Source organism: Mustelus asterias, unplaced genomic scaffold (genome assembly GCF_964213995.1).
Source record: "Mustelus asterias unplaced genomic scaffold, sMusAst1.hap1.1 HAP1_SCAFFOLD_1210, whole genome shotgun sequence".
Classification (NCBI taxonomy): Eukaryota; Metazoa; Chordata; class Chondrichthyes; order Carcharhiniformes; family Triakidae; genus Mustelus; species Mustelus asterias.
Window position 1 is genome coordinate 45,664 of NW_027591155.1, and position 63,109 is coordinate 108,772.

The 63,109-nt window shown below is 57.2% G+C and overlaps 2 protein-coding genes across 2 annotated transcripts; one reads left to right on the top strand and one right to left on the bottom strand.

Moving 5' to 3' along the window:
• The first annotated feature begins 12,172 nt into the window (after nt 1-12,172).
• Nucleotides 12,173-35,921, top strand: LOC144488016 (uncharacterized). The gene is made up of 9 exons (XM_078206033.1): nt 12,173-12,462; nt 14,764-14,937; nt 17,526-17,683; nt 21,327-21,525; nt 25,451-25,547; nt 29,703-29,874; nt 30,389-30,508; nt 33,961-34,091; nt 35,355-35,921. Exons 1-9 carry the CDS (start codon nt 12,209-12,211, stop codon nt 35,409-35,411), a joined length of 1,362 nt encoding a protein of 453 aa, XP_078062159.1. The 5' UTR covers nt 12,173-12,208; the 3' UTR covers nt 35,412-35,921.
• Nucleotides 35,922-45,531: 9,610 nt separating this feature from the next.
• On the bottom strand, nt 45,532-59,963 carry gnl3l (G protein nucleolar 3 like; the record flags this gene model as incomplete). Its single annotated transcript, XM_078206034.1, has 9 exons — nt 45,532-45,926; nt 47,388-47,568; nt 47,781-47,935; nt 50,012-50,148; nt 50,533-50,675; nt 53,010-53,187; nt 55,092-55,179; nt 57,896-58,040; nt 59,845-59,963. Coding segments are annotated over 9 exons (1,208 nt in total), but the record flags the coding sequence as incomplete, so codon positions are not given.
• Between the last annotated feature and the right edge of the window lie 3,146 nt (nt 59,964-63,109).

Sequence of the window (63,109 nt, forward strand, 5' to 3'; positions counted from 1 at the left end):
CTCACCGTGTGTGTGTGTGTCTGTGTGTCTCACCGTGTGTGTGTGTGTCTCACTGTGTGACTGTGTGTCTGTGTGTCTCACCGTGTGTGAGTGTCTCACTGTGTGTGTGTGTGTCTGTGTGTCTCACCGTGTGTGTGTGTGTCTCACCGTGTGAGTGTGTGTCTCACTGTGTGAGTGTGTGTCTGTGTGTCTCACCGTGTGTGAGTGTGTCTCACTGTGTGTGTGTGTGTCTGTGTGTCTCACCGTGTGTGTGTGTGTCTCACCGTGTGAGTGTGTGTCTCACCGTGTGTGTGTGTGTCTGTGTGTCTCACCGTGTGTGTGTGTGTCTCACTGTGTGAGTGTGTGTCTGTGTGTCTCACCATGTGAGTGTGTGTCTCACTCTGTGAGTGTGTGTCTGTGTGTCTCACTGTGTGAGTGTGTGTCTCACTGTGTGAGTGTGTGTCTGTGTGTCTCACCGTGTGAGTGTGTGTCTCACTGTGTGAGTGTGTGTCTGTGTGTCTCACCGTGTGAGTGTGTGTCTCACTGTGTGAGTGTGTCTCACCATGTGAGTGTGTGTCTGTGTGTCTCACCGTGTGTGTGTGTGTCTCACTGTGTGAGTGTGTCTCACTGTGTGAGTGTGTGTCTGTGTGTCTCACTGTGTGAGTGTGTCTCACTGTGTGAGTGTGTCTCTCACTGTGTGAGTGTGTGTCTGTGTGTCTCACCGTGTGAGTGTGTGTCTCACTGTGTGAGTGTGTCTCACCATGTGAGTGTGTGTCTGTGTGTCTCACCGTGTGTGTGTGTGTCTCACTGTGTGAGTGTGTGTCTCACTGTGTGAGTGTGTGTCTGTGTGTCTCACTGTGTGAGTGTGTGTCTCACTGTGTGAGTGTGTCTCACTGTGTGAGTGTGTGTCTGTGTGTCTCACCGTGTGAGTGTGTGTCTCACCGTGTGAGTGTGTGTCTCACCGTGTGAGTGTGTGTCTCACTGTGTGAGTGTGTGTCTCACCGTGTGAGTGTGTGTCTCACTGTGTGAGTGTGTGTCTGTGTGTCTCACCGTGTGAGTGTGTGTCTCACTGTGTGAGTGTGTGTCTGTGTGTCTCACCGTGTGAGTGTGTGTCTCACTGTGTGAGTGTGTGTCTGTGTGTCTCACTGTGTGAGTGTGTGTCTCACTGTGTGAGTGTGTGTCTGTGTGTCTCACCGTGTGAGTGTGTCTCACTGTGTGAGTGTGTATCTGTGTGTCTCACCGTGTGAGTGTGTGTCTCACTGTGAGTGTATGTGAGTGTGTGTCTCACTGTGTGAGTGTGTGTGTGTCTCACTGTGTGCGTATGTGAGTGTGTGTCTATGTGTGTCTCACTGTGAGTGTGTTAATGTGTGAGTGTGTTTCTGTGTGTGTTAATGTGTGAGTGTATGCGAGTGTGTGTCTGTGAGTGTGTTAATGTGTGAGTGTGTATGAATGGGAAGGGGTTTGGGTCTATTGGGATTGTGTACAGTGGGAGTGAATGGGAAGGGGTTTGGGTCCATTGGGATTGTGTACAGTGGGAGTGAATGGGAAGGGGTTTGGGTCCATTGGGATTGTGCACAGTGGGAGTGAATGGGAAGGGGTTTGGGTCCATTGGGATTGTGCACAGTGGGAGTGAATGGGAAGGGGTTTGGGTCCATTGGGATTGTGCACAGTGGGAGTGAATGGGAAGGGGTTTGGGTCCATTGGGATTGTGTACAGTGGGAGTGAATGGGAAGGGGTTTGGGTCCATTGGGATTGTGTACAGTGGGAGTGAATGGGAAGGGGTTTGGGTCCATTGGGATTGTGTACAGTGGGAGTGAATGGGAAGGGGTTTGGGTCCATTGGGATTGTGTACAGTGGGAGTGAATGGGAAGGGGTTTGGGTCCATTGGGATTGTGCACAGTGGGAGTGAATGGGAAGGGGTTTGGGTCCATTGGGATTGTGTACAGTGGGAGTGAATGGGAAAGGGTTTGGGATTGTGTACAGTGGGAGTGAGTGGGAAAGGGTTTGGGTCCATCGGGATTGTGTACAGTGGGAATGAATGGGAAAGGGCTTGGGATTGGGATTGTGTACAGTGGGAGTGAATGGGAAGGGGTTTGGGTCCATTGGGATTGTGTGCAGTGGGAGTGAATAGAACATAGAACATAGAACAGTACAGCACAGAACAGGCCCTTCGGCCCACGTTGTTGTGCCGAGCTTTGTCTGAAACCTAGATCAAGCTATCCCACTCCCTATCATCCTGGTGTGCTCCATGTGCCTATCCAATAGCTTCTTAAATGTTCCTAGAGTTTCTGACTCCACTATCACTGCAGGCAGTCCATTCCACACCTCAACCACTCTCTGAGTAAAAAACCTACCTCGGACATCCTTCCTATATCTCCCACCACGAACCCTATAGTTATGCCCCCTAGTTACCGCTCCATTCACCCGAGGAAATAGTCTTTGAACGTTCACTCTATCTATCCCCCTCATCATCTTATAAACCTCTATCAAGTCTCCTCTCAACCTCCTCCGCTCCAAAGAGAAAAGCCCAAGTTCCCTCAACCTTTCCTCATAAGACCTACCCTCCAAACCAGGCAGCATCCTGGTAAATCTCCTTTGCACTCTTTCCAGTGTCTCCACATCCTTCTTATAGTGAGGTGACCAGAACTGCACGCAATATTCCAAATGTGGTCTCACCAAGGTCCTGTACAGTTGCAGCATAACCCCACGGCTCTTAAACTCCAACCCCCTGTTAATGAACGCCAACACACTATAGGCCTTCTTCACGGCTCTACCCACTTGAGTGGCAACCTTCAGAGATCTATGGATATGAACCCCAAGATCTCTCTGCTCCTCCACATTCTTCAGAACCCTACCTTTGACCCTGTAATCCACATTTAAATTTGTCCTACCAAAATGAATCACCTCGCATTTGTCAGGGTTAAACTCCATTTGCCATTTTTCAGCCCAGCTCTGCATCCTATCTATATCTCTTTGCAGCCTACAACAGCCCTCCACCTCATCCACTACTCCACCAATCTTGGTGTCATCAGCAAATTTACTGATCCACCCTTCAGCCCCCTCCTCCAAGTCATTTATAAAAATGACAAATAGCAGAGGACCAAGCACTGATCCCTGTGGCACTCCGCTGGTAACCGGTTTCCAGTCCGAAAATTTTCCATCCACCACCACCCTCTGTCTTCTGTTAGATAGCCAGTTACCAATCCAATCGGCCAAACTTCCCTCTATCCCACACATCCTTACTTTCTTCATAAGCCGACCATGGGGGACTTTATCAAACGCCTTACTAAAATCCATGTATATGACATCAACTGCCCTACCTTCATCTACATACTTAGTTACCTCCTCAAAAAATTCTATCAAATTTGTGAGGCAAGACTTGCCCTCCAAAAATCCGTGCTGACTATCCCGGATTAAGCTGCATCTTTCTAAATGGTCGTAAATCCTATCCCTGAGGACCTTTTCCATCAACTTACCGACCACCGAAGTAAGACTAACCGGCCTATAATTACCAGGGTCATTTCTATTCCCTTTCTTAAACAGAGGAACCACATTCGCCACTCTCCAGTCCTCTGGCACCACCCCCGTGGACAGTGAGGAGGCAAAGATCAAAGCCAAAGGCTCTGCTATCTCATCCCTTGCCTCCCAAAGACTCCTAGGATATATTTCATCAGGCCCAGGGGACTTATCAATTTTCAGTTTATTCAAAATTGCTAGTACATCTTCCCTCCGAACATCTACTTCCTCCAGGCTATCAGCCTGTGACACCCTCTCTTCCTCAAAAACATGGCCCTCTCCTTGGTGAACACCGAAGAAAAGTATTCATTCATCGCCTCGCCTATCTCTTCTGACTCCATGCACAAATTCCCACTGCCGTCCTTGACCGGCCCCAACCTCACCCTGGTCATTCTTTTATTCCTCACATAAGAGTAAAAAGCCTTGGGGTTTTCCTTGATCCGACCCGCCAAGGACTTCTCATGCCCCCTCCTAGCTCTCCTAAGCCCCTTTTTCAGCTCATTTCTTGCTAACTTGTAACCCCCCATCGAGCCAACTGAACCTTGTTTTCTCAACCTTACATATGCTTCCCTCTTCCTTTTCACAAGACATTCCACCTCTTTTGTGAACCATGGTTCCCTCACTTGGCCATTTCCTCCCTGCCTGACAGGGACATACCTATCAAGGACACGCAGTATTTGTTCCTTGAAAAAGTTCCACTTTTCATTAGTGCCTTTCCCTGACAATTTTTGTTCCCATCCTATGCTTCCTAATTCCCACCTGATTGCATCATAATTACCTCTCCCCCAATTGTAAACCTTGCCCTGCCGTACGGCCCTATCCCTCTCCATTGCAATAACAAAAGACACCGAATTGTGGTCACTATCTCCAAAGTGCTCTCCCACAACCAAATCTAACACTTGGCCCGGTTCATTTCCCAGTACCAAATCCAATGTGGCCCCACCTCTTGTCGGCCTATCCACATATTGTGTCAGGAACCCCTCCTGCACACACTGCACAAAAACTGCCCCATCCGAACTATTCGACCTATAAAGGCTCCAATCAATATTTGGAAAGTTAAAGTCCCCCATGACAACTACCCTGTGACCCCCACACCTATCCATAATCTGCTTAGCAATTTCTTGCTCCACATCTCTATTACTATTTGGGGGCCTATAGTAAACTCCTAACAACGTGACCGCTCCTTTCCTATTCCTAACCTCAGCCCATATTACCTCAGTAGGCAGATCCCCTTCGAAATGCCTTTCTGCAGCCATTACACTCTCCTTGATTAACAGTGCCACTCCTCCACCTCTTTTACCAGCTACCCTACACTTACTGAAACATCTATACCCCGGAACTTCCAACAACCATTCCTGTCCTTGTTCTACCCACGTCTCCGTAATGGCCACAACACCGTAGTCCCAAGTGCCAATCCATGCCCCAAGTTCACCTACCTTATTTCGGATGCTCCTTGCATTGAAGTAGACACACTTCAACCCACCTTCTTGTCTGCTGGTACCCACCTTTGACCATGATACCCTTCCCAGTACCTCACTACACTCACTGACCTCCGGACTACAACTCCTTTTCCCATCCCCCTGACAAATTAGTTTAAACCCCCCCGAAGAGCTGTAGCAAATTTCCCTCCCAGGATATTGGTGCCCCTCTGGTTCAGGTGCACCCCGTCCTGTTGGTACAGGTCCCACCTTCCCCAGAAAGTGTTCCAATTATCCACATAGCTGAAACCCTCCCTCCTACACCATCCCTGCATCCATGTGTTTAACTGCACTCTCTCCCTGTTCCTCAACTCGCTATCCCGTGGCACCGGCAACATACCAGGGATGACAACCTGTTTTGTCCTGGCTCTCAGCTTCCACCCAAGCTCCCTGAATTCCTGTTTTAAATCCCCGTCCCCTCTCTTACCTATGTCTTTGGTGCCGACGTGCACCACGACTTGTGACTGTTCCCCCTCCCCCTTTAGAATCCTGAAGACACGGTCGGAGATGTCACGGACCCTGGCATCCGGGAGGCAACATACCATCCGTGAGTCTCTCTTGTTGCCACAGAACCTCCTATCTATCCCTCCAACAAACGAGTCCCCAATAACTATAGCTCTACCGCTCTCCCCCTTTCCCTTCTGAGCCACAGGGACGGACTCAGCGCTGACGATCTGGTCACTGCGGCTCACCACTGGTAGGTCGCCCCCCTCACCTGTATCCAAAGCGGAATACTTGTTGCTAAGGGGAACGACCACAGGGGATCCCCGCACCGACTGCTTCCTCCCAGCCCCTCTCACTGTCACCCATCTATTTTCATTCCCTGGAGCAACTATATCCCTGAAGCTTGTGTCTGTGGCCCTCTCTGCCTCCCTGATGACCCTAAGCTCATCCAACTCCAGCTCCAGCTCCCCAACGCGGTCTTGGAGGAGCTGCAGATGGGTGCACCTCCCACAGGTGTAATCAGCAGGGACACTGACGTCGTCCCTCACCTCAAACATTCTGCAGGAGTTACATTGCACTGCCTTCACTTCCATCCCCTCCATGTAACTTACTGCTACAAAGAAAAAGAATTGTATTAATTAATTAATCATTACGCTTTTTATTCTGTAGAGGAATATAGGCTGTACTGATAACACAAAATTGTGACATACACATGGATTGGCTGCAATATATGCCGGAAGAATACTGATCTGCACTGGTTGTTCATCTCAAGACAAACTCTCGACAACTGTCTTGAAAAAAAATTGTTCCATGATGTTCTGAAAGGATGTGGAGCAAAGCTGAGTAAATAGCATTAAAGTACAGATCAACCACGATCAAATGAAATGCAGAATAGACTCAAGAAGCTTCTTGACCCACTCTTAGAATCATAGAATCCCAACATTGCAGGAGGGAATTCGGCCCATCGAGCCACAATGCCATCCAGGTCCTATATCTGTAACCCCACGTATTTACCATGCTAGTTCCCGTGACATGAATGGGAATGGGAAGGGGGTTGGGTCCATTGGGATTGTGTACAGTGGGAGTGAATGGGAAAGGGCTTGGGATTGGGATTGTGTACAGTGGGAGTGAATGGGAAGGGGTTTGAGTGCATTGGGATTGTGTACAGTGGGAGTGAATGGGAAGGGGTTTGGGATTGGGATTGTGTGCAGTGGGAGTGAATGGGAAGGGGTTTGGGTCCATTGGGATTGTGTACAGTGGGAGTGAATGGGAAGGGGTTTGAGTGCATTGGGATTGTGTACAGTGGGAGTGAATGGGAAGGGGTTTGGGTCCATTGGGATTGTGTACAGTGGGAGTGAATGGGAAGGGGTTTGAGTGCATTGGAATTGTGTACAGTGGGAGTCAATGGGAAGGGGTTTGGGTCCATTGGGATTGTGTACAGTGGGAGTGAATGGGAAGGGGTTTGGGTCCATTGGGATTGTGTACAGTGGGAGTGAATGGGAAGGGGTTTGAGTCCATTGGGATTGTGTGCAGTAGGAGTGAATGGGAAGGGGTTTGAGTCCATTGGGATTGTGTGCAGTGGGAGTGAATGGGAAAGGGCTTGGGATTGTGTACAGTGGGAGTGAATGGGAAGGGGTTTAGGATTGGGATTGTGTACAGTGGGAGTGAATGGGAAGGGGTTTAGGATTGGGATTGTGTGCAGTGGGAGTGAATGGGAAGGGGTTTGAGTCCATTGGGATTGTGTGCAGTGGGAGTGAATGGGAAAGGGCTTGGGATTGTGTACAGTGGGAGTGAATGGGAAGGGGTTTAGGATTGGGATTGTGTACAGTGGGAGTGAATGGAAAGGGGTTTGGGATTGGGATTGTGTACAGTGGGAGTGAATGGGAAAGGGCTTGGGATTGGGATTGTGTACAGTGGGAGTGAATGGGAAGGGGTTTGGGTCCATTGGGATTGTGAACAGTGAGAATGAATGGGAAGGGGTTTGGGTCCATTGGGATTGTGTACAATGGGAGTGAATGGGAAGAGGTTATGGATCGGGATTGCGTACAGTGGGAGTGAATGGGAAGGGGTTTGAGTGCATTGGGATTGTGTACAGTGGGAGTGAATGGGAAGGGGTTTGGGTCCATTGGGATTGTGTACAATGGGAGTGAATGGGAAGAGGTTTGGGATCGGGATTGCGTACAGTGGGAGTGAATGGGAAGGGATTTGGGATTTGTGAATGGTGGAGCAAGCTCGAGGGGCTGTGTGGCCTCCTGTCCCCAGCTTGTATGTTGATACGTGCATCCGGATGACTGGTGCTCATTGGCTACTGGAGCACTGACCAGGCCACCCTGCTCCTCCTGCAGAACCCTGCTTGGGTTCTGAAATCTTATTTCCCAGCACTTGGTCCGTAGCCTTGTACGCTGTGGGGCTTCCAGACACTTATCTAAATGTTTCTTCAGTATTGTGAGGGTCTCTGCCTCCACCACCCTTTCAGACAGTGAGTTCCAGATTCCCACCACCCTCAGGGTGAAAAAGCTTCTCCTCAAATCCTCTCGAAATCTCCTGCCCCCTTTACCTTAAATCAATCCCCCCGGTTACTGACCCCTCTACTAAGGGGAAAAGTTCCTTCCAATCCACCCGATCTGTGTCCCTTATAATTTTGGACACCTCGATCAGGTCCCCCCTCAGCCTTCTCTGCTCTGAGGCGAACAACCCCAGCCTAACCAGCCTCCGACATAGCTGAAACTCTCCAGCCCAGACACCACCCTGGGGAATCTCCTCTGCACCGCAATCACCTCTCTCGTGTGGTGACCAGAAATGCAGGACTCGAGCTGTGGCCGAATGGGGAGTGTTTTATCCAGCTCCATCACAACCTCCCTGCTCTTATATTCGATACCTTGATAAATAAGGGCACATATTCCATCTGCCGTTTCACCACCTTCTCTACCTGTCCTGCTGCCTTCAGAGATCGATGGACATGGGCGCCAAGGTCCCTCTGGTTCTCTGTACTTGCAAGCGCCTCACCGTCCATTGTGTATTCCCATGACTTGTCAGTCCTCTCATGAATGCAGCGCCACACACCTTTCGGGGTTTCATTCCATTTGGCCACTGATCTGCCCATCGGACCCGTCCGTCCATATCCTCCGAGCAGCCATTCACCAAGCAATAGTACCGCCTCCTCAGAGAGGAGAGAGTTTATCACATTGTGTCCTGATGGGTTCAAGACGGGAAGGTTCAACAAGACTTGCCTTTTTCCAGATATATGAAAGATGTGCACGCAGAATTAGCAAGTTACCCCCACCCCACACTGGCAGTGCGGTACACACACTCGCTGACTAAATAAACACAGGGGTTATTATGTCCAAAGCTGGTTTTGCGCATTTGCTATGCACGAGTGTAGGAGCCCGACTGGCTGCAGTGGTCTTCCAGAGGGGCCAGTCGAGAACAGATGGTTGAACGGCCTCCATGCTGTGTTGGTGCCATCCCAGGATTCGGTGGCGGGAATCGTCCTGGGGATCAAAGATTCACAAGCACGTGAAAGCAACTCATTTCCCCTCGTCCCAATCCAATATAGCCGACCCATAACCCAGAGCAGTGGGAGGGTCAGTGAGAGGGAGCGCTGTGCTGTCAGAGGGTCAGTGCTGAGGGAGTGCCGCACTGTGGGAGGGTCAGGGCTGAGGGAGCGCCGCACTGTTGGAGGGTCACTGCTGAGGGAGCGCCGCACTGTGGGAGGGTCAGTGCTGAGGGAGTGCCGCACTGTCGGAGGGTTAGTGTTGAGGGAGCACCGCATTGTGGGAGGGTCAGTGCTGAGGGAGCGCTGTGCTGTCGGAGGGTCAGTGCTGAGTGAGAGCTGCACTGTCAGCGGGTCAGTGCTGAGGGAGGGGCGCACTGTCGGAGGGTTAGTGTTGAGGGAGCGCCGCACTGTCAGAGGGTGAGTGCTGAGGGAGCGCCGCACTGTGGGAGGGTCAGTGCTGAGGGAGCGCCGCACTGTTGGAGGGTCACTGCTGAGGGAGTGCCGCACTGTGGGGGGGTCAGTGCTGAGTGAGAGCTGCACTGTCAGCGGGTCAGTGCCGAGGGAGCGCCGCACTGTCGGAGGGTCAGTGCTGAGGGAGCACCGCACTGTGGGAGGGTCAGTGCTGAGGGAGCACCGCATTGTGGGAGGGTCAGTGCTGAGGGAGCGCTGTGCTGTCGGAGGGTCAGTGCTGAGTGAGAGCTGCACTGTCAGCGGGTCAGTGCTGAGGGAGGGGCGCACTGTCGGAGGGTTAGTGTTGAGGGAGCGCCGCACTGTCAGAGGGTGAGTGCTGAGGGAGCGCCGCACTGTGGGAGGGTCAGTGCTGAGGGAGCGCCCGCACTGTGGGAGGGTCAGTGCTCAGGGAGCGCCGCACTGTGGGAGGGTCAGTGCTGAGGGAGCGCCGCACTGTGGGAGGGTCAGTGCTGTGGGAGCGCTGCACTGTGGGAGAATCAGTGCTGAGGGAGCACCGCACTATGGGAGGGTCAGTGCTGAGTGAGCGCCGCACTGTGGGAGGGTCAGTGCTGAGGGAGCGCCGCACTGTGGGAGGCTCAGTTCTAAGGAGCGCCGCACTGCGGGAGGGTCAGTGCTGAGGGAGAGCTGCACTGTCAGCGGGTCAGTGCTGAGGGAGAGCTGCACTGTGGGAGGGTCAGTGCTGAGGGAGCGCCGCACTGTCGGAGGATCCGTGCTGAGGGAGCACCGCACTGCCGGAGGGTCCGTGCTGAGGGAGCGCCGCACTGTGGGAGGGTCAGTGCTGAGGGAGCGCCGCACTGCGGGAAGGTCAGTGCTGAGGGAGTGCCACACTGTGGGAGGGTCAGTGCTGAGAGAGCGCCGCACTGAGGGAGGGTCAGTGCTGAGGGAGCGCCGCACCGAGGGAGGGTCAGTGCTGAGGGAGTGCCGCACTGTGGGAGGCTCAGTGCTGAGGGAGTGCCGCACTGTGGGAGGGTCAGTGCTGAGGGAGCGCCGCACTGAGGGAGGGTCAGTGCTGAAGGAGCGCCGCACCGAGGGAGGGTCAGTGCTGAGGGAGTGCCGCACTGTGGGAGGGTCAGTGCTGAGGGAGTGCCGCACTGTGGGAGGGTCAGTGCTGAGGGAGTGCCGCACTGTGGGAGGGTCAGTGCTGAGGGAGTGCCTCACTGTGGGTGGGTCAGTGCTGAGGGAGGGTCAGTGCTGTGGGACAGTCAGTGCTGAGGGAGTGCCGCGCTGTGGGAGGGTCAGTGCTGAGGGAGCGCTGCACTGTGGGTGGGTCAGTGCTGAGGGAGGGTCAGTGATGTGGGACAGTCAGTGCTGAGGGAGTGCCGCGCTGTGGGAGGGTCAGTGCTGAGGGAGGGTCAGTGCTGTGGGACAGTCAGTGCTGAGGGAGTGCCGCACTGTGGGAGGGTCAGTGCTGAGGGAGGGTCAGTGCTGTGGGACAGTCAGTGCTGAGGGAGTGCCGCGCTGTGGGAGGGTCAGTGCTGAGGGAGCGCCGCATTGTGGGAGGGTCAGTGCTGAGGGACAGTCAGTGCTGAGGGAGCGCCGCACTGTGGGAGGGTCAATTCTGAGGGAGCGCCGCACTGCGGGAAGGTCAGTGCTGAGGGAGTGCCGCACTGAGGGAGGGTCAGTGCTGAGGGAGCGCCGCGCTGTGGGAGGGTCAGTGCTGAGGGAGCGCCGCACTGTGGGAGGGTCAGTGCTGAGGGAGCGCCGCACTGTGGGAGGGTCAGTGCTGAGGGAGTGCCGCACTGAGGGAGGGTTAGTGCTGAGGGAGCGCCGCACTGAGGGAGGGTCAGTGCTGTGGGAGCGCCGCACTGTGGGAGGGTCAGTGCTGAGGGAGCGCCGCACTGTGGGAGGGTCAGTGCTGAGGGAGCACCGCACTGTGGGAGGGTCAGTGCTGAGGGAGCGCCACACCGAGGGAGGGTCAGTGCTGAAGGAGCGCTGCACCGAGTGAGGGTCAGTACTGAGGGGGCGCCGCACTGTGGGAGGGTCAGTGCTGAGGGAGGGTCAGTGCTGTGGGAGGGTCAGTACTGAGGGAGTGCCGCACTGTGGGAGGGTCAGTGCTGAGGGAGCGCCGCACTGTGGGAGGGTCAGTGCTGAAGGAGCGCCGCACTGTGGGAGGGTCAGTGCTGAGGGAGCGCCACACCGAGGGAGGGTCAGTGCTGAAGGAGCGCCGCACTGTGGGAGGGTCTGTGCGGAGGGAGCGCCGCACTGTGGGAGGGTCAGTGCTGAGGGAGCGCCGCACTGTGGGAGGGTCAGTGCTGAGGGGGCGCCGCACTGTGGGAGTGTCAGTGGTGAGGGAGGGTCAGTGCTGAGGGAGGGTCAGTGCTGAGGGAGCGCCGCACTGAGGGAGGGTCAGTGCTGAGGGAGCGCCGCACTGTGGAAGGGTCAGTGGTGAGGGAGGGTCAGTGCTGAGGGAGGTCAGTGCTGAGGGAGCGCCGCACTGAGGGAGGGTCAGTGCTGAGGGAGGGTCAGTGCTGAGGGAGCGCCGCACTGAGGGAGGGTCAGTGCTGAGGGAGGGTCAGTGCTGAGGGAGCGCCGCACTGAGGGAGGGGTCAGTGCTGAGGGAGGGTCAGTGCTGAGGGAGCGCCGCACTGAGGGAGGGTCAGTACTGAGGGAGGGTCAGTGCTGAGGGAGGGTCAGTGCTGAGGGAACGTTCCCCCCCCACGCCATTTGCTGCTGGATTTAAAGGGCTGCTTCCTGTGATTGACAAGGTGAGCCGCCAATGAGGGGAGAGGGGCGGGGCTGTGTTGGAATGTTGATACATTCCGGGAGGGGCGGGAGGTTTGAAATTGACACAAAGGCGGAAGTGGTTGTGCCGGGAGCAGAGGCGATGGTTCTGCTGCTGCTGCTCCTGCTCCTGCTCCTGGTCCTCGGGCATTCCCCCATTCCCGCCCTCCGGGAACAGCCCCAGCTCTTGGAGGAGGGCAGGCAGCAGCACGAAAAGTTCCAGAAGCTGAGCCTGCTCCCCCAGTACGGCCAGTGCTGGAGCCAAGCCCTGGCCAAGCTGGACAGGGGCTGCAGGGAACTGGACCAGGAGCAGCAGAGCAGAATGGCCCTGGATTTCACACACTGCCACCTGGAGAGGTGAGAGAGAGAGATACAAATATCACAGAGAAAGGGAGACAGAGAGAGAGCGAATGACACAGAGAGACTGTGTGTGAGAGAGGGACCTTTCCACTGTATCTAACCCCGTTCTGTACCTGCCCTGGGAGTGTTTGATCGGGGACAGTGTAGAGGGACCTTTCCTCTGTATCTAACCCCATGCTGTACCTGTCCTGGGAGTGTTTGATGGGGACAGTGTAGAGGAAGCTTTACTCTGTATCTGACCCCGCGCTGTCCCTGTCCTGGGAGTGTTTGATGGGCATTTCCACTCCATCTGACGAAGGAGCAGCGCTCCGAAAGCTTATGGTATTTGCTACCAAATAAACCTGTTGGACTTTAACCTGGTGTTGTGACACTTCTTACTGTTTTCACCCCAGTCCAACGCCGGCATCGCCACATCGTGTTAGATGGGGACAGTGTAGAGGGAGCTTTACTCTGCATCTAACCCCATGCTGTACCTGTCCTGGGAATGATGATTGGGACAGTGTGGAGGGAGCTTTACTCTGTATCTAACCCCGTGCTGTACCTGTCCTGGGAGTGTTTGATGGGGACAGTGTAGCGGGGGGGGGGGGCTTTACTCTGTATCTAACCCCGTGCTGTACCTGTCCTGGGAGTGTTTAATGGGGACTGTGTAGAGGGAGCTTTACTCTATATCTAACCCCGTGCTGTACCTGTCCTGGGAGTGTTTGATGGGGGACAGTGTAGAGGGAGCTTTACTCTGTATCTATTCTGAGATAAATTTAAACATAAGTGGTGTATTGACAGGAAACAAAGCAGAGACGGAGAGACAAAAACAGGAAGTCAGTAGTTGTGTGGTCAATTTGTGTGAATTTTAACCTCATTATCTGTGTGATATTGTCAGAATACATTTTAATGATCCACTCCAATATATTAATGACTTTTGCACCAGAATTAATCCTGGTTCCAGTTGCTGTATTTGTGAGATTGGGGATCTTTCCAGCACCTTGGAACATCCCCACAGTCTTCCCCTTTGCCCAGGGAAGAGGCGACAGCTCATTGGTACACAGCATGATCCCACAAACTGCAAATGTGCCACAAAACACGCAAACATGTCGATCACAACCATACCGCTGGAGGAATCAACGTTCCATTTGCAGACTTGGAGAACTGCACTGTCGGGGGGGTTGGTGCCGAGGGGACGCACGCTGTCGGGGGGGGGGTCGGTGCCGAGGAGGCGGCGTGCTGTCAGTTGGAGGGGGTGGCGAGGGGGGCGTGGGTGGGGGTGGTCGGTGCTAAGGAAGAACAGATTGGACATCTCTGACTCATGGTGATCATTCGAGGATGGTAATGTTAATCATAGAAACCCTACAGTGCAGGAAGAGGCCATTCGGCCCATCGAGTCTGCACCGGCCACAATCCCACCCAAGCCCTACCCCCATATCCCTACACATTTACCCGCTAATCTACGCATCTCAGGACACTAAGGGGCATTTTTAGCATGGCCAATCAACCTAACCCGCACATCTTTGGACTGTGGGAGGAAACTGGAGCACCCGGAGGAAACCCACGCAGACACGGGGAGAATGTGCAGACTCCACACAGACAGTGACCCGAGCCGGGAATCGAACCCAGGACCCTGGAGCTGTGAAGCAGCAGTGCTAACCACTGTGCTAACGTGCCGTTAATGGGGGCCTTGTCAAGTGAGGCGATTTCCAACGCTCACTGCATTGGAGTGTACATGTGTGTTTATCCCCCATACCTCATCGCCCCTTGAGAAGGTGGTGGGTGAGCCCCAATCTTGAACCCGCTGCAGTCCTGGGTGGTGTAGGTACACCCACAGCGCTGTTAGGGAGGGAGTTCCGGGATTTTGATCTAGTCACAGTGAAGGAGCGACCGATATATTTCCAAGTCGGGATGGTGGGGGGAAGGAGGAACTTGCAGGCGGTGGGTGTTCCCCATGGCGTCTGCTGCCCTTGTCCTTCTAGGGGGTAGAGGTGGCGGGTTTGGGCGGCGCTGTTGAAGGAGCCTTGGCGAGTCGCTGCGGTGCATCTTGTAGACGGTACACACTGCTGCCACTGTGTGTCGGTGGTGGAGGGAGTGACTGTTGAGGGTGGATGTGTGGCTCAGAGGCAAGCTCGCTGTGGGGGTGGGGTTGCGAGGGGAGTGCAGCCTCCGGGAGGGGTAGAATTAACCCTTGCTCATTCCCTGGACCGGCTGCCACCATTTTCCTTACAGGAAGGAAGGAGTGATTATTTTTTTTTTGTGCTGTTGTGTATCCCTGCCCTACCCCCCCCCCCCCCCCCCCTCAACCCCTCACTCCAGGTCTGGGAAGAGCTTCCCTCCCTGTACAGAGAGCAGCAGCCTTCGCGAGTGTACCCAGGACATGGACCCTGTCGCGTTTGGGGCCTACACTGAGTTCTTCACTCACACCTACAGCATCTGCTACTATCTACAGAGTGAACAGTGGCAGCAACAGGCAGAAGACACCATAAACAGGTACTCCAGCGGGGAGGGGGCCACGAGCAGGTGCCCCGGCGGAGGGGAGGGGGCCGCGAGCAGGTGCCCCGGCGGGGGGTAGGGGGCCACGAGCAGGTGCCCCGGCGGAGGGGAGGGGGCCGCGAGCAGGTGCCCCGGCGGAGGGGAGGGGGCCACGAGCAGGTGCCCCGGCGGAGGGGAGGGGGCCGTGAGCAGGTGCCCCGGGGGGAGGGGGCCGTGAGCAGGTGCCCCGGGGGGGAGGGGGCCGCGAGCAGGTGCCCCGGCGGAGGGGAGGGGGCCGCGAGCAGGTGCCCCGGCGGAGGGGAGGGGGCCACGAGCAGGTGCCCCGGGGGGGAGGGGGCCGCGAGCAGGTGCCCCGGCGGAGGGGAGGGGGCCGCGAGCAGGTGCCCCGGCGGAGGGGAGGGGGCCGCGAGCAGGTGCCCCGGCGGAGGGGAGGGGGCCGCGAGCAGGTGCCCCGGCGGGGGGTAGGGGGCCACGAGCAGGTGCCCCGGCGGAGGGGAGGGGGCCGCGAGCAAGTGCCCCGGGGGGGAGGGGGCCGCGAGCAGGTGCCCCGGCGGAGGGGAGGGGGCCGCGAGCAGGTGCCCCGGGGGGAGGGGGCCGCGAGCAAGTGCCCCGGGGGGGAGGGGGCCGCGAGCAGGTGCCCCGGGGGGGAGGGGGCCGCGAGCAAGTGCCCCGGGGGGGAGGGGGCCGCGAGCAGGTGCCCCGGGGGGGAGGGGGCCGCGAGCAGGTGCCCCGGGGGGGAGGGGGCCGCGAGCAGGTGCCCCAGTGCGGAAAGGGGCCGTGAGCAGGTGCCCCGGCGGAGGGGAGGGGGCCGCGAGCAGGTGCCCCGGGGGGGAGGGGGCCGCGAGCAGGTGCCCCGGCGGAGGGGAGGGGGCCGCGAGCAGGTGCCCCGGCGGAGGGGAGGGGGCCGCGAGCAGGTGCCCCGGCGGAGGGGAGGGGGCCGCGAGCAGGTGCCCCGGGGGGGAGGGGGCCGCGAGCAGGTGCCCCGGAGGGGAGGGGGCCGTGAGCAGGTGCCCCGGGGGGGAGGGGGCCGTGAGCAGGTGCCCCGGGGGGGAGGGGGCCGCGAGCAGGTGCCCCGGGGGGGAGGGGGCCGCGAGCAGGTGCCCCGGGGGGGAGGGGGAGGAGAGTTTGGGGAAGGGAAAGAGAGAGGAGGAGAGAGGGAGAGTTTGTGGGTGAGGGGGATGAGGGAGGGAGAGTTTTGAGGGGGTAGGGAAGGCAAGATAGTGGGGAGGGGGGGTGGGGGCAGTGATGGAGGGCAGTGTGGGGAGGGAGGCAGGGTAGGGGAGGGGGCAGGGTAGGGATAGTGAGGTAGGGCAGTGGGGAGGGAGGCAGAGTAGGGGCAGTGAGGGAGAGCTGTGTGTCCGTGTTGGTGACTCTCGGGGTGAATGGTGACCCTCGGGGTGAATGGTGACCCTCGGGGTGAATGGTGACGCCGGGGCGAGTGGTGACCCTCGGGGCGAGTGGTGACCCTCGGGGCGAGTGGTGACCCTCGGGGTGAATGGTGACCCTCGGGGTGAATGGTGACCCTCGGGGTGAATGGTGACCCTCGGGGTGAATGGTGACCCTCGGGGTGAATGGTGACCCTCGGGGTGAATGGTGACCCTCGGGGTGAATGGTGACCCTCGGGGTGAATGGTGACCCTCGGGGTGAATGGTGACCCTCGGGGTGAATGGTGACCCTCGGGGTGAATGGTGACCCTCGGGGTGAATGGTGACCCTCGGGGTGAATGGTGACCCTCGGGGTGAATGGTGACCCTCGGGGTGAATGGTGACCCTCGGGGTGAATGGTGACCCTCGGGGTGAATGGTGACCCTCGGGGTGAATGGTGACCCTCGGGGTGAATGGTGACCCTCGGGGTGAATGGTGACCCTCGGGGTGAATGGTGACCCTCGGGGTGAATGGTGACCCTCGGGGTGAATGGTGACCCTCGGGGTGAATGGTGACCCTCGGGGTGAATGGTGACCCTCGGGGTGAATGGTGACCCTCGGGGTGAATGGTGACCCTCGGGGTGAATGGTGACTCCAGGGTGAATGGTGACTCCAGGGTGAATGGTGACCCTCGGGGCGAATGGTGACCCTCGGGGCGAATGGTGACCCTCGGGGCGAATGGTGACGCCGGGGCGAATGGTGACCCTCGGGGCGAATGGTGACCCTCGGGGCGAATGGTGACCCTCGGGGTGAATGGTGACCCTCGGGGGCGAATGGTGACCCTCGGGGCGAATGGTGACCCTCGGGGCGAATGGTGACCCTCGGGGCGAATGGTGACCCTCGGGGCGAATGGTGACCCTCGGGGCGAATGGTGACCCTCGGGGCGAATGGTGACCCTCGGGGCGAATGGTGACCCTCGGGGCGAATGGTGACCCTCGGGGCGAATGGTGACCCTCGGGGCGAATGGTGACCCTCGGGGCGAATGGTGACCCTCGGGGCGAATGGTGACCCTCGGGGCGAATGGTGACCCTCGGGGCGAATGGTGACCCTCGGGGCGAATGGTGACCCTCGGGGCGAATGGTGACCCTCGGGGCGAATGGTGACTCTCGGGGCGAATGGTGACCCTCGGGGCGAGTGGTGACCCTCGGGTGATGGTTTACAGACTGACCGTGACTTCAGACAGCGTGGCCAGTCAGCTGGAGGTGACCAATCAGATGGCCCAGGAGATGTTGGACGCCCAGAATGCCACGCTGAGGGGTCAGGAGGAAATTCTTCGCAATGGAGACACGCTGAAGTTAACCCTGCAGCAGTCCACGCAAGGTCAGTGCAGGGAGCTGGCCTCCCCCTCAACACCCCCTCCCCAACCCCCCCCCCTGCCTGCCCATCAGAAATCTGTGTAACTCGCCCTTGAATATACTCAGTGAGCCGCAGCCCCCACTGCCGTCTGGAGGGGGGGGGAGAGAGAGAATTCTACAGACTGACCACCCTCAGAGAAGAAATTCCTCCTCATCTCCGTCTTCAATGGGAGACCCCCTCATTCTCAAACTGTCCCCCGCCAGTTCTAGATTCCCCCCCACAAGTGGGGGAAACATCCTCTCAGCATCCACCCTGTCAAACCCCCCCCTCAGAATCGGAGATGTTTCAATAAGATCCCCTCTCATTCTTCTAAACTCCAATGGGTTCAGGCCCCGACCTGCTCAACCTTCTCATCAGACAAAACCCCCCCCCCTTCACCCCAGGAATCGGCCCAGTGAACCTTCTCTGAACGGCCTCCGATGAGAGTGGATCCCTCCTTCAGTGAGGGTGAGGAGACCAGAACTGTTCGCAGTGCTCCAGCTGCAGAAACACCAACTCCCTGTACAGTTGGAGCAACACTAACCAACTCTTATACTCCATTCACCCCCCCTCCCCCTCGCGATAAAGGACAACATTCCCATTTGCCTTCCCAATCACTCTGCCGGCATGATGACCTTTTGTGATTCACGTACCCGGGCGCCCAGATCCCTCTGCACTGCAGAATTCCATAGTCTCTCCATTTTGATAATGTGCTGTTTTTCTACTCTCCGTGCCAAAGTGGACATCCTCACATTTTCCCAGGTCACAATCCACCCGCCAGATGTTTTTCCGCCCACTCACTTAACGTATCGATATGGTTTGAAGACTTTGTGTCCACCTCACAGCTTCCATTCTGGCCAAACTCTGCGTTCATTGGCAGATTTGACTGGAGTAAATGTTGGTACCTTTGCCCCAGCCTTCAAGGTAGATTGTAAACAGGTAACCCGACTGATCCCTGTGGCACACCGCTGGTTACACATCGCCAGGCTGACGGTCTGTGTGCAGATTTCTCTAACCTGGGGGACGGGTGTGACCTTCAGACTGGGTAGAATGGATACCCCACTGGGGGTTAAAGGCTGACACTAATGGCAGAGATGGGGTAGATGGACATGGCTAGTAATTCAAAATGTAAACCATCCCTCCATCCATCCTTCAACACCCACCAGCTCTTCACATCCATACTTCCCCCCCACACCCCTCCCTAACTCTGTAACCTCCTCCAGCCCCTACAACCCTCCCTATCACTGTAACCTCCTCCAGCCGCTACAACCCTATCACTGTAACCTCCTCCAGCCGCTACAACCCTCCCTATCACTGTAACCTCCTCCAGCCCCTACAACCCTCCCTATCTCTGTAACCCCCTCCAGCCGCTACAACCCTCCCTATCTCTGTAACCTCCTCCAGCCCCTACAACCCTCCCTATCTCTGTAACCTCCTCCAGACGCTACAACCATCCTTGTGGAAGGGTGTGTTTCTGAGTGGAGGACTGTGACAAGTGCCGTTCCTCAGGGATCAGAGCTGGGACCTTTGCTGTTTGTAATATATATAAATGATTTGGAGGAAAATGTAACTGGATTGATGAGTAAGTTTGCGGACGATACAAAGGTTGGTGGATTTGTGGATAGCGATGAGGATCATCAGAGGATACAGCAGGATATAGAACGGTTGGAGACTTGGGCAGAGAGATGGCAGATGGAGTTTAATCCGGACAAATGTGAGGTAATGCATTTTGGAAGGTCTAATACAGATAGGAAATATACAGTAAATGGCAGAATCCTTAAGAGTATTGATAGGCAGATGGATCTGGGTGTCCAGGTACACAGGTCACTGAAAGTGGCAACGCAGGTGGAGAAGGTAGTCAAGGAGGCATACGGCATGCTTGCCTTCATCAGCCGGGGTATTGAGTTTAAAAATTGGCAAGTTATGTTGCAGCTTTATAGAACCTTAGTGAGGCCGCACTTGGAATATAGTGTTCAATTCTGGTCGCCACACTACCAGAAGGATGTGGAGGCTTTGGAGAGGGTACAGAAAATATTTACCAGGATGTTGCCTGGTATGGAGGGCATTAGCTTTGAGGAGAGGTTGGAGAAACTTGGTTTATTTCACTGGAGCGACGGGGGTTGAGGGGAGACCTGATAGAAGTCTACAAGATTATGAGAGGCATGGACAGAGTGGATAGTCAGAAGCTTTTTCCCAGGGTGGAAGAGTCAATTACTAGGGGGCACAGGTTTAAGATGCGAGGGGCAAGTTTTAAAGGAGATGTACGAGGCAGATTTTTTACAGAGAGAGAAGTGGGTGCCTGGAACTCGTTGCCGGGGGAGGTAGTGGAAGCAGATACGGCAGTGACTTTTAAGGAGCGTCTTGACAAATACATGAATGGGATGGGAATAGAGGGATATGGTCCCCGGAAGGGTAGGGGGTTTTAGTTCAGTCGGGCAGCATGGTCGGTACAGGCTTGGAGGGCCGAAGGGCCTGTTCCTGTGCTGTAATTTTCTTTGTTCTTTATTCTATCTCTGTAACCCCCTCCAGCCCCTACAACCCTCCCTGTCTCTGTAACCTCCTCCAGCCCCTACACCCCTCCCTATCTCTGTAACCTCCTCCAGCCCGTATAACCCTCCCTATCTCTGTAACCCCCTCCAGCCCCTACAACCCTCCCCATCTCTGTAACCTCCTCCAGCTCCTACAACCCCCCCTATCTCTGTAATCTCCTCCAGCCCCTACAACCCTCCCTATCACTGTAACCTCCTCCAGCCCCTACAACCTTCCCTATCTCTGTAACCTCCTCCAGCCCCTACAACCTTCCCAATCTCTGTAACCTCCTCCAGCCCCTACAACCTTCCCTATCTCTGTACCCTCCTCCAGCCCCTACAAGTCTCCCAATCTCTGTAACCTCCTCCAGACCCCACAACACTCCCTATCTCTAACCTCCTCCAGCCCCTACAACCCTCCCTATCACTGTAATCTGGGTGACACAATGGCACAGTGGTTAGCACTGCTGCTTCACAGCTCCAGGGACCTGGGTTCGATTCCCAGCTTGGGTCGCTGTCTGTGTGGAGTTTGCACATTCTCCCCGTGTCTGCGTGGGTTTCCTCCGGGTGCTCCGGTTTCCTCAGTCCACTGGTTAGGTGCATTGGCCATGCTAAATTCTCCCGCAGTGTACCCGAACAGGCGCTGGAGTGTGGCAACCAGGGGATTTAAATGGTAAATTCAATACAGTGTTAATGTAAGCCTCCTTGTGACTAATAAATAAAACTTAAAATATAATAAATAATAAACTTTAATCTCCTACAACCCTTCGAGATCTCTGCGCTCCTCCAATTCCGGGCTCTCGAGCATTCCCCGATTCCCATCTCCTCCACCATTGGCGGCCCTACCTTCAACTCCCTGGGGGATGTAAACTCTGGAATTCCTGCCCTAAAAGCTTCCGTCCCTCTCTCGCTGGCTCCCCCTCTTGCTCCCTGTCTATGACATTCTTTCTCAAAAACCACCCTCTGTGAGCGGGTTTTGGGTCGCCTGTCCCTGACAGCTCCCGATGTGTCCTGGGGTCAGATGATGTCTGGTTTACGCTGCTGTGCAGTGCAGCGGGGGATGGTCGAGGTGCTGTATAAACTCAGGCTGTTGTTTCCAGGTGTGCAGCGGGTGTTCCGTGAGATGCAGGACTCGACGCAGGAGCAGCAGCGAGTCTTCTCGGAGATATTCCACCGCCTCTCGTACCTGCATCAGTTCATCATGATCGAGTCCACCACCTTCTACTCCTTCACGTACAACCTGATGGCTTTCCTCGTGGCGTTCCTGGTGACATCTACCCAGCGCACCGCTGCTGCCAGGTACTGAGACCCACTCCGGATTCAGTGTCCCGTGTTGTACCTGTCCTGGGAGTGTTTGATGGGGGACAGTGCAGCGGGAGCTTTACTCTGTATCTAACCCCGGGCTGTACCTGTCCTGGGTGTGTTTGATGGGGACAGTGTAGAGGGAGCTTTACCCTGTATCTAACCCCGTGCTGTACCTGTCCTGGGAGTGTTTGATGGGGGACAGTGCAGCGGGAGCTTTACTCTGTATCAAACCCCGTGCTGTACCTGTCCTGGGAGTGTTTGATGGGGACAGTGTAGAGGGAGCTTCACTCTGTATCTAACCCCGTGCTGTACCTGTCCTGGGAGTGTTTGATGGGGACAGTGTAGAGGGAGCTTTACTCTGTATCTAACCCCGTGCTGTACCTGTCCTGGGAGTGTTTGATGGGGACAGTGTAGAGGGAGCTTTACTCTGTATCAAACCCCGTGCTGTACCTGTCCTGGGAGTGTTTGATGGGGGACAGTGCAGCGGGAGCTTTACTCTGTATCAAACCCCGTGCTGTACCTGTCCTGGGAGTGTTTGATGGGGACAGTGTAGAGGGAGCTTCACTCTGTATCAAACCCCGTGCTGTACCTGTCCTGGGAGTGTTTGATGGGGACAGTGTAGAGGGAGCTTCACTCTGTATCTAACCCCGTGCTGTACCTGTCCTGGGAGTGTTTGATGGGGACAGTTTAGAGGGAGCTTTACTCTGTATCTAACCCCGTGCTGTACCTGTCCTGGGAGTGTTTGATGGGGACAGTGTAGAGGGAGCTTCACTCTGTATCAAACCCCGTGCTGTACCTGTCCTGGGAGTGTTTGATGGGGACAGTGTAGAGGGGGCTTTACTCTGTATCAAACCCCGTGCTGTACCTGTCCTGGGAGTGTTTGATGGGGGACAGTGTAGAGGGGGCTTTACTCTGTATCAAACCCCGTGCTGTCCCTGTCCTGGGAGTGTTTGATGGGGACAGTGTAGAGGGAGCTTTACTCTGTATCTAACCCCGTGCTGTACCTGTCCTGGGAGTGTTTGATGGGGGACAGTGTAGAGGGAGCTTTACTCTGTATCTAACCCCGTGTTGTACCTGTCCTGGGAGTGTTTGATGGGGACAGTGTAGAGGGGGCTTTACTCTGTATCAAACCCCGTGCTGTCCCTGTCCTGGGAATGTTTGATGGGGACAGTGTAGAGTGAGCTTTACTCTGTATCTAACCCCGTGCTGTACCTGTCCTGGGAGTGTTTGATGGGGACAGTGTAGAGGGAGCTTTACTCTGTATCTAACCCCGTGTTGTACCTGTCCTGGGAGTGTTTGATGGGGACAGTGTAGAGGGGGCTTTACTCTGTATCAAACCCCGTGCTGTCCCTGTCCTGGGAATGTTTGATGGGGGACAGTGTAGAGGGAGTTTTACTCTGTATCTAACCCCGTGCTGTACCTGTCCTGGGAGTGTTTGATGGGGACAGTGTAGAGGGAGCTTTACTCTGTATCTAACCCCGTGCTGTACCTGTCCTGGGAATGTTTGATGGGGGACAGTGTAGAGGGAGTTTTACACTGTATCTAACCCCGTGCTGTACCTGTCTTGGGAGTGTTTGATGGGGACAGTGTAGAGGGAGCTTTACTCTGTATCTAACCCCGTGCTGTACCTGTCCTGGGAGTGTTTGATGGGGACAGTGTAGAGGGAACTTAACTCTGTATCTGACCCCGTGCTGTACCTGTCCTGGGAGTGTTTGATGGGGACAGTGTAGAGGGAGCTTCACTCTGTATCAAACCCCGTGCTGTACCTGTCCTGGGAGTGTTTGATGGGGACAGTGTAGAGGGGGCTTTACTCTGTATCAAACCCCGTGCTGTACCTGTCCTGGGAGTGTTTGATGGGGGACAGTGTAGAGGGGGCTTTACTCTGTATCAAACCCCGTGCTGTCCCTGTCCTGGGAGTGTTTGATGGGGGACAGTGTAGAGGGAGCTTTACTCTGTATCTAACCCCGTGCTGTACCTGTCCTGGGAGTGTTTGATGGGGACAGTGTAGAGGGAGCTTTACTCTGTATCTAACCCCGTGCTGTACCTGTCCTGGGAGTGTTTGATGGGGACAGTGTAGAGGGAACTTTACTCTGTATCTGACCCCGTGCTGTACCTGTCCTGGGAGTGTTTGATGGGGGACAGTGTAGAGGGAGCTTTACTCTGTATCTAAGCCCGTGCTGTACCTGTCCTGGGAGTGTTTGATGGGGGACAGTGTAGAGGGAGCTTTACTCTGTATCTAACCCCGTGCTGTACCTGTCCTGGGAGTGTTTGATGGGGGACAGTGTAGAGGGAGCTTTACTCTGTATCTAAGCCCGTGCTGTACCTGTCCTGGGAGTGTTTGATGGGGGACAGTGTAGAGGGAGCTTTACTCTGTATCTAACCCCGTGCTGTACCTGTCCTGGGAGTGTTTGATGGGGACAGTGTAGAGGGAGCTTTACTCTGTATCTAACCCCGTGCTGTACCTGTCCTGGGAGTGTTTGATGGGGACAGTGTAGAGGGAGCTTTACTCTGTATCTAACCCCGTGCTGTACCTGTCCTGGGAGTGTTTGATGGGGACAGTGTAGAGGGAGCTTTACTCTGTATCTAACCCCGTGCTGTACCTGTCCTGGGAGTGTTTGATGGGGGACAGTGTAGAGGGAGCTTTACTCTGCATCTAAGCCCGTGCTGTACCTGTCCTGGGAGTGTTTGATGGGGGACAGTGTAGAGGGAGCTTTACTCTGTATCTAACCCCGTGCTGTACCTGTCCTGGGAGTGTTTGATGGGGGACAGTGTAGAGGGAGCTTTACTCTGTATCTAAGCCCGTGCTGTACCTGTCCTGGGAGTGTTTGATGGGGGACAGTGTAGAGGGAGCTTTACTCTGTATCTAACCCCGTGCTGTACCTGTCCTGGGAGTGTTTGATGGGGACAGTGTAGAGGGAGCTTTACTCTGTATCTAACCCCGTGCTGTACCTGTCCTGGGAGTGTTTGATGGGGACAGTGTAGAGGGAGCTTTACTCTGTATCTAACCCCGTGCTGTACCTGTCCTGGGAGTGTTTGATGGGGACAGTGTAGAGGGAGCTTTACTCTGTATCTAACGCCGTGCTGTACCTGTCCTGGGAGTGTTTGATGGGGGACAGTGTCGAGGGAGCTTTACTCTGCATCTCAGCCCGTGCTGTACCTGTCCTGGGAGTGTTTGATGGGGGACAGTGTAGAGGGAGCTTTACTCTGTATCTAACCCCGTGCTGTACCTGTCCTGGGAGTGTTTGATGGGGACAGTGTAGAGGGAGCTTTACTCTGTATCTAACCCCGTGCTGTACCTGTCCTGGGAGTGTTTGATGGGGACAGAGTAGAGGGAACTTTACTCTGTATCTGACCCCGTGCTGTACCTGTCCTGGGAGTGTTTGATGGGGACAGTGTAGAGGGAGCTTTACTCTGTATCTAACCCCGCGCTGTACCTGTCCTGGGAGTGTTTGATGGGGACAGTGTAGAGGGAGCTTTACTCTGTATCTAACCCCGCGCTGTACCTGTCCTGGGAGTGTTTGATGGGGACAGTGTAGAGGGAGCTTTACTCTGTATCTAACCCCGTGCTGTACCTGTCCTGGGAGTGTTTGATGGGGGACAGTGTAGAGGGAGCTTTACTCTGTATCTGACCCCGTGCTGTACCTGTCCTGGGAGTGTTTGATGGGGACAGTGTAGAGGGAGCTTTACTCTGTATCTAACCCCGTGCTGTACCTGTCCTGGGTGTGTTTGATGGGGACAGTGTAGAGGGAACTTTACTCTGTATCTAACCCCGTGCTGTACCTGTCCTGGGAGTGTTTGATGGGGACAGTGTAGAGGGAACTTTACTCTGTATCTAACCCCGTGCTGTACCTGTCCTGGGAGTGTTTGATGGGGACAGTGCAGATTTGCCACTTTCTGTGTGTTTTTGGCTGTTCCACAGGCTGGTGCTGTACGTATTGATCTGTTTATCTATGTTGCTGGAGAGAACGATCTATTCCTCAGAATTGGGGCCTTCCGAGTCCAGCTTTGAATATGCGGTGAGTCCAAGTCGTTGATTGACGGTTAGAAGATCTAAGGCGGAGTGTGTGCAGCGGGGAACATGTAGGATTCACTCCCTCCTTCCACTGTCTTTCTGCCTTCACGGGGCATGGGACTCATTTAGTGTGTGAGCTCGTGTGACCCCCTTCTTTTGGGGAGGGGTCTGACATTTCCAATAAGGAAGGCTGAAGAATGATTTCCACTCTCTCTCGATCCTCCGTATCATTCGATGTATCCACACCCAGTCCTGATTCATTTACCATTGAGAACTGCCTTGTGTTTAAACTTCCCGTGGAGACATCCAGTCTCCTGGGATTTATTGATAGGGGGCATAGAGTACAGGAACAAAGAGGTGATGTTCAACTTATTCAAGGCACTAGAAACATAGAAACCCTGCAGTGCAGAAGTAGGCCATTCGGCCCATCAGCTCTGTGCCAACCACAGTCCCTATCCCCCGTAACCCCACATATTTACCCACTAATCCCTCTAACCTATGCATCCCGGGACACTAAGGGGCAATTGAGCACGGCCAATGCACCCTAACCCACACATCCTTGGAGTGTGGGAGGAAACCGGAGCACCCGGAGGAAACCCACGCAGACACGGGGGGAATGTGCAGACTCCGCACAGACGGTGACCCAAGCCGGGAATCGAAGCCGGGTCTCTGGCGCTGTGAGGCAGCAGTGCCAACCACTGTGCCACCGCTTAGTGTCAGGGAGATTAGCAGGGTAAATATATACGGGTACGGGATAGGGCCAGGCTGGGATTGTGGTCAGTGAAGACTCGATGGGCCGAATGACCTCCTGCATTGTAGGATTCTATGAATTCACTTCACTGCAGGAATTCATAGAAACCCTACAGTGCAGAAGGAGGCCATTCGGCCCATCGAGTCTGCACCGACCACAATCCCACCCAGGCCCTACCCCCATAACCCCATGCATTTACTCTAGCTAGTCCCCCTGACACTAAGGTGCATTTTAGCATGGCCAATCCAACTAACCCGCACATCTTTGGACTGTGGGAGGAAACCGGAGCACCCGGAGGAAACCCACGCAGACACGAGGAGAAGGTTGAAGGAGATTTGATCGAGGGGTTCAAAATCATGAGGGGGGGGGATTGGGGTCCGGGACAGAGTAGAGAGGGAGAAACTGTTCCCATTGGCGGGAGGATGGGGAACCAGAGGGGGACACAGATTGGAGGCGATTGGAGAAAGAAGCGACGGAGACACGGGGAGAGAGTTTTTCACACAGCGAGTGGTTAGGATCTGGAAGGCGCTGCCTGAGAGTGTGGGGGAGGCAGGTTCAATCGAGGCTTCCCAAAGGGGAACTGGATCATTATCTAGAGAGGGAGAATGGGGAGGGTCACGGGGGAAGGGTGGGGGGACTGGGCTGAGTTACTCCCGCAGGGTCACGGGGGGAGGGTGGGGGGACGGGGCTGAGTTACTCCTGCAGGGTCACGGGGGGAGGGTGGGGGGACGGGGCTGAGTTACTCCCGCAGGGTCACGGGGGGAGGGTGGGGGACGGGGCTGAGTTACTCCCGCAGGGTCACGGGGGGAGGGTGGGGGGACCGAGCTGAGTTACTCCCGCAGGGTCACGGGGGGAGGGTGGGGGACGGGGCTGAGTTACTCCCGCAGGGTCACGGGGGGAGGGTGGGGGGACTGGGCTGAGTTACTCCCGCAGGGTCACGGGGGAAGGGTGGGGGGGACTGGGCTGAGTTACTCCCGCAGGGTCACGGGGGGAGGGTGGGGGGACGGGGCTGAGTTACTCCCGCAGGGTCACGGGGGAAGGGTTGGTGTGGGGGGTGAAGTGGAACTGAACGAGATGGGGCTAGCACAGATGCCACAGGCCAAATGGCCTGCTGCTGCCCTATGACTGGGCACCTTAGCATTTGTTTACACAAGACAATCTCCTCGTGGATCCCCCCTTCCCCTCCTGTCAGCAGCTTCCATCGGAAGTAGAAGCAGGAGGAGGCCATTTAGAGTCACAGAGGTTTACAGCATGGAAACAGGCCCTTCGGCCCAACTTGTCCATGCCACCCTTTTTTTTTTAAACCCCTAAGCTGATCCCAATTGCCCGCATGTGGCCCATATCCCTCTACACCCATCGTACCCATGTAACTGTCTAAATGTTTTTTAAAAGATAAAATTGTACCCGCCTCTACTACTGCCTCAGGCAGCTTGTTCCAGACACTCACCACCCTCTGTGTGAAAAAATTGCCCCTCTGGACACTTTTGTATCTCTCCCCTTAAACCTATGCCCTCTAGTTTTAGACTCCCCGACCTTTGGGAAAAGATATTGACTATCTAGCTGATCTGTGCCCCTCATTATTTTATAGACCTCTATAAGATCACCCCTCAGCCTCCTACGCTCCAGAGAAAAAAGTCCCAGTCTATTCAGCCTCTCCTTATAACTCAATCCATTAAGTCCCGGTAGCATCCTAGTAAATCTTTTCTGCACTCTTTCTAGTTTAATTATATCCTTTCTATAATAGGGTGACGAGAATTGCACACAGTATTCCAAGTGTGGCCTTACCACTGTCTTGTACAACTTCAACAAGACGTCCCAACTCCTGTATTCAATGTTCTGACCGATGAAACCAAGCATGCCGAATGCCTTCTTCACCACTCTGTCCACCTGTGACTCCACTTTCAAGGAGCTATGAACATGTACCCCTAGATCTCTTTGTTCTGTAACTCTCCCCAACGCCCTACCATTAACTGAGTATTGGCCCGCCTCAAGCCTGCTTCCCCAGTCAATAGGTCTTGTCTGATCTGACTGGGGCCTCAACTCTGTCTGGGGAGGGGGAGAATTCCACAGAGGAGGGACACGCAGGGTGTGGGTGTTCCCCGTGGTGTCTGCTGCCCTTGTCCTAGAGGTGGTGGGTTTGGGCGGCGCTGTCGAAGGAGCCTTGGCGAGTCGCTGCGGTGCATCTTGTAGACGGTACACACTGCTGCCGCTGTGCGTCGGTGGTGGAGGGAGTGAATGTCGAGGGTGGGGGGGGTTAGCGTGTCGATCGAGCAGGGGGGGGGCTGCTTTGTCCCGGATGGTGTCGAGCTTCTCGAGTGTTGTCGGAGCCGCGCTCATCCAGGCGAGTGGGAGAGTATTCCATCACACTCCTGACTTGTGCCTTGTAGATGGTGGACAGGCTTTGGGGGGGGAGTCAGGAGGTGAGTTACTCTCCGCAGGATTCCCAGCCTCTGACCTGCTCTGGGAGCCACAGTATTTATGTGGCTGGGTCCAGTTCAGTTTCTACTCAATGGTGACCCCCAGGATGTTGATAGTGGGGGGGGATTCAGCGATGGGAATGCCATTGAATGTCAAGGGGAGATGGTTAGAACATAGAACATAGAACATTACAGCGCAGTACAGGCCCTTCGGCCCTCGATGTTGCGCCGACCAGTGGAACCAATCTAAAGCCCATCTAACCTACACTATTCCAATATAGAACATAGAACAGTACAGCACAGAACAGGCCCTTCGGCCCACGTTGTTGTGCCGAGCTTTATCTGAAACCCAGATCAAGCTATTTATATATATCAATATCATCCATATGTTTATCCAATGACCATTCAAATGCCCTTAATGTTGGCGAGTCCACTACTGCTGCAGGCAGGGCATTCCACGCCCTTACTACTCATAGAACATAGAACAGCACAGCACAGAACAGGCCCTTCGGCCCACGATGTTGTGCTGAGCTTTATCTGAAACCAAGGTCAAGCTATCCCACTCCCTGTCATCCTGGTGTGCTCCATGTGCCTATCCAATAACCGCTTAAATGTTCCGAAAGTGTCCGACTCCACTATCACTGCAGGTAGTCCATTCCACACCCCAGCCACTCTCTGAGGAAAGAAAGTTGGATCCTCTCTTGTTGGAGATGGTCATTGCCTGGTGCTTGTGTGGGGTGAATGTTACTCCCCACTTGTCAGCCCGAGCCTGGATATTGTCCGGGTCTCGGTGCAGTGAGAATTTCGCCGTGAGTACCGCACCCACGCTGGGTAACCGGACGGGATGATTCGTTCCCGGGAGGGGAACACTCTGGGTCGCTGAGGAGCTACCCACAGCGCTGTCGGCTTAGCGCTCCGTCCTCCCCGTGTCACTGACTCCTGTCTCTCTCTCTCTCTCTCTCTGTCTCTTCCCCCTCACCGCCTGGTGCAGGAGCGGGTGTATTCCCGGGTGTGGCTGCTGCGAAAGCTGGTGGTGTTGGTTGGCCTGTTGGTGCTGACGTACTCGTTCATCACCTACCAGGACGTGGGGAGACAGAGCCTGGAGCTGCTGCGTGGCGTGAGGGAGACACAGTGCCAGCTGCAGCGGGCCATCGAGGAGGCAGGTGAGAGCCAGCAGGGTGGGGGGGGGGCGGCGGCAAGGGAGGGGACGGGTTTGAGTTACGGGGGGGTGGGGGGGAGATGAGGGGATGGGGTTTGTGCTCTCGACTCTGCTGCTTCATCCTCAGACCCTCTCCCTGCGTCCCCTGAGACGAGGCACTCCCAAGGCGAATAGCAGGGAGTTACCAGAGACACAGAGGAGCAGGAGGAGGCCATTCAGCCCCCCGAGCCTGTTCTGCCATTCAATATAATCGGGGCGATCGCATCTCGATCTCGCCCCCACCATCCTCACCCTCCCCCTGCGACCCCGTTTCCCCCCCCCGTCACTCCATCCTGTAGTGAATTCTACAGATTTATCTGACGAAGCTGGCAGGTTTGTGATCCTTGTGGACTGAGTGCCCTCGGCTGGTGCACTGTGGGGTGCGTCACACCATGAGGGTTATTGCCCTGATAACACCGGGATCGGTGCGATGTTGCTTTAACAGATCAGAGGTATAGACCAGTCTCTCATTCCAACAGCTCCACTTCTGTCTCCCGCCCGCACCCAATGGCAGGAGGGGAGGAAGGATATCAGCGAATTCGATTCGGGAATTGGGGACGTGAAGCTGGCAAAGGAAGAATCTCAGCCGTCAGCGGAATGTGAGTAAAAAATCTCCCTCTACACTGTCCCCCATCAAACACTCCCAGGACAGGTACAGCACGGGGTTAGATACAGAGTAAAGCTCCCTCTACTCTGTCCCCATCAAACATTCCCAGGACAGGTACAGCACGGGGTTAAATACAGAGTAAAGCTCCCTCTACACTGTCCCCATCAAACACTCCCAGGACAGGGACAGCACGGGGTTAAATACAGAGTAAAACTCCCTCTACACTGTCCCCATCAAACACTCCCAGGACTGGTACAGCACGGGGTTAAATACAGAGTAAAGCTCCCTCTACACTGTCCCCATCAAACACTCCCAGGACTGGTACAGCACGGGGTTAAATACAGAGTAAAGCTCCCTCTACACTGTCCCCATCAAACACTCCCAGGACAGGTACAGCATGGGGTTAGATACAGAGTAAAGCTCCCTCTATACAGTCCCCATCAAACACTCCCACGACAGGTACAGCACGGGGTTAGATACAGAGTGAAGCTCCCTCTACACTGTCCCCATCAAACACTCCCAGGACAGGTACAGCACGGGGTTCGATACAGAGTGAAGCTCCCTCTACACTGACCCCATCAAACACTCCCAGGACAGGTACAGCACGGGGTTCGATACAGAGTGAAGCTCCCTCTACACTGTCCCCATCAAACACTCCCAGGACAGGTACAGCACGGGGTTCGATACAGAGTAAAGCTCCCTCTACACTGTCCCCATCAAACACTCCCAGGACAGGTACAGCACGGGGTTAGATACTGAGTAAAGCTCCCTCTACACTGTCCCCATCAAACACTCCCAGGACAGGTACAGCACGGGGTTAGATACAGAGTAAAGCTCCCTCTACACTGTCCCCATCAAACACTCCCAGGACAGGTACAGCACGGGGTTAGATACAGAGTAAAGCTCCCTCTACACTGTCCCCATCAAACACTCCCAGGACAGGTACAGCACGGGGTTAGATACAGAGTGAAGCTCCCTCTACACTGACCCCATCAAACACTCCCAGGACAGGTACAGCACGGGGTTCGATACAGAGTGAAGCTCCCTCTACACTGTCCCCATCAAACACTCCCAGGACAGGTACAGCACGGAGTTAGATACAGAGTAAAGCTCCCTCTACACTGTCCCCATCAAACACTCCCAGGACAGGTACAGCACGGGGTTAGATACAGAGTGAAGCTCCCTCTACACTGACCCCATCAAACACTCCCAGGACAGGTACAGCACGGGGTTCGATACAGAGTGAAGCTCCCTCTACACTGTCCCCATCAAACACTCCCAGGACAGGTACAGCACGGAGTTAGATACAGAGTAAAGCTCCCTCTACACTGTCCCCATCAAACACTCCCAGGACAGGTACAGCACGGGGTTAGATACAGAGTAAATAGGAGCCAGAGGAAATGGGTGAGGTATTAAATGAGTACTTTGCGTCAGTATTCACCAAAGAGAAGGACTTGGTGGATGATGAGTCTGGGGAAGGATGTGTAGATAGTTTGTGTCATGTTGAGATCAAAAAGGAGGTATTGGGGTTCTTGAGAAACATTAAGGTAAACAAGTCCCCCCGGGCCTGATGGGATATACCCCAGAATACTGAGAGAGGCAAGGGAGGAAATTGCTGGGGCCTTGAGAGAAATCTTTGTATCCTCACTGGCTACAGGGGAGATCCCAGAGGATTGGAGAATAGCCAATGTTGTTCCTTTGTTTAAGAAGGGTAGCGAGAATAATCCAGGTAATTACAGGCCGGTGAGCCTTACATCAGTGGTAGGGAAATTATTGGAGAGGATTCTTCGAGACAGGATTTATTCCCACTTGGAAATAAGTGACGTATTAGTGACAGCCAACATGGTTTTGTGAAGGAGAGGTCGTGTCTCACGAACTTGATCGAGTTTTTTGAGGAAGTGACGAAGATGATTGATGAGGGTAGGGCAGTGGATGTTGTCTACATGGACTTCAGTAAGGCCTTTGACAAGGTCCCTCATGGCAGACTGGTGCAGAAGGTGAGGTCGCATGGGATCAGAGGTGAGCTTGCAAGGTGGATACAGAACTGGCTCGGTCAAAGAAGACAGAGGGTAGCAGTGGAAGGGTGTGTTTCTGAATGGAGGGCTGTGACAAGTGGTGTTCCTCAGGGATCAGTGCTGGGACCTTTGCTGTTTGTAATATATATAAATGATTTGGAGGAAAATGTAACTGGATTGATGAGTAAATTTGTGGATGACACAAATGTTGGTGGATTTGCGGATAGTGATGAGGACCATCAGAGGATACAGCAGGATACAGATCAGTTGGAGACTTGGGCGGAGAGATGGCAGATGGAGTTTAATCCGGACAAATGTGAGGTAATGCATTTTGGAAGGTCTAATACAGATAGGAAATATACAGTAAATGACAGAACCCTTAAGATCCCTTGATCGGCAAAGGGTTAGATACAGAGTAAAGCTCCCTCTACACTGTCCCCATCAAACACTCCCAGGACAGGTACAGCACGGGGTTAGATACAGAGTAAAGCTCCCTCTACACTGTCCCCATCAAACACTCCCAGGACAGGTACAGCACGGGGTGAGATAAACAGTGAATCATCCCCTCGGAATGACAAGTTAACTTTCCTCCCTGGAATTTAATGCATGAGAGCTGATAGTGGGGGGATGTCGCCCTCTGCTGGTGGCACAAAGCACCCTCAGCACTGACCCTCCCACAGTGCGGCACTCCCTCAGCACTGACCCTCCGACAGTGCGGCACTCCCTCAGCACTGACCCTCCGACAGTGCGGCGCTCCCTCAGCACTGACCCTCCAACAGTGCGGCGCTCCCTCAGCACTGACCCACAGTGCGGCGCTCCCTCAGCACTGACCCTCCCACAGTGCGGCGCTCCCTCAGCACTGACCCTCCCACAGTGCGGCGCTCCCTCAGCACTGACCCTCCCACAGTGCGGCGCTCCCTCAGCACTGACCCTCCCACAGTGCGGCGCTCCCTCAGCACTGACCCTCCCACAGTGCGGCGCTCCCTCAGCACTGACCCTCCCACAGTGCGGCGCTCCCTCAGCACTGACCCTCCCACAGTGCGGCGCTCCCTCAGCACTGACCCTCCCACAGTGCGGCGCTCCCTCAGCACTGACCCTCCCACAGTGCGGCGCTCCCCCAGCACTGACCCACCCACAGTGCGGCGCTCCCTCAGCACTGACCCTCCCACAGTGCGGCGCTCCCCCAGCACTGACCCTCCCACAGTGCGGCGCTCCCCCAGCACTGACCCACCCACAGTGCGGCGCTCCCCCAGCACTGACCCTCCCACAGTGCGGCGCTCCCTCGGCGCGGGGTGATGGGGTTGGAGTCTGTGTAATGGGTGTTTGTACTCCTGATGTTTGGGGATTGCTGTCCCCGTCGCTGGGGGCGGGGGGTGATCGCTGCATTCGGTTACCGTGCTGATCTGGAATCTCTTCCCGTCTCTGACAGTGGCAGTGTTGCCGATCCGTACTCCCCGGAAGACCGGGCCTCCACCCCGATCACCCTCTCGCTCGGCAGTGCGGAGACACAACGCCAGGCGCTCCGAGGTGTCCGTCTACAACATCCTGGTGTCGGAGTCGGTGAGTGCCTTCCCTGGGCGGCACGGTGGCACAGTGGTTAGCACTGCTGCTTCACAGCTCCCGGGTTCGATTCCCGGCTTGGGTCACTGTCTGTGTGGAGTTTGCGCGTTCTCCTCGTGTCTGCGTGGGTTTCCTCCGGGTGCTCCGGTTTCCTCCCACAGTCCAAAGATGTGCGGGTTAGGTTGATTGGCCGTGCTAAAAATTGCCCCTTAGTGTCCTGAGATGTGTAGGTTAGAGGGATTAGTGGGTAAATATGTAGGGATATGGGGGTAGGGCCTGGATGGGATTGTGGTCGGTGCAGACTCGATGGGCCGAATGGCCTCTTTCTGCACTGTAGGGATTCTATGGATTGGGCCTGGCTATCCCACTGGAGAGATCGAGTGACCGAGTGATCCCTCTGCTCTGTGCGAAAGGCAGACAGCATACTGCATTTGCATAGCGCCCCGCCCCGCAAGGTGCTTCACAGGAGCTTCAATCTGACCCCGAGACACTTTGGGAGATATTAGGGACAGGCCACCAAAAGCTCGGTCACAAAGGGAGGTTTATGAGGAGAGAGACAGAGAGTGACAGGGAGAGAGACAGAGAGTGACAGGGAGAGAGATGGAGAGGGACAGGGGGAGACGGAGATGGAGAGAGGGACGGGAGGGGACGGAGATGGAGGCAGAGGGGGACAGGGGGAGATGGAAATGGAAACAGACGGGGCGGGAGAGGGGGACGCAGGCACGGACCCGGGCAGAAACATGGGGTGAGACGTTGGGGTTAGAGGAGGTTTGATTATTCACTCGGGGGGATGTGGGCGTCGCTGGCCGGGCCCAGCATTTACCCCTCATCCCTAATTACCCCCTTGAGAAGGTGGTGGGTGAGCCGCCATCTTGAACCCGCTGCAGTCCCGTGTGGTGTAGGTACACCCACAGCGCTGTTAGGGAGGGAGTTCCAGGATTTTTGACCCAGACACAGTGAAGGAGCGACCGGTACATTTCCAAGTCGGGATGGTGTGTGTTTGGGAGGGGGGGGGGGTGAAACTTGCAGGCGTGGGTGTTCCCCATGGCGTCTGCGGCCCTTGTCCTTCTAGGGGGTAGAGGTGGCGGGTTTGGGGGACGCTGTCGATGGTTATAGGGAGGGGGAGGTAATGAAGTGTGTGTCTGCTGGGTGAACAGGAGGTGGGTCAGTGCATTGTAAGTGATGGGTGGATTAAAACCCAGGCCGGTTTTGGGGTGGACTTGGTCGGATCCGTTTACAATTCTCTCTGTCTCTCCCTCACAGCCCTCCAAGTACAATCTCCGTCAGAGGAAATCCTCCGGGATCGTGGCGGCCACCTAGACGGAACAAACATGGAGCTTTTCAATTGGCGTTCGGGGAACGTTCTCTGGGTCGTTCTAACGTCTTGTCCACACTGTGAGATCTCTGAGCCTCGCGAGGGAGAGAGAGAGAGAGGGAGAGAGTGTGTGTTGGGAGGCAGGCTCCGCTCTGAGGGGGTGGGTTGTTGCTGGGGGTGAGGGTGGGGGCTGTGATTGAGGCCTTCCCGCCTCTCGCTCGCTTTCTCGGCCAGTTCCTGGCGCGTCCTCTGCCACACACCCGGTGCCGGATTCTCCGATCCCCCCCGAGGAACTCCGGAGAGTCTGGAAGCTCAGAGGAGCGTCTCACGGCTCTCTCCCTCCCTCCCTCCCTCCCCCCAGCCAGCGGCCTAAAGCCGTGGCTCCATCGGCTGTCCAGGCCCAGCTCTGGAAAACCCCCCTCAATATTCGGGGTGATTTTTTTTAAGGAATGGGAGTCACAAACTTCTCGTCTTTTAAACTATTTTGTGACGGTCAATAAACTGGAGTTTTTTTTAATGGTGTTTGTCGCGATCGGTTAGATTTTGGAGTCAGGCTGCACTTTTCCTCAGGGGGTGCAGTGGGATTTGGGATGCGGGGGGGGGGGGTGGGGGTGTGTGTGAGGAAGGGGCGAGGATTGGGGGGGGGGGGTTTGGGTTGGGAGTCACGTAGGAATGAGGAAGGGAGGCCATTCGGCCCCTCCGCCACCCATCTGTATCTCGGCTTCACCCAGGGAAGACGCAGACCCCTCGCCACCCCTGGCGGATCATTGGTTCTTTCAGGCTGGGGGTGGGGGGGGAAGAGGGGGGTGGGGGGGGGAAGAGGGGGGTGGGGGGGGGAAGAGGGGGGTGGGGGGGGGAAGAGGGGGGTGGGGGGGGGAAGAGGGGGGTGGGGGGGGGAAGAGGGGGGTGGGGGGGGGAAGAGGGGGGTGGGGGGGGAAGAGGGGGGTGGGGGGGGAAGAGGGCCACGTTCCAGTGAGGCTGCGAGAGGGCGAGGTAGGTCCCAGCAGCCAGGAGAGAGCTGCAGAGCAGGAATGTCAACCTGGCTCCCTTCCCGTGTTGTGTTGGGGGCTGGCGGGAGAGCCGGGGCGGGGAATGGGCTGAGCTGGTTTGGTGCGGTCAGTCCTTCCAGGGTCCATGTCCGTGACGTTGAGCGTGAGATGGGAGACGTGCCCCCACGCCCCCCCCCCCCCCCCACCCACCCCACAGTCCAAAGATGTGCAGGTTTGGCGGGTTGGCCGTGCTAAATTGTCCCTTAGTGTCCAAAGGTGTGTCAAGTGGGTGGATTAGGTGTGTAAATGCCGGGGTTACGGGTTTCTAGTATCTTCCCCGGGCTTGGAAATTCAGATTAGGGTCAGTGATGGGGTCAGGCAGGGCAGTCTGGTCGGGTAGAGGAGTGGACGGACAATGTGGCCGATGCGTGGAGTGGCAGCAATGCAGCAACCCTTTTGCAATGCAGCAGTACTGAAGTAGTACCAATGCAGCAGCCCTGTGCCAGTCACGGAGCAGCAGCACTAATGCAGTTGGAATGCAGCAGTATCAATTCAGCACCAATGCCGCAGCCCTGTGCTGGTCACTGGGAGCACCACCACCAATGCAACAGCACCAATGTAGTGACAATGCAGCAAAAACTTACAATGCAGCAGTACCAATGCAGCAGGGGAGAGCAGAGCACCAATGCAGCAGCCCTGGGCCAGTCACTTGGAGCAGCACCATCAGTGCGGTTGGAATGCAGCAGCAATGCAACAGTGCCAATGCAGGAGCCCTGTACCAGTCATGCTGTTGCGACAGCAGCAGTGCAGCAATAATGCAGGTTCCTGTGCCAGTCGCTGGGTGCAGCAGCACCAATGCAGCTAAACCGTCCCAATGCAGCAGCACCAATGAAACGTAGGAAAGTGTCAGTACCAATGCAGCAGCCCTGCGCCGGTCACTGGGAGCAGAACCACCAATGCAGTTGGAATTCCGCACAAATGCAACAGCAGCAATGCAGCAGCCATGTGCCAGTCACTGAACGCAGCAGCAGAAATGCAGCGGCAGCAATGCAGCAGCCCAGTGTCAGTCATTGAAAGCAGCAGCAATGCAGCAGCATCAGTGCAGCAAACCACAGAAGCAATGCAACACCAATGCAGCTGCCACAACGCCGCAGCACCAATACAATAAAACATAGCAATGCAGCAGCACAAATGCAGCAGAGGAGCAGTGGCAGCAGCAATGCATCAGCCCTGTGCCCGTCACTGGTTGCAGCAGCACCAATGCAACACGCCGTTGTGATCAAGCACCAATGCAGGAGGAGCGCAGCAGCAAAATGCAGCCGCAGTGCAGCAGCACCACTGCAGCAAAACTTCCCCAATGCAGCAGCACCAATGGAGCAGCCCTGTGCCAGTCACTGGGAGCAGCACCACCAATGCAGTTGAACTGCAGCAGCAATGCAGCAGGCCTGTACCGGTCACTAGCAGCAGCAGTAATGCAGCATGCATATACCAGTCACCAGGTGCAGCTGCACCAATGCAGCATCGCTTTGTGATCCCGCACCAATGCAGAATGAATGCAGCAGTACCAATGCAGCAAAAAGCAGCAGCACCAATGCAGCTAAAATCTCCCTATTTAGCAGCAGCGCCAATGCAGCAGCCTTGCACCAGGCAGCAAAAAGCAGCAGCACCAATGAAGCAGTGGTGCAGCAGCAATGCAGCATTCATGTACCAGTCACTGGGTGCAGCAGCACCAATGCAGTACCACACTGTGGCCCAGCACCAATGCAGCAGCCGCAGTGCAGCAGCACCAATGCCGCAAAACAGTGCACCAATGCAGCAAAACTTTGCACAGCAGCAGCAGTAATAATGCAGGAGAAGCACCACCACCAATGCACCAGCCCTGTGCCAGTCACTGGGAGCAGCACCATCAATGCAATTGGAATGCAGCAGCACCAATGCGGCAAAACATAGCAATGCAGCAGCACCAATGCAGCACTGCGAGCAGCAGCACCAGTGCAGCAACCATGTGTCAGTCACTTGGAGCAGCACCTGCGTTGGTGTTGCTGCATTGTAAAGTTTTGCTGCATTGGTGCTGCTGCACTGCGGCTGCTACATTTGTGCTGCTGCCTTGGTGCCCATCACAAAGGGCTGCTGCCTTGGTGCCATTGCACCCAGTGACTGGTACAGGGCTGCTGCTGCGTTGGTGCTGCATGGGTGCCACTGCATTTCTGTTGCATTGCTGCTGCATTCCAACTGCATTGGTGGTGCTGCTCCCAGTCACTAGCGCATTGTTGCTGCTGCTTCCCCTGTTGCATTGGTGCTGCTGCATTCCACCTGCATTGGCGGTGCTGCTCCCAGTGACTGACACAGGGTTGCTGAATTGGTGCTGCTGCATTGCAATGTTTTGCTGCATTGGGGTTGCTGCATTTGCGCTGCATTGCCGTGACATTTTGCTGCATGGGTGCTGCTGCACCCACTGACTGGTACAGGGCTGCTGTATTACTGCTCCATTCAAGAAGGGGAATAGGGATAGCCCAGGTAATTACCGACCGGTGAGTCTAACCTCAGTGGTTGGTAAACTGATGGAGAAGATCCTGAGGGACAAGATTTATGAGCATTTAGAGAGGTTTAGTATGCTCAAGAATAATCAGCATGGCTTTGTCAAGGGCAGATCGTGCCTTATGAGCCTGGTGGAGTTCTTCAAAAATGTGACCAAACACATTGACAAAGGGAAGGCGGTAGATGTGGTTTATATGGATTTTAGCAAGGCGTTCGAGAAGGTCCCCCATGCAAGGCTTCTAGAAAAAGTGAGAGGGCATGGGATCCAAGGGGCTGCTGCCCTGTGGATCCAGAACTGGCTTGCCCAAAGGAGGCAGAGAGTGGGTACAGATGGGTCTTTTTCTAAATGGAGGTCGGTCACCAGTGGTGTGCCCCAGGGATCTGTTCTGGGACCCTTGCTGTTTGTCATTTTCATAAATGACCTGGATGAGGAAGTGGAGGGATGGGTTGGTAAGTTTTCCGACGACACGAAGGTTGGTGGTGTTGTGGATAGTCTGGAGGGATGTCAGAAGTTACAGTGGGACATAGATAGGATGCAAGACCGGGCGGAGAAGTGGCAGATGGACTTCAACCCAGATAAATGCGTAGTGGTCCATTTTGGCAGGTCAAATGGGATGAAGGAGTACAATATAAAGGGAAAGACTCTTAGTACTGTGGAGGATCGGAAGGACCTTGGGGTCCGGGTCCATAGGACTCGAAACCCGTCCCCGCAGGTGGAGGAGGTGGTTAAGAAGGCGTATGGTGTGCTGGCCTTTATCAATCGAGGGATTGAGTTTAGGAGTCCGGGGATAATGATGCAGCTATGTAAGACCCTCGTCAGACCCCACTTGGAGTACTGTGCTCAGTTCTGGTCGCCTCATTACAGGAAGGATGTGGAAAAGATTGAAAGGGTGCAGAGGCGATTTACAAGGATGTTGTCTGGATTGAGTGGCATGCCTTATGAGGATAGGCTGAGGGAGCTCGGTCTTTTCTCCTTGGAGACACGTAGGATGAGAGGAGACCTAATAGAGGTGTATAAGATGTTGAGAGGCATCGATCGGGTGGACTCTCAGAGGCTTTTTCCCAGGGTGGAAATGTCTGCTACGAGAGGACACAGGTTTAAGGTGCTGGGGGGTAGGTACAGGGGAGATGTTAAGGGGAGGTTTTTCACACAGAGGGTGGTGGGCGAGTGGAATCGGCTGCCGTCAGTGGTGGTGGAGGCGAACTCAATAGGGTCTTTTAAGAGACTCCTGGATGAGTACATGGAGCTTAATAGGATGGAGGGTTATAGGTAGGTCTAGAAGGTAGGGATATGTTCGGCACAACTTGTGGGGCCGAAGGGCCTGTTTTGTGCTGTAGTTTTTCTATGTTTCTATTCCTGCTGCATTCCAACTGCATTGGTGATCCTGCCCCCGGTGACTGGCACAGGGCTGCTGCATTGGTGCTGCTTCACTGCGTTCCTGCTCGGCCACATTGTCCGTCCACTCCACGTATCGGCTCCACCAGCCCGCAGCGCTCGTCCGCCATCTAGCGCCCAGCGGCGGTACCGCGCTCCGGGGGCAGTGAATGGAACGTTTCGCCGCAGCTCCGCGCCCTCGGGCTCAGACTTGTCACCGGACCCAACCTGAGAGCTGCTGCCGGGCCGGGTCGGGTCGGGTCGGGGGTGTGGGGTGGGGGCAGCTGGAGCAGCACCACCAATGCACTTGGAATGAATCAGGAAAGCACCACCACCAATGCAGCATCGGGAATGCAGCAGCACCAATGCAGCAACCCCTTTAAAAGCAGCAGAAATGCAGCAGCCCTGTGCCAGTCACGGGACGAAGGAGCGCCAATGCAGCAGCAATGCAACAGCGGAAATGCAGCAGACCAGTGCGAATAATGGAGTGGCAGGAATGTGGTAGCAATGCAGCACCACCAATAAAGCGACACTGTGCCAGTCGCTGGGAGCAGCAGCAATGCAGCAACCACATGCCAGTCACGGGGAACACCACCACCAATGCAGCACCATTGTGGCATCAGGAACGCACCAATGCAACAGCAATTTGTGACGCAGCAAGAATGTAACCCTGTGCCAGTTACTGGGGCAGGAGCACCAATGTGGCCAGAATGCAGCATTGCTGTGTTACTCATGTTGCATTGGAGGTGCTGCATTGGCGGTGCTGCTCCCAGTGACTGGCACAGGTTTGCTGCATTGGTGCTGCTGTGTTGCAACCGCTGCTTTGGTGGTGGTGCTCCCAATGACAGGCACAGGGCTGCTGCATTGCTGCTGCTACATTACTCCTGCATAGCTTCCACACCCAGTGACTAGCTCATGGCTGCTGCATTGGTGCTGCTCCCGGTGACTGGTGCAGGGCTGCTGCATTGCAGTTGCTACCAGTGACTGGCACATGGTTGCTGCATTGCTGCTGTTACCCCTGCTGCATGGATGTCACTGCATTGCTGCTAAATTCCTTCTGCATTTGTGCTGCTGCCAGTGATGCTGCTCCCAGTGACTGGCACAGGGCGGCTGCAATGGTGCTGTTGCAATCTGCTGCATTCCACCGGCTGCATTGGTACTGCAGCTCCAGGTGACATAGGGCCGCTGCAATAGTGCGGCTGCATTGTCGCTTTCCTCAGGCTGCATTGGTGCTGCTGCATTTCCATAGCATTGCAAATGGCTGTTGCATTCATGCTGCAGCATTCCTGTTGCATTTCTGCCTTGCACTGTTGCTTCTACATCACTGCAGCATTGGTGCCGCTACTCCCAGCGACAGGCATGGGGCTGCTGCATTGGTGCTGCTGAATTAGTGGTGTGGCATTGCAGCTGCATTGTTCCCACCACATGCAAATAATTGCAATTGTGACATTGCATTACTCTGGGACCGTTGCTGCTGCATTGGTACTGCTGCTCCCAGTTGCTGGCACAGGGCTGTTGCATTGGTGCAACTCACTGGTGCTGTATTTGTGCTGCTGCTCCCAATGACTGGCGCTGGGCTGCTGCATGGCTCCTGCACTGTTGATTCTGCATTGGTGCTGCTGCTCGCAGTCACTGACATGGCTACTGCATTGGTGCGGCTGCATTGCAAATGACTGCTGCATTGGTAATGCTACATTATCTTGCACTGTTGCTTCGGCATTGCTGCTGCTCCCAGTTACAGACACAGAATGGCTGCAATGGTGCTGTTGCATTGGTGTTATATTCCTGCCTCATTGGTGCTGCTGCTCCCAATGACTGTCGCCGAGTTGCTGTATTACTGCTGCTACATTGCAGTTGCTTCCAGTGATGGGCACATTTGCGGCACTGCTGATGCATTGCTGCATTGGTGCTGATGCTCACCGGTGACTAGTGTGGCTCTGCTACATTGCTGCTGTTGCATCACCGTTGCTCCAAGTGACTGACACACGATTGCTGCTAAAATCCTGCTGTATTGGTGCTGCTCCCAGTGATGCTGCTCCCAGTGACTGGCACAGGGCACCTGCAATGGTGCTGCTGCACCGGTGCTGCATTCCTCCTGTATCGGTGCCGCTGCTCCCTGAGTGCCACAGGGCCGCTCCATTGGTGCTTCTGCATTGCCGCCACACATTTGGCGCTACATTGGTGCTGCTGCATTACTGCCACTTCATTCCTGCTGTGTCAGGCACAGGGCTGCTGCATTGCCGCTCTCCTCATGCTGCATTGGTGCTGCTGCATTCCTGCTCCATTACTGCCGCTGCACTGGTGCTCCCACGTTACTGCAGAATTGGTGCTGCTGCTCCCAGTGACTGGCAAAGGGCTGCTGCATTGGTGCTACTGCATTCCTTCTGCATTGGTGCCACCACATTGCAACGGTTTGATGCATTCATTATATTACATTACCATGCACGGTTACTTCTGCATTACTGCTGCTCCCAGTCACTGGCAACCGGCTTCTGCATTGTTGCTGCTGCTCCCACTGACTCGCACAGGGCTGCTGCATTTTTGGTGTATTGGTGTTGATCCCAGTTACAGGCAGAGGGCTGCTGCATTTGTGCCACTGCATTCCTCCTGCTGCATTGGTGCTGCGGCTCCCAGTTACTGACACGGGGCTGCTGCACTCCTGATGCATTGGTGCTGCTGCTCCTAAATCATGACGCAGGGCTGCTGCTGCATTCCAAAGGGTTGCTGCACTGCTGGCACAGGGCTGCTGCAGCTGCATTTTTGCTGCATTGGTGGTGGTGCTCCCCGTTTCTGGCACAGGCTGTGGCATCGTTGCGGCTGCATTGCAAAAGGTTGCTGGACTGTTGCTTCTGCATTTGCACTGCTGCACCCACCTGGCACAGGGCTGCTGCATTGGTGCTGCTGCTCCCTGTGACTGGCGCAGGCTGGGGCATTTCTGCTGCTGCATTGCTCCCAATGACTGGCACAGGTTTGCTGCAATGGTGCTACTGCATTACTGCTGTGTTGCTACTGCTGCTCCCAGTTACTGGCACAGGGCTGATGGATTGATGTTGCTGCATTACTGATGCTGCATTGGTGCGGACGCTCCAAGTGACTGGGACAGGGTTGACGCATTGCTGCTGCTGCATCCCTTGCTGCATTTGTGCCGCCGCTGCATTGAAAGGTGCTGCTGCATTGCTCCTGCTCCCATTGACTGCCACAGGATTGCTGCATTGCTGCTGCATTCCTGCCACTCCACTGACCCTAATTCGGTACCTGCTGCCCGGGTGAGGCACCTGGAAGCTGGCCAGAGCTGTCAGCTCCAGCCCTCCACCATCACCGATCCTAATCTGAAACCGCATGCCTGGGGAAGGCATCTGGTTACCGGGCAGGCACTGCAGATTTAACCCTGAGCCTATTCCCATCACCGACACTAATCTGAATGCCCAAGCCCGGGGAAGGCACCTACAACCCAGCCAAATCCCCCCCCTTGCTCCACCCACCATGAGCCCAAGCACTCGAAACTGAATCTCCACCCCGACCAGGGCGCTCCTCTTAGCGGCCAGACTTTCAAATTTCACCGTAAGGTGCGCATTAAGCCGCCTGCCTCAGCACTGACCCTCCCACAGTGCAGCGCTCCCTCAGCACTGACCCTCCCACAGTGCGGCGCTCCCTCAGCACTGACCCTCCCACAGTGCGGCACTCCCTCAGCACTGACCCTCCCACAGTGCGGCGCTCCCTCAGCACTGACCCTCCCACAGTGCGGCACTCCCTCAGCACTGACCCTCCCACAGTGCGGCGCTCCCTCAGCACTGACCCTCCCACAGTGCGGCGCTCCCTCAGCACTGACCCTCCCACAGTGCGGCGCTCCCTCAGCACTGACCCTCCCACAGTGCGGCGCTCCCTCAGCACTGACCCTCCCACAGTGCGGCGCTCCCTCAGCACTGACCCTCCCACAGTGCGGCGCTCCCTCAGCACTGACCCTCCCACAGTGCGGCGCTCCCTCAGCACTGACCCTCCCACAGTGCGGCACTCCCTCAGCACTGACCCTCCCACAGTGCGGCGCTCCCTCAGCACTGACCCTCCCACAGTGCGGCGCTCCCTCAGCACTGACCCTCCCACAGTGCGGCGCTCCCTCAGCACTGACCCTCCCACAGTGCGGCACTCCCTCAGCACTGACCCTCCCACAGTGCGGCGCTCCCTCAGCACTGACCCTCCCACAGTGCGGCACTCCCTCAGCACTGACCCTTCCACAGTGCGGCGCTCCCTCAGCACTGACCCTCCCACAGTGCGGCACTCCCTCAGCACTGACCCTCCCACAGTGCGGCACTCCCTCAGCACTGACCCTCCCACAGTGCGGCACTCCCTCAGCACTGACCCTCCCACAGTGCGGCACTCCCTCAGCACTGACCCTCCCACAGTGCGGCGCTCCCTCAGCACTGACCCTCCCACAGTGCGGCGCTCCCTCAGCACTGACCCTCCCAAAGTGCGGCGCTCCCTCAGCACTGACCCTCCCACAGTGCGGCGCTCCCTCAGCACTGACCCTCCCACATTGCGGAGCTCCCTCAGCACTGACCCTCCCACAGTGCGGCGCTCCCTCAGCACTGACCCTCCCACAGGGCGGCGCTCCCTCAGCACTGACCCTCCCACAGGGTGGCGCTCCCTCGGCACTGAGCCTCCCACAGTGCGGCGCTCCCTCGGCACTGAGCCTCCCACAGTGCGGCGCTCCCTCGGCACTGACCCTCCCACAGTGCGGCGCTCCCTCAGCACTGACCCTCCCACAGTGCGGCGCTCCCTCAGCACTGACCCTCCCACAGTGCGGCGCTCCCTCAGCAATGACCCTCCGATAATGCGGCGCTCCCTCGGCACTGACCCTCCCACAGTGCAGCGCTCCCTCGGCACTGACCCTCCCACAGTGCGGCGCTCCCTCAGCACTGATCCTACCACAGTGCGGCGCTCCCTCAGCAATGACCCTCCGATAATGCGGCGCTCCCTCGGCACTGACCCTCCCACAGTGCGGCGCTCCCTCAGCACTGACCCTCCCACAGTGCGGCGCTCCCTCGGCACTGACCCTCCAAAGGCACACTTGTTTGGGGTACCGGTTATCCATTGGCCCCAGCTTATGGGTGAGGGAGGGCGGAGGGAGGTCGTGTGAAAGTATTGCAGCCCTGTAGAGTATAGCTGTGGTCCGATGAATGACAGGCAGGGTGGAAAGCGAGACACCAGTTAGGGTTTTCTGAACAGTTACACAAAATAATTTATATTTATTGCAGTGATTATCACATCATCAGGAACAGGTGTCTGGGATCTGGCCGGAGAAGCTGGTGACCTGTGACCCCTGACCCCCAACTGGTTTGGAGGTCAATTCCAGTGCGGTCTTGCGGCTGACCCCTGGGGACAGGAAGTTCCGCTCGGAGAAACTCTCCTCCCTCCCAAGCGTCAGGGGATGGTGGGCTCGTGTTGATGAAGCCTGGGGCAGATATTCCAGAACCTTCCAGGCCCCTCCCAGCCAGCACCAGGGTGGATTGTCACTCGCAGAGTCCCTCCTCCAGCCTCGCGGCCTGGCTGCGGTGCTCATCAGTTGAGGGAGAGGTCCATGGCGGCTGTCAGCGTGTCTGACAGCTTGGTGGCAAGTTTGTCTGAAAGGGAAGGTCAGACAAAGGTCAAAGGACGCGTGTTTCCGTGTGGGAGGCAGAGGTTTCAACCCCAGTGTCCAAATAACACCACCCACCGCGCCCGCTCACCATTTACATGAAAACCAAAATCACCCCCCCACCCCGCCCCGCGTCACTACCGCCCTTTATCACACTGGGATTCTCCAGGAGATTGCTGTGTATAAATTGGCCAACTGTCCAAAGTTGCAACCAACTCTCTCCATCAGCACTGACCTTCCCACAGTGCGGTGCTCCCTCAGCACTGACCCTCCCACAGTGCGGCGCTCCCTCAGCACTGACCCTCCCACAGTGCGGCGCTCCCTCAGCACTGACCCTCCCACAGTGCGGTGCTCCCTCAGCACTGACCCTCCCACAGTGCGTCGCTCCCTCAGCACTGACCCTCCCACAGTGCGGTGCTCCCTCAGCACTGACCCTCCCACAGTGCATCGCTCCCGCAGCACTGACCCTCCCACAGAGCGGCACTCCCCCAGCACTGACCCTCCCACAGTGCGGCGCTCCCTCAGCAGTGACCCTCCCACAGTGCGGCGCTCCCTCGGCACTGACCCTCCCACAGTGCGGCGCTCCCTCGGCACTGACCCTCCCACAGTGCGGCGCTCCCTCGGCACTGACCCTCCCACAGTGCGGCGTTCCCTCGGCACTGACCCTCCCACAGTGCGGCGCTCCCTCGGCACTGACCCTCCCACAGTGCGGCGCTCCCTCGGCACTGACCCTCCCACAGTGCGGCGCTCCCTCAGCACTGACCCTCCCACAGTGCGGCGCTCCCTCAGCACTGACCCTCCCACAGTGCGGCGCTCCCTCAGCACTGACCCCCCCACAGTGCGGCGCTCCCTCAGCACTGACCCTCCCACAGTGCGGCGCTCCCTCAGCACTGACCCTCCCACAGTGCGGCGCTCCCTCAGCACTGACCCTCCCACAGTGCGGCGCTCCCTCAGCACTGACCCTCCCACAGTGCGGCGCTCCCTCAGCACTGACCCTCCCACAGTGCGGCGCTCCCTCAGCACTGACCCTCCCACAGTGCGGCACTCCCTCAGCACTGACCCTCCCACAGGCACTGGGGACTATTGGCTCTAGTTCAGGGGGTTGTGATGTTGAGCTGTGAGTGACACTCGGAGTGCCATGCAGTCATGTTCAAACAGTAAAGCTGAACCTGCCGAGTCCCCAGAGGGGGTTCGCTGTCGACAGGGGACAGCGGTGAAGCGTGCACGGTCCATCTGTGCCTGATCCACACCCCCCCCTCTGTGGAGGAAACGATCGGTTGTGAAGCCACCACAGCCGAACAGCCAGAATCTATTAACTGCCTGTTTGTGCATGGACGGGACCCATCGCAACTTGCATTCAGAAGCAAAGTCAATGTTCACGTTACGCAGGCAGAGGGGGGGCAGCGCGCGGGCAGACAGACTCACACATACGCACAGAGATACCCACTTGCCCGTTTCTGTAGCCGTCTCCTCCGCTTGCTGGCTGCTTGCAGAGCCTGCCCCTGGCATAAGGGATCGATCTGTCTGATCGCCTGCAGGTCCGGGAGCTGCGACCTGGCCTTGGCTTTCTCTGTTGCCTCTTTCTGCTTGTCTCTCTCACCTCCGAATGTCACCGTCATCCTTTCCAACTGCGGAGAGACAAGCGCAGGTCATTCGGCCCATCCGCACCTTGCTGGTGTTTCTGACCCAGTCCAGCTTCCCCCCCCCCCGGCTCCTCCACCCTGTATATCCTCCTATTCCTTTCTCCCTCATGATTATCCAGCTTCCCCCCCCCGTTATTCCCGTCGACCCGATTCGCCTCAGCCGCTGGCCGTGTGGGGGAGTTGTGAGGAGTGTTTACCGTCGAGTCCTGGGCGCGGTCTCTGTCCCCGTCCCCGCTCTCCTTCATCACCTTGTCCTCCTCCATTTCACAGCCAGGGGGCAGTGTGTCCTCTCCGCTGGTCAGTCCGGCCATCTCCATGCAGATTCCGCCCTCTCCCACTGGACACACCACCTCTGCAGCAGGGAATACGGAGTTGTTACTGATCGTCCCAACACTTGCCCTCAATGCCTACCGTCACGTTGCGCTGGGGGTGAGGGAATACAGAGTGCTTCAGGTCAGAGGGTTGTGTCTCTGAGCCCCCCCCATCAAGAGAGTCCAGTCACGTCTTCCAGACCCACTCTGTGTCAGTGCTGAGGGAGCGGCGCACTGTGGGAGGGTCAGTGCTGAGGGAGCGCCGCACTGCGGGAGGATCAGTGCTGAGGGAGCGCCGCACTGTGGGAGGGTCAGTGCTGAGGGAGCGCCGCACTGTGGGAGGGTCAGTGCTGAGGGAGCGCCGCACTGTGGGAGGGTCAGTGCTGAGGGAGCGCCGCACTGTGGGAGGGTCAGTGCTGAGGGAGCGCCGCACTGTGGGAGGGTCAGTGCTGAGGGAGCGCCGCACGGTGGGAGGGTCAGTGCTGAGGGAGCGCCGCACGGTGGGAGGGTCAGTGCTGAGGGAGCGCCGCACTGTGGGAGGGTCAGTGCTGAGGGAGCGCCGCACTGTGGGAGGGTCAGTGCTGAGGGAGCGCCGCACTGTGGGAGGGTCAGTGCTGAGGGAGCGCCGCACTGTGGGAGGGTCCGTGCTGAGGGAGCGCCGCACTGTGGGAGGGTCAATGCTGAGGGAGCGCCGCACTGTGGGAGGGTCAGTGCTGAGGGAGCGCCGCACGGTGGGAGGGTCAGTGCTGAGGAAGCGCCGCACTGTGGGAGGGTCAGTGCTGAGGGAGCGCCGCACTGTGGGAGGGTCAGTGCTGAGGGAGCGCCGCACTGTGGGAGGGTCAGTGTTGAGGGAGCGCCGCACTGTGGGAGGGTCAGTGTTGAGGGAGCGCCGCACTGTGGGAGGGTCAGTGCTGAGGGAGCGCCGCACTGTGGGAGGGTCAGTGCTGAGGGAGCGCCGCACTGTGGGAGGATCAGTGCTGAGGGAGCGCCGCACTGTGGGAGGGTCAGTGTTGAGGGAGCGCCGCACTGTGGGAGGGTCAGTGCTGAGGGTGCGCCGCACTGTGGGAGGGTCAGTGCTGAGGGAGCGCCGCACTGTGGGAGGGTCAGTGCTGAGGGAGCGCCGCACTGTGGGAGGGTCAGTGCTGAGGGAGCGCCGCACTGTGGGAGGGTCAGTGCAGAGGGAGCGCCGCACTGTGGGAGGGTCAGTGCTGAGGGAGCGCCGCACGGTGGGAGGGTCAGTGCTGAGGGAGCGCCGAACTGTGGGAGGGTCAGTGCTGAGGGAACGCCGCACTGTGGGAGGGTCAGTGCTGAGGGAGCGCCGCACTGTGGGAGGGTCAGTGCTGAGGGAGCGCCGCACTGTGGGAGGGTCAGTGCTGAGGGAGCGCCGCACTGTGGGAGGGTCAGTGCTGAGGGAGCGCCGCACTGTGGGAGGGTCAGTGCTGAGGGAGCGCCGCACTGGGGGAGGGTCAGTGCTGAGGGAGCACCGCACTGTGGGAGGGTCAGTGCTGAGGGAGCACCGCACTGTGGGAGGGTCAGTGCTGAGGGAGCGCCACACTGTGGGAGGGTCAGTGCTGAGGGAGCGCCGCACTGTGGGAGGGTCAGTGCTGAGGGAGCACCGCACTGTGGGAGGGTCAGTGCTGAGGGAGCGCCGCACTGTGGGAGGGTCAGTGCTGAGGGAGCGCCGCACTGTGGGAGGGTCAGTGCTGAGGGAGTGGTGTGAGGGACAGAGTTGGGGAAAGGGAGAGGAGTGAAGTCCTGTCTTTCAGGATGAGATGTTAAGCCTGAAGGCTTAACTCTGGGCTGGGGTGGTAAAGAACCCACACACGTCTTGAAGCAGAGTGGGTTTGTGAGGTGGGGGAGCAATGGGTTCATTCCCATCCACGCGCCAGCCCGTGTCCTGGGGCTAATAGTTATCCCCCAACCAGCATGACTCAAAGCTCGATGACCTGGGTGCTCTATCACAGAATCTGTTTGTGGGATGATGCTGTGCACACATTGGCCATCGCAGTGACTACGTTCCAGCTGTGACGGCACTTTCAAGATGAAACCTCCTGTATTGTCTGCGAGGGGCTTTGGGAAGTCCGGGGCTGCTGGAAGATGCTGGTCCGGTTACTCACTGCTCAGCGACTCCTGGTTTCCCTTCTCCAGCTCCTCGATGTCGAACGCCTTGCCGAGCTCCGCCACGATCTCCGCGCTGATGTGCGTCGGGAGGGTGTGGGTCTCTGGCGGGTGTGTGAAGTAACAGATCTTGCCGCTGAGGAGAGAACGCAGAGGATTTCACTCGGGGGAAACATAGCTCAGCTCACGCCAGACCCCCGTCTGAGGGAGCACCGCACTGTGGGAGGGTCAGTGCTGAGGGAGCGCCGCACTGTGGGAGGGTCAGTGCTGAGGGAGCGCCGCACTGTGGGAGGGTCAGTGCTGAGGGAGTGCTGCACTGTGGGAGGGTCAGTGCTGAGGGAGTGCCGCACTGTGGGAGGGTCAGTGCTGAGGGAGCGCCGCACTGTGGGAGGGTCAGTGCTGAGGGAGCGCCGCACTGTGGGAGGATCAGTGCTGAGGGAGCACCGCACTGTCAGGGGGTCAGTGCTGAGGGAGCGGTGTGAGGTACGATGTTGGGGGGGGAGGGCGGGCACAGTGTTACCTGGTCCAGTCGGAAAGGACAGTCCTGGCTGCTTTCTCGTGATCCGGGAGTCCTCCCTTCTTCAGCTTCCCGAGCCGACGGGCTAACAGTGCCAGGAATTCCAGCGTGTCCCGGAACTCGGGAATGTTATAATGCCGTTTGACCTGGGAGCAGAGGAAAGGCTGGTTTAGAAACTGCATTGTGAAAATGACAAGAGTGGCAGCAAGATATGGCATGAGGAAGTTTCCCCAAGTCAGTCCTGACTGGGACTTGGGAAGGAGTGGATTGCAGAGCTCAGAGTACCAGAGGTTTCCCTGGGGAATTCCAGCCTGTTCCAGGCTCCAGGACCAGAATCTTATCTCTCAATGCAGCTGTTTATAACCTCCTGGACTCCACACCCATTGCAACACTTTGAAAATCTGAACTCCAGGTCCCATTGTGTTTTGTGTTGCTGTATTTGCTCCTTCTGGTTTTTCCCATTTCTATCCTAATCCCTGTATTCAGCGTTCCGTCGTCTGATATCCTGCCATTCACACCTCATCTGTCCCCATCTCTGCTTTCCTTCCCTGTCCCGTTATCACCCCCTCTGGCTTTGCACCCCGAACCTTTTGCAATTTATACCCCCGACCCTCCCCTACCACGGACCATCCTTTTCCCTCCATCTCCAAACTCCCTTCCCAAAAACCTATTGCATTCCTAATGTTCCTCAGTTCTGATGGAGTGTCTTTGAACTTTATAATTCACTCAGTTCCTCTCTCCACAGATACTGCCGGATGTGCTGAATATTTGAAAACTTTCTATTTTTCACCGACTGACAAACACTGACACTCCCACAGTGCGGCGCTCCCTCAGCACTGACCCTCCCACAGTGCGGCGCTCCCTCAGCACTGACCCTCCCACAGTGCGGCGCTCCCTCAGCACTGACCCTCCCACAGTGCGGCGCTCCCTCAGCACTGACCCTCCCACAGCGCGGCGCTCCCTCAGCACTGACCCTCCCACAGTGCGGCGCTCCCTCAGCACTGACCCTCCCTTAGAGACTGGCAAGGCCCAACCGGAGGGTCACCTCCAATTCTGCAATCCCGCATCTCGAGGTCTTGGGGGGCTGGGAGGGGGAGAGATTTACCAGACATTCCAGGGATGGGCAGAATTCAGTTCATGTGGAGAGAGAGAGACTGGGAGAAGCTGGGATCGTTCTCCTTTAGAGCAGACAAGTTAAGGAGCAGATTTAATCGAGGCCGTCACTGTCACGAGGAGGCTTCGATCGAGTGAATGAGGAGAAAGTGTTTCCCCAGTAGCCCTCCCTCGGTGCTGACCCTCCGACAGCGCGGCGCCCCCTCGGCAATGACCCTCCCACAGTGCGGCGCCCCCTCGGCAATGACCCTCCCACAGTGCGGCGCTCCCTCAGCACTGACCCTCCCACAGCGCGGCGCTCCCTCAGCACTGACCCTCCCACAGTGCGGCGCTCCCTCAGCACTGACCCTCCCACAGCGCGGCGCTCCCTCAGCACTGACCCTCCCACAGTGCGGCGCTCCCTCAGCACTGACCCTCCCACAGTGTGGCGCTCCCTCAGCACTGACCCTCCCACAGTGCGGTGCTCCCTCAGCACTGACCCTCCCACAGTGCGGTGCTCCCTCAGCACTGACCCTCCCCCAGTGCGGCGCTCCCTCAGCACTGACCCTCCCACCGTGCGGCGCTCCCTCAGCACTGACCCTCCCACAGTGCGGCGCTCCCTCAGCACTGACCCTCCCACAGTGCGGCGCTCCCTCAGCACTGACCCTCCCACAGTGCGGCGCTCCCTCAGCACTGACCCTCCCACAGTGCGGCGCTCCCTCAGCACTGACCCTCCCACAGTGCGGCGCTCCCTCAGAACTGACCCTCCCACAGTGCGGCGCTCCCTCAGCACTGACCCTCCCACAGTGCGGCGCTCCCTCAGCACTGACCCTCCCACAGTGCGGCGCTCCCTCAGCACTGATCCTCCCACAGTGCGGCGCTCCCTCAGCACTGACCCTCCCACAGTGCGGCGCTCCCTCAGCACTGACCCTCCCACAGTGCGGCGCTCCCTCAGCACTGACCCTCCCACAGTGCGGCGCTCCCTCAGCATTGACCCTCCCACAGTGCGGCGCTCCCTCAGCACTGACCCTCCCACAGTGCGGCGCTCCCTCAGCACTGACCCTCCCACCGTGCGGTGCTCCCTCAGCACTGACCCTCCCACCGTGCGGCGCTCCCTCAGCACTGACCCTCCCACAGTGCGGCGCTCCCTCAGCACTGACCCTCCCACAGTGCGGCGCTCCCTCAGCACTGACCCTCCCACAGTGCGGCGCTCCCTCAGCACTGACCCACAGTGCGGCGCTCCCTCAGCACTGACCCTCCCACAGTGCGGCGCTCCCTCAGCACTGACCCTCCCACAGTGCGGCGCTCCCTCAGCTCTGATCCTCCCACAGTGCGGCGCTCCCTCAGTGCTGAGGATTGGACCTCGGGTGACGGTGACCGTCCTTCACCTGTTCCTTATTGCATCGTCGCAAGATGGCAGCGACGGGTTCCACCGGGTCCACCAGCTGCTCGATCTTCACACAATTGCGCAGAATCACAGCGGCATCCGACGTCGAGGTTGCCATGACAATACCAGGACAGTCCAGCAGCTTGACGTGCTTGTCGAGATGAACCTCCTGCAGGCACCTGCACAGGATTAGATACAGAGTAAAGCTCCCTCTACACTGTCCCCATCAAACACTCCCAGGACAGGTACAGCACGGGGTTAGATACAGAGTAAAGCTCCCTCTACACGGTCGCCATCAAACACTTCCCGGACAGGGACGGCATGGGGTTAGATACAGCGTAAAGCTCCCTCTACACTGTCCCCATCAAACACTCCCAGGACAGGTACAGCACGGGGTTAGATACAGAGTAAAGCTCCCTCTACACTGTCCCCATCAAACACTCCCAGGACAGGAACAGCACGGTGTTAGATACAGAGTAAAGCTCCCTCTACACTGTCCCCATCAAACACTCCCAGGACAGGTACAGCACGGGGTTAGATACAGAGTCAAGCTCCCTCTACACTGTCCCCATCAAACACTCCCAGGACAGGTACAGCACGGGGTTAGATACAGAGTAAAGCTCCCTCTACACTGTCCCCATCAAACACACCCAGGACAGGTACAGTACGGGGTTAGATACAGAGTAAAGCTCCCTCGACACTGTCCCCATCAAACACTCCCAGGACAGGTACAGCACGGGGTTAGATACAGAGTAAAGCTCCCTCGACACTGTCCCCATCAAACACTCCCAGGACAGGTACAGCACGGGGTTAGATACAGAGTAAAGCTCCCTCTACACTGTCCCCATCAAACACTCCCAGGACAGGTACAGCACGGGGTTAGATACAGAGTAAAGCTCCCTCTACACTGTCCCCATCAAACACTCCCAGGACATGTACAGCACGGGGTTAGATACAGAGTCAAGCTCCCTCTACACTGTCCCCATCAAACACTCCCAGGACAGGTACAGCACGGGGTTAGATACAGAGTAAAGCTCCCTCTACACTGTCCCCATCAAACACTCCCAGGACATGTACAGCACGGGGTTAGATACAGAGTCAAGCTCCCTCTACACTGTCCCCATCAAACACTCCCAGGACAGGTACAGCACGGGGTTAGATACAGAGTAAAGCTCCCTCTACACTGTCCCCATCAAACACTCCCGGGACAGGTAAAACCTGAATGAATGAATGGCCGTGATATTTTCGAGTACGGATGGTGTGTGTGTGTGTTTGCGTGTTGGGGAAGGAGGGGGGTGGGGCTCAGAGGGGGGACTTGCAGGTGGTGGGTGTTCCCCATGGTGTCTGCTGCCCTTGTCTTTCTAGCGGGTAGAGGTGGCGGGTTTGGGCGGTGCTGCAGTGCATCTTGTAGAGTCACAGAGGTTTACAGCATGGAAACAGGCCCTTCAGCCCAACTTGTCCATGCCACCCTTTTTTTTTTAAACCCCTAAGCTAATCCCAATTGCCCGCATTTGGCCCATATCCCTCTATACCCATCGTACCCATGTAACTGTCTAAATGCTTTTTAAAAGACAACATTGTACCTGCCTCTCCTACTACCTCCGGCAGCTTGTTCCAGACACTCACCACCCTCTGTGTGAAAAAATTGCTTCTCTGGACACTTTTGTATCTCTCCCCTCTCACCTTAAACCTATGCCCTCTAGTTTTAGACTCCCCTACCTTTGGGAAAAGATATTGACTATCTAGCTGATCTATGCCCCTCATTATTTTATAGACCTCTATAAGATCACCCCTCAGCCTCCTACGCTCCAGAGAAATAAGTCCCAGTCTATCGTGTAGACGGTACACACTGCTGCTGCTGTGCGTCGGTGGTGGAGGGAGTGAATGTAGAGGGTGGGTAGATGGGAGTGGGTCTGCGAGATGTGGGTGAGAGGGTGGGGAAGGGGCTGTACTGCAGGGACCGTTCCCAATGGATGAAGTGTGGGATACTGGGAGACGTTGGTTCAGTGAGGATTGCCGGAACTATCTACACACACTTCAGGAGGGGAGCAGGGGGGAAACAGGGGGTGTGTTTCTCACTCACTTGGTGACTCCAGGAGTGGCGCCAACACTGCAGGCCCGAGCTCTTTTCAGGCTGTTGATTAAGCTGCTCTTCCCGACATTTGGAAATCCTGGGAATATTGAAACACAGATCAGACACGCAGACACACGCACTGACAAGAGAGTCCCCCCACCCCCCCCACACACACACACACACAGGCGACAGCAGCCGAGAGTTCAAGGTACGGGCACCCAGAACGGCTATCGCCGCCCTGCATGAAGAGTTTGCTGGGTCTCTGCCGCCCCACATGGTTGAATAGCTCAGCCAAGGGGGTGGGGGGGTGGCAGCGAAGCACACGCCCCATCCTCCCCGCAGGCAAGTGCCCCCCCCTCCCAAAATGCTCAACTGAATGCCGCCGTTGTTTAAGTGGGCTATTCAACTGCAAGTGGCATCACAGCCCGAGACACACTTTCTTCCTGGACAGAGGCGGGTTGGGGAGGAGGGGGGAGACTTGGGCAAGAGTGGCGGGGGGGAATAAGCCAGCTACAACCAGGAAGAAAGGACCTTTACGTGCTCAGATTAAAGAGCAACCTCACGAACCCTCACCCATGACTCAGACCCAGCACCGGGTGTTCCGTTTGTACACAGGAGGGCGCCGGCACATCAGCGCTGGGGGGCCAGGGAGGGGTCGATCTGAGGCTGCTGGACAATAACCCCATGCCCCCTCACCTCGCAGTCCGAGGGGCACCCCCCAACCTCCCAACAAAGACTCTGCCCCCTGAACCAACATCTCAGCCAGGGGGATGATGTGGTCAAAGGTTAGAGGTCAACACAAAGCGCCATGGGGCCGTCACTCTAGACATGTGACCGCTCGCCCCCAACACCCCTCCAATCCCACTCTCCACCCCTCCCCCACCAACAGCCTTCCATTCCTTGTGCATTCAGCCCTTCCCCCATCTCCGACCGCCATTTTGGTTTTCCCAACTCGGGGTGGGGGAGGGTGTGTGTGTGTGTGTGGCATTGTGGGAAGTGGTCCACCCGACTGCAAACCCGGAGAAGACAACCTTGTCAGGTCTTCCCCATTCTTTCGCAAGTGTGCGAAACCTCCCCGCCCCCACTCCATCGACCACCTGCCCACCGCCCCTGAGCAGAGGTTGACTGGGCCTGAACCCCATCTGGAAACAGTCCACAATTTTGTTTGTCAACTTCAGCAGTGTCTGTGGGGTGGGGGGAGGGAGGGGGGTAGTGTCTGTGGGGTGGGGGGAGGGAGGGGGGTAGTGTGTGTGGGGTGGGGGGAGGGAGGGGGGTGGTGTGTGTGGGGTGGGGTTAGAAGAGCAACACAGAGCGGCAGCCTCCATGGACAGAGAGGGTATGCCCCGGAGGCCGAGGCGTCCCGCCATCTTCTCCAGACCTGCGACCAGGCCAATATCCGCTCACCCGCCTGCGACCTGTCCGCCATTTTGATTTGCATGAAGCAACTAACTGCATTGTGGCCACATTTGCGGGCGACGCAAGGTCCCCTGGGAAAGTACGCTGTGAGGAGGATACAAAGATTCTGCGCACGGAGGTTAAATGAGCGGGAATAAAAATGTGGTCTGTGGGAAAATGTGAGGTTGTCCACTTTGGCAGGGAGAATGGAAAAACAGAGCATTGTTTCAATGGAGTTACTGACAATGAACGCAAAGATTGGCCGGAATGGAAGCTGTGAGGTGGACACAAAGTTCTCAAAACCATATCGATACGTTAAGTGAGTGGGCAGAAAAACATCTGGCGGGTGGATTGTGACCTGGGAATATGTGAGGGTGTCCACCTTGGCAGGGAGAGTAGAAAAGCAGCACATTATCGAAATGGAGAGACTATGGAATTCTGCGGTAGAGGGATCTGGGCGTCTTGGTACTCGAATCACAAATGTTGGCCATGCAGGTTCAGCGAGTGAAGGCAAATGGAATGTTATTTATCGTGAGGGGAAGGTGGAGGGTAAAAGTCGGGAAGTCTTGCTCCAACGGTACAGTGTTTCTGCAGCTGGAGTACTGCGAACAGTTCTGGTCTCCTCACCCTCACTGAAGGAGGGATCCACTCGCATCGGAGGCCGTTCAGAGAAGGTTCACTGGGCCGATTCCTGGGGTGAAGGGGGGGGGGGTTTTTGTCTGATGAGGAGAAGGTTGAGCAGGTCGGGGCCTGAACCCATTGGAGTTTAGAAGAATGAGAGGGGATCTTATTGAAACATCTCAGATTCTGAGGGGGGTGGTTTGACAGGGTGGATGCTGAGAGGATGTTTCCCCACCTTGGAGGGGGGGGAAATCTAGAACTGGGGGAGGGGACAGTTTCGGAATGAGGGGGTCTCCCATATAAGATGGAGATGAGGAGGAATTTCTTCTCTCAGAGGGTGGTCAGTCTGTGGAATTCCACCCCCCCCCCCACTCCAAGACAACAGTGGGGGCTGCGGCTCACTGAATATATTCAAGGGCGAGTTACACAGATTTCTGATCGACCGGGGGCAGGGTCAAGGGTTAGAGGGGGGAGGGCGGCAGACAGAAAAATGGAGTTGAGGCCACAATCAGATTGGATAGAATGGGGGTGGGGCCGAATGGCCCTGCTCTCTCTCCTAATTTTTTCGTTGGCTGCAAAGTCCAGAACCTGTCCCATCATTTTGGAAGGGAAAGTTGGCGGGAGGGCATGAGAGACGCTAAGAGTGCGAGGAGCAGAGGGGAGGGGAGAGCATCCGAGGGGGAGGGGGAAGTAAAGGGGGCCTGGTTTCAGCACAAGGACCATCCCATCCTGTAGCACCGGCACCCTCCCTTCCCCCTGACACCACCCAGCCGGCGGCCATCTTCCCAGTTGCTCACCGACCACGCCCACGGTGATGGCGGTCTTGAGGTCGCGGCTCCGACAGTAGCTTCCCAGCAGCCTCATCAGGTTGTCCGCTCCCACGCAGGCGCTGCTCTGGAGGAGGTCCACACCGGCCCGCTCCACCGGCACTTTGCTGCGATGCTGTGGGGACGGAGGGAAGATCCGGTCAGAATTGGCCATCCGGAGCTTCCAGAGGGGCCTACAGTCTCGGCTAAACCCAGGTTAGAGACTGGCAAGGCCCAACCGGAGGGTCACCTCCAATTCTGCAATCCCGCATCTCGAGGTCTTGGGGGGGTGGGAGGGGGAGAGATTTACCAGACATTCCAGGGATGGGCAGAATTCAGTTCATGTGGAGAGAGAGAGACTGGGAGAAGCTGGGATCGTTCTCCTTTAGAGCAGACAAGTTAAGGAGCAGATTTAATCGAGGCCGTCACTGTCACGAGGAGGCTTTGATCGAGTGAATGAGGAGAAAGTGTTTCCCCAGTAGCCCTCCCTCGGTGCTGACCCTCCGACAGCGCGGCGCCCCCTCGGCAATGACCCTCCCACAGTGCGGCGCCCCCTCGGCAATGACCCTCCCACAGTGCGGCGCTCCCTCAGCACTGACCCTCCCACAGCGCGGCGCTCCCTCAGCACTGACCCTCCCACAGTGCGGCGCTCCCTCAGCACTGACCCTCCCACAGCGCGGCGCTCCCTCAGCACTGACCCTCCCACAGCGCGGCGCTCCCTCAGCACTGACCCTCCCACAGCGCGGCGCTCCCTCAGCACTGACCCTCCCACAGCGCGGCGCTCCCTCAGCACTGACCCTCCCACAGCGCGGCGCTCCCTCAGCACTGACCCTCCCACAGTGCGGCGCTCCCTCAGCACTGACCCTCCCACAGTGCGGCGCCCCCTCAGCACTGACACTCCCACAGTGCGGCGCTCCCTCAGCACTGACCCTCCCACAGTGCGGCGCTCCCTCAGCACTGACCCTCCCACAGTGCGGCGCTCCCTCAGCACTGACCCTCCGACAGTGCGGCGCTCCCTCAGCACTGACCCTCCCACAGTGCGGCGCTCCCTCGGCACTGACCCTCTGACAGCGCGGCGCTGACTCCTCGAGTGCCCGAGGCAGGCTCTCTGCTCCAGTCGCGTGCCCTGTCTTAGAGGAACGTCATGGGAGATGTTTTGGGGCTAGGATTGTGCCAGGGCAAGTTGGGCTGAAGGGCCAGGTAGCAGCCGTGTTTCCCTTCATTGCACCCTGCTGGGATTCCCCGACTCAATCCTGGCAGCGAGTGAGGAGTGGGGGGGTGGACATGGGCAGGGGGGTGGACATGGGCAGTGGGGTGGACATGGGCAGGGGGGTGGACATGGGCAGCGGGGGTGGACATGGGCAGCGGGGGTGGACATGGGCAGGGGGGTGGACATGGGCAGGGGGGTGGACATGGGCAGGGGGGTGGACATGGGCAGGGGGGTGGACATGGGCAGGGGGGTGGACATGGGCAGGGGGGTGGACATGGGCAGGGGGGTGGACATGGGCAGCGGGGGTGGACATGGGCAGCGGGGGTGGACATGGGCAGCGGGGGTGGACATGGGCAGCGGGGGTGGACATGGGCAGCGGGGGTGGACATGGGCAGCGGGGGTGGACATGGGCAGCGGGGGTGGACATGGGCAGCGGGGGTGGACATGGGCAGCGGGGGTGGACATGGGCAGCGGGGGTGGACATGGGCAGCGGGGGTGGACATGGGCAGCGGGGGTGGACATGGGCAGCGGGGGTGGACATGGGCAGCGGGGGTGGACATGGGCAGCGGGGGTGGACATGGGCAGCGGGGGTGGACATGGGCAGCGGGGGTGGACATGGGCAGCGGGGGTGGACATGGGCAGCGGGGGTGGACATGGGCAGCGGGGGTGGACATGGGCAGCGGGGGTGGACATGGGCAGGGGGGGTGGGGTGGCAGTGCATGGCTCTCACCAGGTTCTTGTTCTGCAGCTGGGTGCAGGCTTTGAATGCCACGGTGGGCATCTCGTTCCTCAGGTACTTCAGCCACTTCTCAATCACATCTTTGGCCACGAGGTCTGCAAGAGAACCAACTGTCCATTACCACCTCAGGTCAGAGTGTAACTGCGCGCTCAGACAGAGGGAAATGTCCCCAAGCGATAAATCACACCACAAACCTGACCCCCAGCCACACTGGGAGATAGCAGAGACATCAGCTTATAAGAAGCGTCTTAAAGGAGGAGAGACTGAGAGGGAGAAAGAGAGAGAGACACACAGAGAGGGGGGGAGAGAGAGACACAGAGAGGGGGGAGAGAGAGACACAGAGAGGGGGAGAGAGAGACACAGGGAGAGGGGGGAAAGAGAGACACAGAGGGGGGGGAGAGAGAGACACAGAGATGAGGGGGGGGAGTGAGACACACAGAGGGGGGTGTGAGACAGAGAGGGGGGAGAGAGAGACACAGAGAGGGGGGAGAGAGACACAGAGAGGGGGAGAGAGAGACAGAGAGGGGGGAGAGAGAGACACAGAGAGGGGGAGAGAGAGACACAGAGAGGGGGGAGAGAGAGACACAGAGGGGGAGAGAGAGACACAGAGAGGGGGAGAGAGAAACACAGAGGGGGGGAGGGAGAGACACAGAGTGGGGGAGAGAGAGACACAGAGGGGGGAGAGAGAGACACAGAGGGGGAGAGAGAGACACAGAGGGGGAGAGAGAGACACAGTGAGGGGGGAGAGAGAGACACAGAGGGGGGGAGAGAGAGAGACACAGAGAGGGGGGTGAGAGAGACACAGAGAGGGGGGAGAGAGACACAGAGAGGGGGGAGAGAGAAACACAGAGAGGGGGGAGAGGAGAGACACAGAGAGGGGGGGAGAGAGAGACACAGAGAGGGGGGAGAGAGAGACACAGAGAGGGGGGAGAGAGAGAACACAGAGGGGGGGAGGGAGAGACACAGAGTGGGGGGAGAGAGAGACACAGAGGGGGGAGAGAGAGACACAGAGGGGGGAGAGAGAGACACAGAGGGGGGAGAGAGAGACACAGAGAGGGGGGAGAGAGAGACACAGTGAGGGGAGAGAGAGACACAGAGGGGGGGAGAGAGAGACACAGAGAGGGGGGTGAGAGAGACACAGAGAGGGGGGAGAGAGAGACACAGAGAGGGGGGAGAGAGAGACACAGAGAGGGGGGGAGAGAGAGACACAGAGAGGGGGAGAGAGAGACACAGAGAGGGGGGAGAGAGAGAGACACAGAGAGGGGGGTGAGAGAGACACAAGAGAGGGGGGAGAGAGAGACACAGAGGAGGGGGGTGAGAGAGACACAGAGAGGGGGGAGAGAGAGACACAGAGAGGGGGGAGAGAGAGACACAGAGAGGGGGGAGAGAGAGACACAGAGAGGGGGGAGAGAGAGACACAGAGAGGGGGAGAGAGGACACAGAGAGGGGGAGAGAGAGACACAGAGAGGGGGGAGAGAGAGACACAGAGAGGGGGGAGAGAGAGACACAGAGAGGGGGGAGAGAGAGACACAGAGAGGGGGGAGAGAGAGACACAGAGAGGGGGGAGAGAGAGACACAGAGAGGGGGAGAGAGAGACACAGAGAGGGGGGAGAGAGAGACACAGAGAGGGGGGAGAGAGAGACACAGAGAGGGGGGAGAGAGAGACACAGAGAGGGGGGAGAGAGAGACACAGAGAGGGGGAGAGAGAGACACAGAGAGGGGGGAGAGAGAGACACAGAGAGGGGGGAGAGAGAGACACAGAGAGGGGGGAGAGAGAGACACAGAGAGGGGGAGAGAGAGACACAGAGAGGGGGGAGAGAGACACAGAGAGGGGGGAGAGAGAGACACAGAGAGGGGGGAGAGAGAGACACAGAGAGGGGGGAGAGAGAGACACAGAGAGGGGGAGAGAGAGACACAGAGAGGGGGGAGAGAGAGACACAGAGAGGGGGAGAGAGAGACACAGAGAGGGGGGAGAGAGAGACACAGAGAGGGGGAGAGAGAGACACAGAGAGGGGGGAGAGAGAGACACAGAGAGGGGGGAGAGAGAGGACACAGAGAGGGGGAGAGAGAGACACAGAGAGGGGGGAGAGGAGACACAGAGAGGGGGGAGAGAGAGACACAGAGAGGGGGAGAGAGAGACACAGAGAGGGGGGGAGAGAGAGACACAGAGAGGGGGGAGAGAGAGACACAGAGAGGGGGGAGAGAGAGACACAGAGAGGGGGGAGAGAGAGACACAGAGAGGGGGGGAGAGAGAGACACAGAGAGGGGGGAGAGAGAGACACAGAGAGGGGGGAGAGAGAGACACAGAGAGGGGGGAGAGAGAGACACAGAGAGGGGGGAGAGAGAGACACAGAGAGGGGGAGAGAGACAGAGAGAGGGGGAGGAAGAGAGAGAGGAGGAGAAGAGGCACACGGGAAGAGAGGGGGGGGGAAAACAGAGAGAGAGAAGGCAGGCCAGACAGACAGAGAGAGAGAGAAGGCAGACAGACAGAGAGAGAGAGAGGCAGACAGAGAGGAGAGAAGGCAGACAGACAGAGAGAGAGAGAGAAGGCAGACAGACAGAGAGAGAGAAGGCAGACAGACAGAGAGAGAGAAGGCAGACAGACAGAGAGAGAGAGAGAAGGCAGACAGACAGAGAGAGAGAGGAAGGCAGACAGACAGAGAGAGAGAGAGAAAAGGCAGACAGACAGAGAGAGAGAGAGAAGGCAGACAGACAGAGAGAGAGAGAAGGCAGACAGACAGAGAGAGAGAGAAGGCAGACAGACAGAGAGAGAGAAGGCAGACAGACAGAGAGAGAGAAGGAAGGCAGACAGAGAAGAGAGAAGGCAGACAGACAGAGAGAGAGAGAAGGCAGGCAGACAGAGAGAGAGAAGGAAGGCAGACAGAGAGAGAGAGGCAGACAGACAGAGAGAGAGAAGGCAGACAGACAGAGAGAGAGAGAAGGCAGACAGACAGAGAGAGAGAGAAGACAGACAGCGAGAGAAGAAGACAGAGGGGTGGAGAGGTTTATGAATTGGAATTCAAGAGCTTGGGGGCCTCCCAGGCAGCTGAAGGCACGGCTGCCAATGGTGGAGCGATGGGAATGGGGGGATGCTTGAGAGGCCGGAATTGGAGGAACGCAGAGATCTCAGGTTACAGAGATAGGGAGGGTTGTAGGGGCTGGAGGGTTCCAGAGATAGGGAGGGTTGAGGGGCTGGAGGAGATTACAGATAGGGAGGGTTGGGAGGAGGTTACAGAGATAGGGAGTGTTGTAGGGG

Excerpts from the sequence above, each read along its gene's own strand:
- LOC144488016 (XM_078206033.1), top strand. The coding sequence starts at position 12,209 with ATGGTTCTGCTGCTGCTGCTCCTGCTCCTGCTCCTGGTCCTCGGGCAT. Across the intron at positions 14,938-17,525 it reads GCAGAAGACACCATAAACAG|ACTGACCGTGACTTCAGACA; the intron begins GTACTCCAGCGG and ends GATGGTTTACAG. Across the intron at positions 29,875-30,388 it reads GCGGGCCATCGAGGAGGCAG|CTCCACTTCTGTCTCCCGCC; the intron begins GTGAGAGCCAGC and ends TCATTCCAACAG.